Source organism: Ammodytes marinus, assembly GCF_949987685.1.
Source record: "Ammodytes marinus genome assembly, chromosome: 13".
In the NCBI taxonomy this organism is placed as follows: domain Eukaryota; kingdom Metazoa; phylum Chordata; class Actinopteri; order Uranoscopiformes; family Ammodytidae; genus Ammodytes; species Ammodytes marinus.
The window spans coordinates 9,359,051-9,424,277 of NC_137217.1; the positions used below are offsets into that span (position 1 = coordinate 9,359,051).

The 65,227-nt window shown below is 42.0% G+C and overlaps 3 protein-coding genes across 3 annotated transcripts; 2 read left to right on the forward strand and 1 right to left on the reverse strand.

Moving 5' to 3' along the window:
* Nucleotides 1–3,191: 3,191 nt before the first annotated feature.
* Nucleotides 3,192–31,494, forward strand: snap91a (synaptosome associated protein 91a; the record flags this gene model as incomplete). The annotated part of the gene is made up of 9 exons (XM_080039239.1): nucleotides 3,192–3,321; nucleotides 22,774–22,916; nucleotides 25,298–25,373; nucleotides 26,116–26,218; nucleotides 27,116–27,209; nucleotides 27,617–27,728; nucleotides 28,167–28,273; nucleotides 28,359–28,400; nucleotides 31,429–31,494. 9 exons carry the CDS (start codon nucleotides 3,192–3,194, stop codon nucleotides 31,492–31,494), a joined length of 873 nt encoding a protein of 290 aa, XP_079895365.1.
* Nucleotides 31,495–32,059: 565 nt separating this feature from the next.
* On the forward strand, nucleotides 32,060–47,653 carry LOC307259115 (clathrin coat assembly protein AP180-like; the record flags this gene model as incomplete). The annotated part of the gene is made up of 18 exons (XM_080038849.1): nucleotides 32,060–32,082; nucleotides 32,249–32,261; nucleotides 32,494–32,711; nucleotides 32,815–32,909; nucleotides 34,103–34,312; nucleotides 35,801–35,878; nucleotides 37,357–37,575; nucleotides 38,790–38,873; nucleotides 39,208–39,276; nucleotides 40,150–40,269; nucleotides 41,036–41,107; nucleotides 42,132–42,338; nucleotides 44,341–44,529; nucleotides 44,640–44,658; nucleotides 46,724–46,814; nucleotides 47,030–47,125; nucleotides 47,276–47,377; nucleotides 47,573–47,653. 18 exons carry the CDS (start codon nucleotides 32,060–32,062, stop codon nucleotides 47,651–47,653), a joined length of 1,986 nt encoding a protein of 661 aa, XP_079894975.1.
* A 3,446-nt stretch (nucleotides 47,654–51,099) lies between these two features.
* prss35 (serine protease 35) lies at nucleotides 51,100–57,288 on the reverse strand. The gene is made up of 2 exons (XM_080040310.1): nucleotides 56,986–57,288; nucleotides 51,100–53,587 (listed from the first exon to the last, which is right to left on the reverse strand). The coding sequence occupies exon 2, from the start codon at nucleotides 53,566–53,568 to the stop codon at nucleotides 52,291–52,293; it is 1,278 nt and encodes a 425-aa protein (XP_079896436.1). The 5' UTR covers nucleotides 53,569–53,587; nucleotides 56,986–57,288; the 3' UTR covers nucleotides 51,100–52,290.
* Nucleotides 57,289–65,227: the final 7,939 nt, after the last annotated feature.

The window sequence follows — 65,227 nt, forward strand, 5'->3', positions numbered from 1 at the left end:
ATATCAGCAAGTTTTCTCTGGTATCGCTTACTCCACCTTGGTGTGTGTGTGTGTGCAGGGGCGTAGCACCAAATTCTGGGCCCCTATACAAAAAGTCCTGATGGGCCCCCTGAAAGGCGGTCTTACAATACACACGGCTCTCTGAGCCAGACAACTCCACAATATTTCATTTGATGAATTACCAAATCATTACTTTTAGCAGTGTTTCTCCCAGAAAATGTCTTAATGAAGGTGGTCACTGGCCAGCGTCACAGGAGGCGCAAAAATGTTGGGGGTATTTAGCTCAAAGATGCCAATGCGCACTATAAAAATAAACAACTGTTTATTTGAATACGAAAATACAACACACACTGACCTTACAGTTGTGCATGGCCATCACTCTCATGCATTCATCAGACTTTTCTCTGCGCTGTCTGAGCTGATAGATAGGTTGTGTTGCCATAGTGATGTGGAGTCTTAAACTGTTCTAGCTTTGCCAGCACTTATTTCTGTACAAAATATCCCCATAGAAACATCGCTGCGTTTATTTTCGCCACCAGTTCAATTCATTGTCGGCTTGCTCCTGCTTATTCTCCCGCACACATGCCTTAAGGTGCGAACACACTAGGCACTTTACACGCGTAAGATTTACGTGCGTAACGCAGCTAAAATGTTGCTTGATCATGTTGTGTCAAAAATGGTTATACGCGCGTAACGTGCCTAGTCTCCCTCCCGATATTGTATTTCCCTTATCAACCATGGCTGCGATCAGAACCGACCCGACACAACAGCGTGCATGTCCACACAAAAACAACAACAACACGGCCAACAACTGTGCCAAAAGACAACACATAGCCTAGCATTAAAACAGCATTGCATATTCACGGCAGCTACATAACAAACACAGTTACAGCAGCATCGGTGCACGGCGGCACAACATAAAGGCAAGTAGCCAAAATGACAGGGGACCGTGGCTGGCGTAGATCAACACCGGTGCTTTGTGTACTTGTCGTGAAAGTCCCGCGGACAGTCGTCATGTTTGGGTTCATAATATGAGGCGCTAGCCGCCCGCACACAACAGGGTGAGTTAACTAATGCTATACGGCGCTAACTTTGTTTATCGGCTAAAGCACAGCCGCACATATTCACTGAATTAACCAGGAAGTCCATTCTCCTGGTTTACTTTCCCCACGTCTTCTAACCCCGAGCGGCTTCATACAGCACCGGCTGCCCGCAATACATTTCCTCCTCGGTGTCTCTCATCAGCCTCTATGTACAGTACACTGTTCTCCGACCCTGCCAATGTATGTGACGTCGGGTCAAGCCCAACGCTGATTGGCCAACGCGGCTAATCGTCTCGCGTAGGAGCAACAAAAGTTATGTGCGTAATATATACGCGCGTAATATATACATATATAGCGCGAGTGACGCATTTACGCGCCATGTACGCGCGTAAACCAATGGTTCCCTATGGAAAAACGGCCGATTTCATACGCGTCTGTACGCGTGTAAAGTGCCTAGTGTGTTCGCACCTTTAGTCATGCGCAGGCCCCTGATCTCCTTGCAAGGTTCAGGGGAGAAAAAAGCCAGTCAATTATTTCTTTTTTTGGCCTTCGAAGATCGGGGCCCCACATTTAACTTGTTAAAAAAAAAAATATATATATATTTTTTTTTTTTTTTTTTTTTGATGGGCCCCCCCTCTGCCTTGGGCCCCCCCACGACTGTCGCACTTTCCCCCGCAGTCCGTCGGCCCTGTGTGTGTGTGTTCATACAGTACAATACATTATAACTAACAAGGCAGCCAAGTTTAAGTCGCGTTCACATTTCAGAGAAACACCTATCTGTATAATGCATGCTAACAGGATTCATTGAAGGACTCTTGTATCAGACTGCATTCATGTGTCTGATACTGTATAACTCACATTTACATTTGAAAGCCCACTTTATTTTTACCCGAGTAGGATTTTGAATGCAGGACTTATTTTACTTATAATTAAATATTGTAGCAATGTGGTTGTGATACTTTTACTTAAGCACACCATCTTAGTGCTTAGAGTGCTGAGAGTGCTTCCACTATCAGAAACCAAACCAATGCGTTAACCGGCTTGTGCCAAACAGTCACACATCGAAGGGCAGATCAGCACCATGGACAGAGACAAAGGCAGAGGCCCTCGTCTACGTCAAGTGAACGTGCACGATCCATCATCAAAGAACGTGTTAACTGGGGCGGCACGCTTCTTATGACCTTCATAGTACGGTAACGGCATGAGGAGAACCAAGCTAGGCTGTAGAGGAGTTTTATTAACCCCTTCGTTTCCTTAGGTCCTTAGGCATACTACCCATCCACAGCATATATGGTGGTGGTGGATCTCGCGATGAGATGAGAGGCAGCAGCAGGGTTGGTTGGTAGTACCGCGTCACCTGACCTGACTCAGAGGAGGGGGGCGGGGCGTGGTGGTGGTGGTGACACATATCAAATAAATAAATAATTAAATAAACAAGGGGAAGTACGTCCACCGAGAACGACCGAGCGTCCATCCGTCCAACTACACAGGTTGAAGACGGGGCTCGCAGGCTGACGGTGGGCCGCTGAAAAGAAAGGGGTCCAGCAGGGGAAGGGGATGATTATGATGCTAGCGAGGGCCTGATGTTCCCCTTTACGCCCCGCTGACAGGGACTATCGGGCTACTACTGCTGCTGCTGGTGGTGGTGAGGATTATCCAGGAGGCTGGAGGACAGGGAGGAGGAGGGGGGAGGCAGCACCGAGCATCATCCGGAGACTGAGCGTTTTATCAGGGAGGCTGTTCGACAAAACACCGCGGTACAGTAACAGTAAGAGATTGATCGAAAATAAAAGGAGTAGAAGCCCCATTGCAGTTGAATAGGCTATTCACGCCTATTATTATCAAAAGGGCAGGATCATACTGGTCCTGGGGGAAGGGAAGTCTCTTCATGATTCTTCCAGAGACGCACGCGGATCCAACACGACTGAGTGGGAATCAGACAATTCCACGATTATTATGCAATAATTCGATTGCAATTTCATAGGAAGTGACCTACAGTAGCATATCTTTCCTTTAGTGCTGTGTTTTCTGTGGTGCTCTCGAAGGCAGCTGGGATTACTGAGGCTGCTCGTACGTGTGTGTGTTTGTGGGGGGGTAGGACCATATTGGACTCTCGATAGTCGAGGTTGAGCCCCGGGGAGAGGAAAGATGTCGGGTCAGACGCTAACGGACCGTATCGCCGCGGCGCAGTACACGCTGACGGGATCCGATGTGGCCCGAGCTGTGTGCAAAGCCACCACACATGAACAGACAGCTCCAAAGAAAAAACACATGGAATGTGAGTATGCTATCTATCTATCTATCTATCTATCTATCTATCTATCTATCTATCTATCTATCTATCTATCTATCTATCTATCTATCTATCTATCTATCTATCTATCTATCTATCTATCTATCTATCTATCTATCTATCTATCTATCTATCTATCTATCTATCTATCTATCTATCTGATGCCCTATAACGTGTCCACCTTCCATCCATCCTCCTCATGTACAACTAGGCCACTCATCCAAGCCATGACGGTTGCCTCCCCCATCCATTCCTACATACATGTGTGTACACACACACACACACACACACACACACACACACACACACACACACACACACACACACACACACACACACACACACACACACACACACACACACACACATATATATGCTTAAGGCATCCACAACTTTCATTTAGGCTGTAATTGAACAAGCCAGACCTATTGCCTAATCCCAGCAGGGCTAGTTCCCCCATTGTGCCAGGCAGATGGGCTTCATAGTAAAAACCAGGGTGACGCCTCCAAGCCTAAAACCAGATACTCAGGCCCCGCTGACTGGAGGCCATCGCCCCCATGTTGCTCCAGTGCTGGTGAAGGCATAATTGAAAAGGTGGTGTTTTTTCCGCTTAACAAATAGGCCTGCACATTGGCTCATGTCCCCCATGATAGCAGCACTGCCAGCATATTTCACACATAATTTGTTGGTGCAATTTACTGATTTGTTGACATATTGCTCTGTGCAAACATGGCAGGGTAAACGTGGGGTTAGGGAGCCAATTCAATTTAAAAACACTGAGAGGAAATGCGCAGAAGGCCCATAAAGTATATGGATGGGGTTAAATGCAAATATCAAACATACAGATGAGAGCCATGCCTGAGAGAATTTATACAATGATAGATGGTATGTATGTGAAAAGAGTGCAGCATAAACCGACCTGTAATATGACAGTGAGTGAACATAAGGAAATTGGTATGTTGGAAAGAGAACAGCAGAAGGAGCCGCCACATGATACTTGGGTTTCATATTCTTTTAATTAGCTATCTTTTGTGTATGCATACACGTCCCTGAACATTGTAGATATGTCCCATGCTTCACTTTGACCCCATACACTCACAGAGTAAAGACCACACCAAGCTCATCCTTATTATGATTTATAACGTGCAGGATATACAGTATGTCCCTTTAAGGTAATAACTATGGTAATAACTAACTAACTTTGGTAATAACTATGGTTGATGAGAAGCCTTCAACGTTGAGGAGTCCTTTGTAACCAGATCCCATTGGTTACACATGGTCCCTGCACACTGATCTCTTTGTTGTTCATCTCCGTTTTGTGTCTGACAGGGACACATAATAAAGCGGAACATCCCTGTATATTACACTGGCTGCTCCAGAGCCACTAACACAGCAGAATAGCACATAAGGGGGCCTCGTAATAAAACACTAGATACAGAATATTAAAGTCATATGAAATAACACACTCAAAACAATGACACATAACAAAGCCAGACGTTCATGGAGATTTAACCGCCCACTCTAGCGCCAACACAAATGAAACAAATGAAAGGTAAAACGAGAGCATATAGTTTGCTGTAACTTTAAGTCAGCAGTGTTTATCGGTTAGAAATAAAATATTACAACAATTAGAAGTGCTAATATGCTCAAAATGTATGTATTGACAAAGAAAAACATTACAATATGTTGGAGGACATTAATACTCATAATAAGGTGTGAGAAACAACAGGATGGAATTTGGATGCTAATGGAAAAGACACATAGGCCTACTGACTTTTTAGACAGTCAGGTAAAAACTATATTAGACATATTTCATGGACTTATATTAACAACAAGTTATTGAACCGTAGACTAGGTTACACCCGAAATGCACTGTTGCACCGCAAGATGAAGAGTCACACCTTCATCTCTTCCTTGGTCTAACATCTGAAGGCAATTTCAAGTTGGCAGTCTCACACCGAGTGGGAGAAATCAGTCGGCTTGTCTGTCCTTGTCCTGTCTAAAAAAAAAAAAAATCAAACTGAATGATGAACTAAGTTAAATCATAGCACAGCAAAGTGGAAAGCTTGCCCGCATGCCAACGTTTGTGTCAGCGCTTTGTTGTAGTGGCGAGAGCATTTGACTTTCAAATGAAGTCTCAAGGCCAATTTTTCTCTTACTCATGAAATGTTGAGCAAGAACACAAACTCTTTCCTTTTTCCCTTGCTTTCAAATGTGTTCTACTGTACATTCTTACTTAGTTTGGTATGACCAGTATCTTATTTTGGCTAATACTGGCTAAAGTAAGCATAAACATTCAAATAGACAGTGTCATTAAAGCTGTAATCTGCTGTTTCTAGTGGCTGTAAACTGAGTTGCGGGCCCTCCTGGACCAGAGTTTCTTTCAAAACCGAACATTATTGACTGTATGAAGTCAGTATATTGGCAGTTCATACCTTCAGAATGCTTTCTCTGTGTTCTGATCCAACATTATGACCCAGAAGTTATGATAACTGCAGACAGAGATAGTCTGCTTTGCTAAAGCCGTTGGCACTCCGAAGTGAGAGAACTCGCCCAGACATGTGGTAACTAAGACCATGTCTTATACAAACCATAGACTGTATATGAATCATAAAAACAAAAAAAAATAACTAACAGATGCACTGGAATGCAAACAGGTCTGAACTCTAGTACTACTGAGTCTGAAGCTCCCATGTCCTGAGTAAAGGAACGCACCGCTGCAGTGCGATAAATACGGCGAAGCCCCTCCGATAGTACAACAGGGCAAAGCAGCAAATACAGGCGCTTTCATCAGTGGGTCATAATGCTAAATCACCATTTTTTTAACTCACTATTTGATCAATAGGAACTTAAAAGACAATAAACTAGATGTCAATGCGGTGGATTACATCTTTAATTACTCCGTTTCCGGAATTTCTGTTAGTGTTTTTGTTTAGTGACTGGATGTTGCAAAGAAACATGAAGATGTCTTAAAAGAAATCGCTTCAACATAATCTTGGGGAAATGAAGGCACATTCATTTCCTGTCCAGTTATCCTATAAGTGCTACTTGGGGCCATAGTGGGTGATGTTCAGCAAACGTTATAGCAGTCTTACTTTAAAGGTGCAGTGTGTAATATGACATCATCAAGAAAGTTCTACAAAGTTCTAGAACGCAACACTCCCTGGGTATCCCCAACCCTTTCGAATAATAACAGAAGCTACAGTGGCCTTCAAGGACCAGAACAATTCAAAATTTTAAACAATGCACCTGATGACATTCCAACTATGACACTTTCAAGATGGCGGCACTAGGCCTTGGTCCAAGATTTGCAGAAATATGGACATATAAGACCCTTCCTAAGGGAAAAAAAAATATTCAAAAACATTTTTTCAGCTATTATGCACTAAATTAAATGTACTTATGGATATTATAATTACTTTCTACAAAATCTGTTTGGAAATAAAACCCAAAATTCTACACACTGCAGGCTTAAAGCAATAAAGCTAAATGCGTAGAAAAAAAACTCCAAAGTAAAACTGTCATTTTGACCTGTATTGAATATTTTGATTTTAATTACTGTATGACGTAAGTAGCAAGACTTTCAACAAAATTTCAATTAATTGGCATTTCAATGTCAAGGAATGTTTCAGGAAGCGGTTCCTCAGGAAAGGGCTTATGGATATATGGGAAAGGTAGATTTACATCACAATACAGAAAATGCCATGGGATAATTGCCTGAAATGATATCCAATTTCATCCACGGATGACATTTGGCAACTGAAAAAGGGTATATTTTGTGTTCATTAGCAGAAATATTAATCTTGTCTGTCAGTGAAACCTGTTACCTCCACAGTTGTACTGTCCTGTTTCTAATGAGGAGCTTGACACACCATTACCCCTGCAACGAAAGAAGATTTACTACATCCATCATACAAACCATATGAATTATTTAGTGTTATACTGTAACCATATTGATAAAACGGCATCACATTTTTCTTAACCAATCAGCCCGAATGTAGGGAACAGCCCACTTCAGAACCCAGGAAAATTTAATATGTAAGTAATATAAGTCATAATAAGTCATCATTATAACCTCCTATTCCACTGCCAAGATTTCCTATCATGCTAATATGGTCCTTTACAAATATGTGTACATTCTGCTGTTTGCACATGCATTCCGCGCATATATTTACTATCTTTGGCTCGTGGACATTCTGACTCTCATTTACATATTTAATTATGCTAATATTCTTGAAAGATATTATTTTTCCCCCCTTACATAATGCATTCTTGTATATTACGTTTTTTTCCTGGGTTTCTGGCTGTGTTCTGATGTGGGCTGCTCCTTACATTCTAGCTGAAATGTAAAAGTAACAGATCAATAAAGCTTTATATCTTATCCTGGTTATTTCTCCCTCTCCGAGTGAGCTCCATTAGTCCATTCTAAATTGTAATTGGTCAATCTGAGCAGCGATATCACAGCAATACCACCATGCATAGAACATGCATTAACCTCTGTTTGGCTCTAACTCCAACATTTCAAGATACAACAATTACAAGATGCATTTGTTGTATTATCTTTAATCTTTAATCCATTATCCGGGCAAGTCTCTACCCGTGTGTCCAGTGGTCTAAAAATAATCGTCTGGTATGGATTGTTCCACTGACAGACTGATGCGTATTTTTCTGATGCCCTTCTGATTCACTTCAAGGGACATCCATAGAGCAGTGGGACAGTAAGCTCTCTCAATGCTGCGACCCTAAAGCCCCAGACAGAGGCAGATAATAAACTAAGAGCCTTCACACTGAATTAGACCCTTCAGCCACTTGGAGTATTAAAGGCACCATAAATAGATACTATTGTAAAAGTGTGGGTTGAAGGTAAAAACAGACATGCTGGTTTTTAAAGTGTGGTGTCTCAAGGCCTTCATCTATTTTGCTTTATTCCCTGAAGCTAACCGATACATCTAATGTAATGTTGTTAACTATAATAGTCAGAGGCTGGTTTGTAAAGGTTTCCAGACAGTGGACTGTGACCAAATGGTTTGTGTCTTCGGGCCACAAGCTGCTGACTCTAGGGACAAGTAAAAGCTAAAAGAATAGTAGTGATCCAAAGAAATATAGGGCATACAATTAGATATGTGTCTCCCGAGGTTGGAAATAAAATCTGGAGACACCTTCGCTGTGTATTTAAGGAGCCTGACAGATGACGGGCGATACCGATCAGAAGTTTTCTAAACTACTAAAAGATTAGAGCTCGGGAAGCAGCAGCGCAGATTGCCTGACACCCCACATGGCTTTATTTCACAGGAGGCTCTCGATCGCTCAGAGTCGCAGTGGCTGAATGTGTGTGCCATGTGTTTGTTTGTGTGTGCATGCACGGCTTTACATACACCCAGAGCTGCCATACCATTGGCGACATCCCAAACACTACTTGAGTCAGGATCCAATAGATCCATTGTCGTGTGTGTAGTAACAACATCTTCCTGTTTTGAGCCACAAAGTAAAAGTGGTTGTGTTATAAATGAAAGGAACCCTGTGGAGTTTCTGACCAACAGTGGCGCTATGGAGCAATGTTTTAAAGAGTGGGCCCACCTTTACATTTGGGTTGATATGGTAAGAATCCTTCCCTTCCCTAATTCAACAGTGAGCTTTTGAATGGTTTTGGTGCAGTAGTGTGACCATCTGGCAGGCTGGCAGGCACTAGACTCAGGGGTTCAAGATGGAACGGGGAATGGCACACGCAAGTCATGTTCACTGTGACGTACTGTAGGCCTGCGAGGTCTGCAATGTGTGAGAATCAGACAGTGCTGTATCAATGATATAGTAAACACAGAACAAGCTATTGTAATTTTCTGGTGACAGAGAGTGGGAAGCTACAATGTGCCCCCACGTTTTAAACTAGCCTACTTAAATAGCCTCACGTACTCCACCAGGACTGTGTTACGGAGCGTTTCTGTGTGCTTGGATTGATTGAGTTGGATTATGTTATACAACATCTGGCAAAAGCATTGATTAAATTGTCAATTAAACGCTTGGCACACACTTGTTTCCGGGCTTCATTCTGCTGCTTCAATTATAACCTATAACAGCAACTGCCAAATGATAGGTTTTGTCAAAAGGCCCATTTCTTTATTCCACCATGAAGCAATAATATTTTTTTTAAATTTGAAGGTTAACACAATTACAAACAAACAACATGAAGAAAGTACAGAATGTCCACTGTTTTCATTTAAGTGTATGCTCAGCCATGTTAGAGAATGCTTGTGTCTGATAAAGACGCTAAAGGAGACCATTTGCACCACCAAATGGCAAATGGCCCTGACCAAGCGTTGTTTTCGACATGCTGGGAGTGAGACTGTATGGCTTGCACCAACTCCCTTTGTTTACATAGCCATTCACGGAGCCTCAGCTTTGTATAAACACCAGGCTTTTTTTTTTTCGGCGCACACACAATTCGGACAGTTAGCGGATAGTAGATATGGTTTGATTCTGCTGATTTTGGCAGAAAAGTGTTTGGGACTACAATCACTGAGTATGCTTTTAAGACATTTGGGTCATGCAATGTCACGCCTACTCCAAAACCAAAGTAAAAAAAAAAGAATACAACCCCATCCACATGCCTCCCCAAAACAACATAAGTTTCAGGTCAACAAATTTGCATTGTCCCTCAGTCGTTGGTCAGATTTGTAAAAGAAAGGGAATAATACTCAAACAAGCAGAACTGACAAACAAACACAATCGATAATAAGTATCGAATCTTTGCCATTTTTTATTCGTCCTGAGTAGAAATAGGAAGTAGGAAATAGGAGCTGATGTATAGTACACTTGAAGGGCCACATTTTTTCTGGTTTATTGTGGATAGGAAATGAGCTGCTTCCAAATGTGAATCCAAAGGCCTGGAGCATGCATCGGAGGACATGCAGGTTATCTGTAGCCCACAGGGAGACAGGACTAGTGTAACAGGGTTTGAACCTCAGCCAAATGAAGATGGCTCTGTTTCCAAAGTCAGTCCCCGCCACTCCTGCTGCTCCTAATATATTAGCCTACAGCTTTATCCACTGCCGCTCATGACGCCCTAACGTCCTTATGCTCATGCTGTTGAGATATTTAGAATGGCTTTGTAGCTGCAAGGTTGTATTTTGAAAAATGTATGTCCTCGTCTTTCCACCCTTCTTGCTCGGGTGTCTCGCCTGTTCTTTACATCCATACGGGGTTAAAGCTCAGACCATGTTAAATCATCAGGACCTTGTTTCTTATGAGACCACTAACATCTGAGGTTCTGTGAGTGCGGTCACTGCAATTATTATCACCAGCTCTTTATGCCACTCTAAATCTAGTCTATCCAATTAACAGGTTTTTTAGGTGATGCAATTCTGTTCTGCTCGGAGCAAAAACAGAATACATTACCTGTAGTGTGTGTGTGTGTGTGTGTGTGTGTGTGTGTGTGTGGCTTGTGATTTGGGGGTGAGGGGTAAGCGCTGAGAAACATAAGCAGCGTGCTGAGTCCCCTTTGGCTGCTACGGTGCTGCTGTTAGCGCACCATGAGTCATCGTCAGTTTGTTTCCAGATTTGAGAGGCAAACTGTGGCTCTGGCATGGGAGGAAGCAGAGAGGGGGATAGAGACTCTCAAAATGGTCTGTAAGGTCTTCTGTGTAAGTGTACATACTTAGAGTTTTGACTTTTGTACCAAGTCTCTATCTGGCACTTGTATTTCAATACAACTATCACAAAAAAACAGATGTGTACCAAGGATGTGGGAAAGTACTGTGACAGACAAGCTTCGATAGCATTTAGACAACCTGTTTTCAGTCGTAGAAAGACAGTTTTCACAGCCTTAGCCAAAGGGGTGTCATACCTGGATATTTTCGGAAAAAGAGATGCAAAGTAGCATATTTTTAGCACCTCCACTCGCTGTCAGTGTGGATATGTTCATTGGAACTGCTGCTGTATTCATACCACTTCTGTAACAATCCTGTGCGTTAGGACTATAGTGTTTTGACAGATGTTACACATGGAATCCTGTCTCGAGTTTTGATTATGAGACCTTATTTCGGTCAGTTTGGAGCTAAAAGTCTGAATTACAACATAAGAGGCAGTGTGTGTCTGTGAATAATTTCTGTTTACCAACGAGGAAAAAAATCTCCAAGTCTTACAAATCGGGCAGTTCCGCTCTGGACAAAAACTAAACAGACATGTAGAGCAGTTAATGATGAGTGTAAAGGATGCTTCTGACGTGTGTACAGTATGTGTGTTTCTGTGTGTATGAGAAGAGCCACTCTGTCTTTCCACCACAGCTCCCACTGTGTTTCTCTTCCTTCCTCCCTGCTCTATAATGATTCTGTGCAGTGAACAGAGGAATGAGAAAAGAGGTTGTTAAGAGGGCCCTGCGTGTACTGCAGTGCTGATCTCACAGCGGGTCCTCCAAAGTCCCAGACTGCATCTCTTTAATGTCAATCTCTGTGTGGGTGGCGGACTGTCCTCCACAAACCATGTGAGCCCAGATTTAATGAGCTGAAACCAAGAACCCCCTATACAGCTGCTACCAGCTGACCATTATAATCCACTCTAAACTGAATCGGAGCAGCTGATTCAAATTCATCCTTTCTTAATACAGTACCTCCCACCTCTTCCAGTGACTCTCATTCATGTTGGTGACGTTGTTTGGAGGTCGCAGTGCCCTTGAAGCCTGCAAGTCTGAGGATGAAGATATAAATAATACAGTACAGATGTATGTGGGAAGGAATTTATTGCACATAAATGGGCAGAATGCTTCTTTTACCTTGGGGAGCATGCAGGCAAACAGCCCTTTGTATGCAAGTAAGCAGCAACAGCTCAGACATTATGAAGGGCCATGTCCCTACCCAGGCTGCATATTAATAATGCAGGGAGGCTTGGGTGACCTGCTGGTTTTATGACTCTGTCTGAATGCTGAGTTCTCCCTGAGGGCCGCACTTCGCATTAAAAAAGTGTTACTGAACAGTTTGCCACCTCCAACCCTGTGGGAACATTTACTTAGCGCCACAGAGTTTAAGGAATAGTTTTCAGCTTAGACTCCCCAACAATATAGAGTAAGATCAATCCTTCAAGGATGCAATTGTTTGTTGACTATTCAACCTTTTGACCAAAATTCATTTGGAGGACTGGGTGAGGTTGAAAACCAGTCTTTGTTCTTCGTTTAGTGAAAGAGTCATTGTTGCATTTTGAAATTGAACGGCAAACAAAAGAAGTGTCTTAAATATGCACTTTGCTATACGAAGTCTACATACTAAGAATGACGTCGGTTAGGAAAAGTGGAGTCGAATTCATCTTAAACAGTGCTGTCTTTTCCTATGTTCGAACGGAAACACATTTTCATCTCTCTTTGACCGGATGATGTTTTCCACAAAGGTTAAGTAAAGGAGGCTTAAAGGTTAGGAGATTTGACTTTCCGTAGAGGCCCCAGGTGAAAAGTCAACACCCTCAAAATGTGAAGATCCATGCAGAAGGAGAAGATAGCTCCTCGTGTTGGATACAGTATGAGGAGAGCTGTTAGATCAGGCTGTGTATTCAATCCATTTGGCTATAATTGGATACTTTTTGTGTTTTTTTCTTTTAAGATTATCTCGGGGAGATAAATTGCTGCAGACCACCGGCTGTTGACCTGCAGCATCAAGTCCCTTTTTTCTCCTCCCGGATTCTTTGATTACTCGCTTATACAAAAACTTGAATAAGCATTCTCCATTTGTGGGCATCGTGTGTGCAGCTCTAGGAATTATTCTTTGGGATTCCTTTTGCGATATTGTTCAGTTGTTCTTAATGAGTTTGGTGCAGAGGTTTTGAGTCCAAGTTTTCTTATTTCCTTCGTGCAGAGTAGTTACTTACCCACCCTCGCTTCCAGTACTTATTTGGCCCTGGACAGACCTATTGTAGCACCCACACAGATACAGGCTTTCTCTGTTAGAAAAAGAAGAGCCCAACACTCCAGAATAAATGGTTTTAGCCACATAATTTGGTTTAATATTCAGGGTGAATATATGCTTCTGTTCCCTTCCTTGGAGCAGAGGGGATTTTCTATTCCGACAGGGAGGCACAAAGCCGCAAAGGGGCGCACACACACGCACACACACACACGCACACACACACACACACACACACACACACACACACACACACACACACACACACACACACACTGATAATAGAGGGTGCAGGGATCAAGGGAGGGCAAAATGATTGCACACAGGAAGAGATGTTAAGATATATCGGGTCTAATTTGGCGATGTTTTTATTTTATCTTTGTGAGTAATGGTTGTAGGCTAAGCAAAACCACAGATCTGAGAGGAAAGACCCAAGACAATTACAATATTGAGTAAAAAGACTGAAAGGTAAGCACAGTTGGAAAAAGCAGATCCGTTCCCCATGGGGAGAAAATATTCATTGAATGTCTGTGTGGGTGCCTTTTTGAATGATGAATAAGAGTGCACAAGGTTTGCCTGCAGATCAGCAAAAGCCTATTTCCTACTTGGTCGCTGAATGATAGAACAGGACAGTAAATCTGCAGTATGGAGGCTCAAGAGACAGGTCAGAATTTATAAGTGTGAGGCTCTTAAAATTCTAATAAATTCCACCTTGGCATGTCCCCATTGGTGTGCATGCCGCAATTGAGAATCTATTATATTATAAGAGAATTTCCCTGATATCTACTTCAAATATTAAGTCGTTTTTGTGTTTCACATTGGACACAACGCACTTGTCACTTCTTACCCAAACTGAATGAAAGTGGGATTTTCTACCCATTACCCATGAGCTGGATCACAGCTGACCACCAATAGCTGAGAGCTGAGTGAAATGTCACTAATAGAACAAAACTATTATGTGAAGACAAGTGCTGCTATCTGCATCCACCAGCATTGTGTGGGATGCCAGCTCTTTCCTCAGATGTCACTTTTAGCCTCCACAGTGTTGGGATCCCAATGGCTCCCTCTTTGTTTGGCTGCCTTACCACATTGGTGCTATGTTGTGCTGGGACAGAGTGCATTCTGGGTATGTTTGAGCCAACCCCCCCCCCCCCCACCCCCCTCCCCCCCATTCCCTGTGTGTTGCTTGGGGGTGAGTGGAGCTATAAATACACACTGTACTTTCACGGTCCATTCATGTGTAGCTCAACAAGGCATCGCTCGTGCAACATGCCTTGTAATTGCCTGTGTGCTCTTACATGGACAGCGAGCTCACTGGATACACCATCGCTCATATTCACCTATTCAACATCAACACTATACCGACCTGTGTGATATATTAGAGGGGTAGAAATGTTGCCACTTTGAAATACATGCTCAGCATAGAGAGTGTATGAAAGGTATTACAAAGTGTTTGTTTGAATTCAGTGCTGAATGCTTCAGCAGTGGCAGCTATGACTCACATACATCTTGCTTTGGCTGGATGACCCTGGTCAGTGTGCTGCCGTGGGAGTTTGCATTTGTGAAGATGATTTTTCTGAACGGATTTTACTGCATCACTGATGCCACTGCAATGTAGCCTGTTGCCTAGGAAACCACCTTGGCATGTCCAAGGTGGTACATATTGAAACATTTGACAAAAAAATCCATCTTTGAAAAATATGAGGACGTTGTTGAGTGTGTGTCGTGAAGGCTTGTAATGGGCTAGTGTGTGTCAATGCGTAAAGCAAACTGTTTTTCTTCCCTTATACTCACATACAGTAGCTTTGGTATTGATATGTTAAAGTCTGCAGTCTGAAATCAGAGTCCTGTCATCAGAGTGTGGGGAGTGGCAGACGCCGCCGGGCATCCTGGTGGGGTATTGAGTGACAGTTAAGGGACACTGCTCAGGTCAATAGAGCACATGAGTCCCAAGTGTTCGACTAGAAGATCTCGATCAATACAAGCTCACTGAATAACCTGCTGACATTAGTCTATCATTGTCTTACTGTCACAATACCCATTCAAATACCAAAACCTACAATGCATCAGGAGGTTGTCTCTTGCTTGATCCTTCTGAAGATATAATCAGGACACAAATTGATGCTTTCACTTTCAACCACTTGACACTTTAGCAAATGTCAAATCAGCCAGCAGTAAATGGTGCATTTGTGGGGGCAACTTGCAGCTACTGCAGGAAATATCTGGTGAAGATTTTGAATGTGTCATCAAAGAAACAAGTGACTCATGTCCAATAGTTTGTCTATTTTAGACTATGTGTGTTTTTTAAGGGATGTTATTGGGGGAGATTGAACATAATTTGAATATAGCTGCTTTACTGAAGACCTTCCCATCAGCCTCAGCTAAGCTTGTGCAAATTAGCCAATGCAAGCATAATGACACCACTCACTTCGATAGTTAACAGAAATTATAGCTGGGGAACATCTGCATGTCAGCATTGCCATTGTGATGCTGATGCTAGCATTTAGCTGAGATATCCTCTGTGCCCAATATGCTGCAGCCCTGCAGAGCTACTACCCTGGCTTTAGACTCTGGTTAATAGTTTTTTAGTCAACAATAGAGTTTTGTGGCACTGAGGAATAAGCTTGTTCAGGCCTTGGCTACACATCATGTGTCCTTACTGGACTATGTTACACCTCCATCACGTATAACTACCAGATAATCCACTCACAGAAGCCAGTGGCACTGGGCCATAAGGTCCACTTAGATCTACAAAATAGCTTGTGTTCACCCCCTATATCGTTATACACACATCACACGGGCAAGGGGAAGTCTGAGTTTAACAGATGAGGCTTGTATTAATCTTTGTATTTTATTATTATTATTATTATTATTATTATTATTATTATTATTATTATTATTATTATCGGTAAATCACATGAAAATACCTAGGATGAATCTACAGTATCTCAGGAAGTGATGTCTGTGTGTAGCCACAGCCTGATTTAGGGATTATGCTGTCCTGAAAGTGAATACAATCACACAAGAGAGCCGCACTGTTGCACTGAGTGACATAGCCTACACCTTAATTTAAATAAACATAACAAACATTTTAAACAAGGTGCCAAAACCCCTGACTATGCTCAGTGACAACTGCATGGTGCTCATCGATTCAAGAGATCTCAAAATTGCAGAGCTATAGAGTTGTTTTCAGAATAAACCACTGACCATGTGTATTACCATGAAGGAACGTATCACTTTGATTCTTGTGTTCTTGACACGGGCAACAATAGTGTTCTGTTGTGGAAGGATTTAAGCCATTACAAGAATTATCTACACAGAAAATACTTTCAAAGATTTATTCAGTGCTGTTTTCTGGGATAGTAATCCTCCCCCGGTGTCGGCTTGCAGCATGGTCATTTCAGTTTGGAAAAAATTGTACAAGACATTTCATGCATAACAGATTAGGCTGCATATAGCACATGGCTGTTTGTCAGACCGAATCCTTACTCACAGGTGGTTGCACTCTGAAGCATTGCATGTGAACGTCTGTTTGTGTAGATGTGAGCTACATGTTTGCAAGTATGTCTGTTAACGAGGGCTTCCCATCCAGGCAGGTCTCTGGTTTCATCTGTTACTCGCTCTCATTTTACAACCACACACACACGCACTGTAGATGATGTGGACACATCAGGCGAACGGTTCTCCTCCCTTTGATTGCTGCACTGCACAGTGATGGCTCAGGTGCTGCGGTTGTAATGTTAGAGCAGGGGACGATGTGTGTGCACATACCGTGTGTGTGTGTGTGTGTGTGTGTGTGTGTGTGTGTGTGTGTGGTGTGTGTGTGTGTGTGTGTGTGTGTGTGTGTGTGTGTGTGTGTGTGTGTGTGTGTGTGTGTGTGTGTGTGTGTGTGTGTGTGTGTGTGTGTGTGTGCGTGCGTGCGTGCGTGCGTGCGTGCGTGCGTGTGTGCGTGCGTGTGTCTAACTAAATCTCTAAATCGAGGATGTTTTTCTGGACTGAAATTTCATACGAGGACCACAGTGACAGTATTTGGATCTGGATGCTTAAAGAATAGAGAGACTATGTTTGCATTTACAGTGATCATATTAACTGCATTTTCAGGATCCATAAGTGAACAGTACGGAAAATTATAGAACAAATTCTCGTATAACAGCAGAATTATGTATTTTCTTAGTCAGCAGTTACAGGTTACATCCCTGTGAATGTGTGCATGTGTGTAAAAGCAAACAGCACTGTAGCCTATGGGTCAGCACCATAGACTACTGTAGCCTATGGGTCAGCACCATAGACTGTACAGTATTTAAAAAAAAACAAGTGCTGATGAACGGCTGCAGTTCTGTAGATTTAGGTGTTGCTGTGACGTTTGCAGTAATAACCAGCGGATGGTTAACTGCTATTACAAGACTCACTATGCAGTTACTCTCAGTCGGTCAATACTTCCACTCTTCCGTGATAGCCCTCGCTAATGCTACATTCTCATCGGGCTTTCATCATTCTTAGGTGTCATGTGGCTATTCCTGCACTCGCATAGTGTCTACCTGTGCTATTGTTACCATTGGAGTTCGGAACACTCTGATCTCAGTATTTGAATACATTTTTAATTTCATGCTCTGTGAACGATGCAGACTTCATAGCATTATTACAGTCCTAGACTCAATCAAATGATGGATAAGACGTAGCTACACCCAGTCTGCTGATCATCGTAGCTACCAGGTATTAAGAACACAGTAAACTGTATAGTGTAACATTATTTATGTTTTTGAGTGAATTGGTGGCTTTCTGCTTTATGCATGTTATTAAAAAGATAAGAAAATAAAAGCACATATTAGGCCAAATGCCAGTAAAATGTATAAAGTGGAAAAATTACAGAACATTTTTTTCCAGGGTTTTCCACCTGAGAGGATTGCTACAAGCTGTAAACATACTGTTGACATATTATCACAGAATACAGTGTTTTGGTCTCCTCAGCTAAATGCTAGCGGCTAAGTGCTCCACTATGACTATGTCTGCTGTTGGGTGCTGCTGAGTAGGGGTTAAGAGCTTTTGAAAAAAATGTTTTACTAAAAACTAATTTCCTGTTGGGAAATATATTGATGACTCAGTCTGAAAAATACATTGGGATGTATTATTCTGGCAGTGAGGCGATACAAGTGTTTATGATATAATTTGCTGTATGCTGAAACATATAGAATATGAATTGTGGATCCCAGCATGCAAGGAATTGTCATCGTGACTCTGTGTGTGTGCTAGCGCTTGACACAAGGCCAGATATTGAGCAGACTTGCACTAACTCTCTCTCTCTCTCTCTCTCTCTCTCTCTCTCTCTCTCTCTCTCTCTCTCTCTCTCACACACACACACTCGCACATGCATTATTGAGAAGGCAGAGGTGTGTGTGTGTGTGTGTGTGGGAGGGGAGGTGTGAGTCAGGAGTTCCTGCTGGATTGCTGTTAAGCATCTCAATCAGAACAGAGACTCTCTGCCTTTGTCTCTGTCTTTGCTTCTGCAGGATTAAGCACTCTATATTCTGCTGCACGTTTCCCTAGACTTTTTCCAAATCAGATTCAAATTCAAAAGTCATGCCCACAGTGGTAAACATTAATAAAATGGTGAGTTTTTGAAAGGATCTATCAACGTTTATCGTGAGAAGCAATTGCCACAAAAGCTGAACAGACCAAAAAAGAATAGACGTCTATTAGCGTTGAACCACTGTTTGAATTACAAGGATAGAGCAGACGCGACTGGCCAGCTGTTCATTTTTTGGCCGTGCTCTTGTTAGGATAGGGCTGTGGCTGTGCAGCTTGTCTCACAGTAGGAAATGCAGAGCGAGAGAGGCCGGGCGTGAGACGGACAGAGCCACAGACTGACACAGAGACAGGGATGGAGAGATGAAAAGAGTAGGATGATGCAGGCTGCTGACTCATCAGCCCCGTAGGGATTATCATTCTCATTTATCCAGTTTGTGTGTGTGTGTGTGTGTGTGTGTGTGTGTGTATGTTTGTTGCGTGTATCCGCTGCCTTACTACTGTGGAGGGCATGCACAACCATCATTACCGCATGATGAAAGCATGTCAGGAAGCAAAAGTGCTAGCCGACTTGTAGCTTGACTGTGACCTTGAACACATCTTTGCATGATTATTCTTCCAGCTACTAACACTGTGGGCTATTATTGGACAGGATTTGTTCACAGAAACAGAAACTAACAGCGAGATAATCTGTCATTTAGGGTGTATTCACACATGCCGTGTTTAGTTCGGTTGAAACGATCTCAGATGCACTTCCGCCTTCGGTGTGCATCTTTCAGGCAGGTGTGAATACAGCAATCGCACTTGGGGGCGGACCAAACAAGCGCTCCGAGACCCAGCTGAAGAGGTGGTCTCGATGCGCTTCCAAACGCACTCTGCTGCAATTCGTTTGTGGTGTGAATTTGTCCGGACTCGATCCGACCCAAATGCAGGAAGCACTGTGCCTTCTTTCTTTTCTTTTTTGATAAATTGCCATCAGCTTCACATTATGGGAAAGTGTTGTTGTCGCCATTGTTAGGACGATAAGCTGTGGTTTGACTGGGAGCCCAGAACAATATATTACAATTGATTGAAAGGACGCGTAAAAATGCTGAATGTGTTCAGTGATCAGATGAAGGAGAGGGGAGCGTCTCCCGCACAGTGCCAACAGGTTCTCGCTGCGCAAGAAGTGTGTGTTTTATTTTGCTTCCCATGTAAGGGACCGTCAATACTATCCCCGTGTCAGTTTGGAGCTGAACTGCGCCGAACTGACCCAGCTGATACACAGTTTAATCAGCTGAGTGTCAGCTTGAGCCTATTCTTCTCGCGAGCCGCACGTCCAGCAGCAAAAATACAGTAAAAATTATGTTTCACATCGTAGGCTACAAGCCACATAACGTGGCATTGTCATAGGGCTAAATATTATAACCATATGAAATAACATTAATTTGATGTTTTTCGTCTTTATTTATAGGCTAGATGTAGACATTTTTTATTATTTTTAATCCCATATTATATCAATTATATATTTTGTAGTTTTTACTTTGCGCTTCCTGCTTCTCTCCACCCCAGAATGTCTGTCCAATGAATGAATGACCTCAGATCACGTGTGGTTTTGCTTCGTAATGCTGGTTCACTTGCAAAAGGGGCAATATGAAAGTGGACCACACCAAACACAAAAAAAATCTAAACCCTATTTGGTCTGGACCAAAGCAAGTGAACTAGCGGACTTTCCCAGTGTGAATACACCCTTAGTCACAGAAAAGACCCAAATAAATTGTATCTTCAGAGCTTGTTTGGACAGGTGGTTGTTGTCTCAAAATGTCACAGTCAGTAACTGATGACTCCACACCAAATACAATTCCCTTTCATTACGCACAAATTAGACGAAACCTCACATCAAACATCTACCTCTGTTTCTAATTGTGATTGCATTTAAATAATCATTGTAAACTCCTAGAACTAATACCCCTAGAAATACTTCCTACATAACATGAACTGTCAAATTGCAAATAGTCACTTTCTCACTTAAAAGTTGTCAAAACAGGTACTTCATTAGAAAAACATTTCATCTGATTGATTTCTTATCTGAACATTGAACTTTTTAATTCCCAAAGTCCCCCTTGTTCATTACTTCCCTGTCATTCTAACCGGTGACAGTCAGATTACTCCGCGAAGTGGCACTTGGTTTATATTAAGCAAATTCAATAGACACCGCTTTCAGCTGCTGGCTCTAAAAGGGCAGACATGGATATGAAGCTATTAATGAATCACAGCACTCAATAGTAGTTGTCTCTGTATCCGCCCTGCTCTGCTGAATCAAGGCTTTTAAAATGACGCCGCTCATGTTTTCTCTCCCCTCCATCCATCACTCTGCGTGCACACCTACTCTCACCATCAGTCTCATTCCTCACACTGTCTCTGGAGCCCCTGAGGTTTGCTATGGAAGGCTGCTCTCCAATCGGTGATTCTGTATGGCTTTACTGTTATCTGACGAACAGGATGATTGCTCTTTTTATTTGGGTGTTGGAAAGCCGTCATATGTTTTGACCAATTGTCATCGCTTGAATTACCAAGTGCTGTATAAATAGGTGTATCACAGTGACACCAATATCGTCTGCATAGATAGAGGGATTGTTCACTTGCTCCCACTTGCTAACACTTAGGCATAAACAATATATTATGGTAGTTAGTCAGCATTATACAGTGTAAAATGTGGTATTAGTAATAGAAAATAGACATTTTCACAATACAGCCTGGACATTTGACAATAAAGCATTATTGATCCATTTGGGTCAGATGGGAGGCAGCAGAACAAGGTTTACAACATAAGCATATTTTTTACCGGATCACCTATCACCAGATATGCTAACAAACTCACCCAGCTGACTTGGAGCAGTATAGTCATCATTTCAAGGTGTTCTCTGTCTAGCTCTTTCTTTCCACCGACTCCTGAGGGAAATAGCTGGCTCTCAAGCAGATAAATGCTCCACTATCCACACTTTATATATGTCTGTTGTCTGGTGGTGGACACCAGAGTTAGTTCATAATTATCTGCAGGGTTGTCGCTATTGCACGCAGTTAAATATCAATTTAATGCTTTAAATAAAATGTCATAGCCTAATGCTCATATGGTAGTCCTGCCTCTGACATGTTGTGTGAATTATTATAGCATATATAGAGAGAGAGAAAGCAAGTGATCACTTTTCATTGTATCATCAACACAGATGTATAGGGTCAATAACTATACTGCTGACACATGTTCTGTATTACATGAAGTCCTGTCTCTGAACCACTATGTTGACCAAGTGGTCAGTGTGTCAAAGCTTTGGTGTTGTCCCTTAGCGCTAATCTGTAGAGCTGAAAGTCTGATTCACATTGCAATTGCTTCTTTGCTTTATGGTTTCTCTCTGTCTGTCTGCTGTGGAATATTCCACTCTTCCTCTGCCTGTACCGACTGCAGTAACACACAAAGCAGTAGCCTGTATGACTCACACCAGAGCAATGGTAGCACAATGTGAAGCACTCATCAAAGCACGTTTGATGGAAAATGGCAGCCTCCAAAGACACTTGTGTATATAAAGTCCAGCTCATCTTGCTTGCAACGATAAGCCAGCTACACAAGACAGGGATCCAATTGACAAATAAGAGTAATTACCATCGATCCTGCAAAACCTATTAGATCCAACAAATATTAGCTAGCGTAGTTTATTTAGCACAAGGGAAAACATCTCATTCCATTTGGATGTTTTAATTATTTGAATAAACTCTGGTCAAGGGAAATGCCCATGACGAATTAAAGTGAAATTGGGATGCGAGAGAGAGAGAGACCCATGCCCATACCACCGCATTTACTCTACTCTCATTTACTCCAGCACACTCCTGTGTCATTTCTCACTGTCTCTCTTCTTTCTCCATCCCTGCAGAGGTTTAAATTGCCATGGCTTAGCTTTGGGAACATGCTGTGTAGTGTGTACTGCACCTGTCCTGAGTCACTGCCCTGTTAATATCCATCACCTGACCTCCTGTTCCTCCTCTCCTCAATGCTCCACAGTCCTCATCGCGGCCACACAGGAGACCACTGTCAACGTCCCTTCAATGGCCGACACGCTGATGGAGAGGGCCGGCAACGCCAGCTGGGTGGTGGTCTTCAAAGCCCTGATCACCACACATCATCTCATGGTCCATGGCAATGAGGTGAGATATTAGAACAGAGTTTTACACACACACTCCCGAGCACATACCTATGTTAGCTGCTGGTTTGCTGGTGGTTTGGTTGCTGATCCACTCACCATCGTAGTGTGGGGTTAGTTCCCTTAGTAGAGACAGCAGAAGACTATTGTACTTCAAGATAAGTAAAGGGCATCGCTGCTTTGACAACGTTAACACTAGTGTCCAAAGTAGACACACAAATATCTGCTCAAAAACACAACGCAGCAGGAGCACAGATATGCCATGTTACGGCGTAAAAGGCTAGGGAAAACGTATCAGCACAGCAGAGTTATATCACAATTAAAATGTACTGTTGTGCTTTGTGAGGTAAAAATAAGACAGGACAACAACGTCATGCTTTTAAATTGCTATTATATTCCATAACCCTAACCCTCCAATCAACCAAGTGAATCCATGTTTCAACCTCTTCAAACATTGTTCAAACTTGTGCTGTAGAGTCTATCCATTTGATATGATGTTTGTTTGTATCTCTAAAAAGTCCACAGCTTCACTGAATAGCTGGAACAGGTTGATATTGAATATACAGCACAGGGGATGCGTGTGGAATAAGGGGATTTTTCCAGCCTTAAAGCTTTGCAAATCAATATTTTTTTAATTAAACAGTCGGTGGAAAGCTTAAGCGTATCACCCAACTGTGCAGTCCCCCTCAGCTTTGGGGGCAGGCCGCTGTTTTCTAGCTAAAAAGCTCCGATACACCCACTGCTCGATACCTGCAGCACTGATAGACAGAAGGCAGTTAGCAGCCAGCTGTGCAGCTTTCAGCAGCTAAGGATGCAGATAAATCATTTCCAACTCCCTTGGCAGTTGTAAGAGACCAACAGAGCTATAGGGAGAATGGATATTGGACTTCCCTTAATTAACAAGGTACACAGCAAATACTCCAAATGAATTCTAATGTTGGGTTACATAAGGTGACGATAGGGTCAATGTGTTGACAGCTTGTCTGATGGAGGCCACAAAATCAATGAATGCAGGTCAAAGCATCTGCGGTTGCTAAGGCTGCTTCCGACAGTGACTTTCTACTGACACAAAAAGGTTATAACATGTGTTTACCGACAGAATAGCTCATGGTTGTCCATGTATATTTATGGTTTACCTTCTGACTTAAATTCACTCCAAGGTCTTCTCTGCAAAGAACTCTTTACATTTTTGCGTTTGCCCCCATAGTTGTAAATGTTGGCCTCAGCAGGCATCATCACGGTATTTGCAAAGGGATTGGCCTTCTGGCCTGGTCCTGACCCCGTGATGACCCCATTTTATTTCCTGACAGCTGTAAAAAGGCCATAGCTCTGAATGGGCAGCTAGGGATAAATCAGAGAGATAAAAATGTTGCTGATCTTTAGAGCCCGTCATCAAAGTGCCTGACGTGACATACTGAATTTCACATGACACAAAGGAGAGAGGGCGGAAAGGGTACATTGCGTTGCCATGGGGCCACAATGGGATGGTATGGCCCTTCACACATGCACACAAACACACTCTTCACAAATCTTTCCCCGTGTTTGCGGTATTATCTGTGTGATGTGGACACAGTGTGTGTGTGTGTGTGTGTGTGTGTGTGTGTGTGTGTGTGTGTGTGTGTGTGTGTGCGTGCGCGCGTGTGTGCATGTGTGTGTGTGTGTAGGACATATTTATATCCATTACTGTGCTTGTTCTTGCAGGGCTGCAGATGTAGAGCCTGTTTGTCTTTCCTATTCCCATTGTAAATGTCCTGATCCTCTTCATGTGTCTAATTGATATTCACACCTTCCCACTCACCAAGGCTGCAGCAGCACTGTTCCTTTAATGCTGGATTGCTCTCGAATCACTGAAGAAAAAGACAAGCATAGAATCACACCTCTTATATTAATTCCAATTTTCCGCCTCAGGTTCACAGGTTTGGGGTAGAGAGCCCCCTCGATATAGCAGTGAATATCAAACAGACCTCCATTATGTATATTTCAGCTATCTGTTTGAAAATGAACATAGAAATATAATAAACCATGACTGCAGGGAATCATATACTGCATGTGTTTTTCATAACTGGGATGTGTAATGTGTGGATATATAATATGGATGCAAATACTTTTCATTTTGTATCGTTTTGTCGATGCTATTCATTGGATTTAAGGACCCTGAAGATGTTTCACAGTTCTATAGTTATTCCCCACGATGATGCCTCCTATCTGTTTCTTTACTGCACTGTGCTTTCATTTACCACCACCAAAATCACATGTTTTCATCAATAACGTTATGTAAATTAGGCTATTCTTACCATAGCCAAAACCTGAGGCATTTTTTCCCCCATATGTATCATGGCGTGCCTGGCAGACCACTAACCCCAGTGTATGTGTCCTCTCCTGCAGAGATTCCTGCAGTTCCTGGCGTCCAGAAACACCTTGTTCAACCTCGCCAACTTCCTGGACAAAACTGGCTCCCACGGTGGGTGCTGTTTACTTCCTTCCTTTCTCTCTTTAGCCTAAACATGATTACAACCCATTTGTTTTTTGTCTTCCACTCTCCCCCTCTCTAATAACAGAAGTATATGTTCCAATGTTACAACCGACCTGACCATTCCCTCGCCTTCCACCCCTACAGCTATGATAATCACTGCTCCCTTCAATTAAACCCATCTCCATGGAAATGCATGCATTCTCCCATGTTGTTAAAACACTGGGTTCACAGTCTGTTGTTGAGGACATACGTATTGTAGGCTATGGTGACTGGAAGATCTGCAGACTTTAGAAAGCCAATCTTTAAAATTTGAAGACATAATTGTTGGACAGCAACGTATCCTCTTCTCTCTATACACACTTACTGTCTGCCTAATAATGGAAGCAGCGGGAAACAGCTTGCCTTGCTTTGTGTGGCTCAAATAAATGATATGACTAGCTAGTTGGTTCTAAAGAAAACTGTAGATGCAAGAACAGAGTGTATTTCTTCAAAAAATTTAACTCTACTTTTAAAGACTTGAGATTAATCAACTGATGACCTTTTAGCACCCACGCTTTTCACAGGTAGCAGTTGCAAAGCCTGGTTTCAATAGAGTTGAAGACATTTTGAAATGTTGTCATATCTTACCTTTGCATTGTTATTTTTGTAAGCCATTGAAGAGCCTATTATTAAACTTATACCATGAGTTGACGTTGGACACTGTTCATGTGCGTGTTTATGTTTCCCTCAGGATATGACATGTCCACGTTCATCCGGCGCTACAGCCGCTACCTGAACGAGAAGGCCTTCGCCTACAGACAGATGTCTTTCGACTTTGGCCGAGTCAAGAAGGGGTACGGTTTCTCACATCTAACGACACCGCCTTGCTGCGTGACTGTTTCAGCTTTCTTATTGATGTTGAGTCTGTTCAGGGTATTTTAGTTCCTTTATCCATGACCACATCATTATCCCTTCTTATTTGCCCTCCATATGCACATAACACACATCCCACACGGGGTCACTCTGGTGTTTGTGTGTGGGATGGACACAGCTAATTACAGCCCGGCACCGGGCCAAGTCAAAGATTTAAGATTTAAGATTGTTTATTTGTCATATGCACAACCATTACAGCAGCATTTGTTGGCTCCCTTCAACAATGCAAAATAAAAAAATAATATGTACAAGAGGAACACACAAGTGAAGAGAGAAACCTGGGACCTAAATAAACACAAGAGCAGTGCGAAGACACTGAGCGTATAAAAATTTAAGCACAGATTTGACGTACACCAAATAAATATAAAATAAAATGCTAAATTAGATACATGTAAACCAAACAGAATACTGGACACGGAAAGAAAAAGAAAATACCAGTAACTGTAATGGAATTAAATACTGTAAATGGAATAGAATGATGTGAAATAAAACAATATGTATAGCAGAGATGTACAGATGTATATTATGAGTATTATGAATGACTGGTCAGCCACTCCATGGCTTGAGTGCTTGTTCTGTAGTTTGGAGATGAATACAGAGTGGGTTATAACTCATGCTTACAGAGATGACAGCCCATGCTCAGCTTGCAGACACAAGGTCCCTCTGGCTATCTAAGCTGGCACTGAAAAACAAAGAGATCAAACACGTTGGCGGATGCTAAATGTGCGACAGATACAGACAGGTATTCTCTGTTTTGACAGTGCGTGGGTTTGCACTCTGTCTCTCACACCTTCTATTTCATCCCCTGCTTCTCCCAGAGCTGACGGAGCGATGAGGACCATGTCAGTGGAGAAGCTGTTGAAGGGAATGGCCACCCTACAGAGCCTGATCGACGCACTGCTGGATTTTGAAGTGAGTGACACGCAAATGATTAGGGTACAAAAAGTCTCTTAACAAGGTCGCTGGATTGACTTGTTACCGAACACGCTTGAGGAAAAAAACAACTGCTGCCAACTGGGTTTTTATAAAGCTCTAGCAGCAAGACATGTCAGCTATTCATTGATGTCTTTATAACTGAAACGGAAGAAAATCAGTGGTGAAGATTTCAACCGTATTATTCCTCTGTGTCTAAACTGAAATTCTGTTAAGCAGGGTTAGAATAATGTACCACGGGATTAATAAGGATTAACCTGTTACATTATCTGACTTTCGTGTTCCTTTCTTTTTCATTTAATACTGCCTGTAAGTTTTCCATTTAAAAAAAAAATCTTAAAAATCCTATCCATGCTGTGCCACTTGGCTTTCTCTCCCACCCATAGGTGCATCCACCAGATCTGAACAATGGAGTGATAAACGCCGGCTTTCTGCTACTCTTCAAAGATCTGATTAAGTTGTACGCATGCTACAATGACGGCATCATTAACCTGCTAGGTAAAGAGTCGGCTCATTGCAGTTCAATCACTCATTTAGGCCTATTAGTCAATATACGAAAGTTAAAAACCCCTTAAAGGATAAGGCTGAGGTTATTACATACAGTACATACATTTTTCAACATGTTTGTGTTTTAATAAATTCCAACTTTCCAACACGGCTTGTTGCCCCGAGCCATTTGTTACCACAGCACTTATTAAAGGGCCCCTTAAAAATGGATCACCAATACATTGTTCTATTTAAAGAAATAGGGTTAAATTATTCTCTAAAACAGCCTAGGTCTGTGCTGTTTAGCTATGTTGGTGAAGTTACTAACAGGAGTAATTGACACATTTGCTTCAATGGGTATACAGCAACACAACAGTGTGTCACCAGACTTATTATTTACCTGTGCGAGGATAAAGATTCACGTTTTTCTTCACGACCTCTGCCCTCCAGAAAAGTTTTTCCAGATGAAGAGAAGCCAGTGTAAAGACGGACTGGAGATCTACAAGAGATTCCTCACACGAATGACTCGGGTCTCCGAATTCTTCAAAATTGCTGAGGTATTGCTGTGTGGAGCACATTCCATCCCTGATAGCAGCATAACATCACTGATAGCTTGGTAACTGTCCATGTCTCATTTTACAGCAAGTGGGAATAGACAAGAATGACATCCCTGAACTCACTCAGGTAAGACTGACCAAGGCTTTGAATCACCTAGATTCACTTGCAATACATTGTTATTATCTGATCTATTTACTGATAGAGGATGTCAGTATTGTGATTTGCCTGCAAGTCGTGTGACTGTCCAACGCACCTGTTCTTTTATCTTACTGTTTTCACTGAAATTGCTCTTCTACCATTATAACCAGACATTCACAGACAGCCACAGCATCTTGTAAAAAGGAGGCATATCCCACTGTACCCCATGTGCACAGCTATTTTCCATGCAACTTACAAGCAGTGGCTCTTCAGTGATCGACAACCCCCGTGGCCCCCTTCTTTTTTCACTTCCAGAGATGCAGATTGATCATTCAGGTTTAGAGTGTTAGTAGTGAGTAGTGCACACACAGAGCTAGCTATGGGGGAGCGTACACCTTAATGTAGGTTGACGTCTGAACCCTCCCTGAGTGCACTGTGTAGGAGCACACTCAGCAGACAGACATCAGGGGCTGTGATGTAGAGGGATGATGTGACTGGAAGAGAGATGATTGGATAAACTGTGATAATGCTGAGCAATGATGCTGACCGGGCGGCTGTTTTCTGCTGCTATAACTCTGAGCTAAAAATAGTTTTCAAGCTTGTAAGCTCTGTTTTGTTGTGGACCTTAACAGTTAAGGTTATTATTTTATACATGGCAATATGATTTGCTTGAAAAGCATGCTATAAAGCTTTCCCATTAAGCTCAGGCTTGATAGGCTGTGGAGTGCCAGAGGTATAAAACAGAGGCTACACATTCTAGTGTTGTTTGACTGGCTATGGAGCGTTAGATCTCCAGAACCAGCCAATTTTATTTATTCATGTCAAGGGATTTTATCTTATCTATTTAGGAGAGAGTTGCATGATTAGCTTGACTCAGAGCCAACCACCTGTAAGTAGACTTGAGGAGTAGGATTTGAGGCCAGAATATACAGTAGGTGAGTTTTTGGTGTGGTGTGTGGTATATGCTTACTTGACTTCATTGGATAAAGGTAATTGAAAAAATTGATACCACTCACGTCTGTACGCTTAAGATGAAGCTAGAGCCAGCAGACGGTTATCTTAGCTTAGCAGAAATTGGCAACGGGGAAAACATAATACTTTTTTTTTAAACGTCTCAAGCTCAGTTAATTATATGTTATATCTCCTTTGTTTAAACTGTACAAAAACTTAAAACAACTATTTTGCAAGCATGTGTTTTTCTAATCAGTCCATTCTTCAATCGGTGTTCCACAGATGGAATATCAATGTGTTGCACTCTGATGTGGGTTTTGCATGTAGTGAAAAATAATTGCTAAAGAGATTTTATCCCGGAAAAAGCTTCTCAAATGATAATATTTCTTGCAGTGATGTAACATTCTGATGTGCAAAACTTTAGGCTTGCCTTAACCTCACAATATAAATGATTTAGCTTTAGCTGTTTTTGAGGAATACTTGCACAAACTTATAATTACTATGTCAGTAACTCTTTGAAAAATTCCCAAATGTTTCTCACTGGGCAACCGTGTTTTAAGTATTTATGACAAGATATACTGCAATAAATAAGGAGGATAACATCATTAATCTTCACCACCCAACCTGCATATCTGAGAAGCCCCTGGCCTGTTTAAATAAATGAGATACTGAATGGCTGATAAAACTGGATTTATGTGTCCGGGAGAGCAAAACATATAAATCTCCCAGAACACTCAAAATGAAGTGGATTAATCTCTTAGTCTTAGCCACTACTTTCCACACTTAAACTTTCTAGCACAAATTGCGTCAGCACCAACAACACAGAATAATACCACCAACTGACTGTCTTCACGTGCTGTTATGACATAACACTTGAAGCCTACACTTGCATGCTATTTTCTTACAGCAGTGAGTATGGATGTAGGAAATGCTGTGCAAATGATGGCACTGTCATATCGCATCATATTCTAAACATATGCCCGGAGGCATGTTGCTGTCACAAGCACAAGGAGATGGTTCAGCAGCCTTTATATCAGCCTCCTCTAAAGAGAACTGCTACTGTATGTGTCGAGGCAGTTCGGTGATGAAGCTGTTGTATCTGTCCTTTGCCTGCAGAACAGCCATCTTTGTTTTTGGTGCCGAGGACAGACACTTCATATATTCCCTTAGATGATAAATGGTCTGCCCGTCAGTGCCAACTGCCATGGCAGAGCATGATCAGCCTCTCTCTCTCTGCTCTGTTGTTCTCTAAGCGATAATAGGTTGGACAGTTTTGAAAGGCTAGATTCAGGAAATGGAGCAGGTATAATTCAGGAACGTTGATTTAGCTTTGACCTTTTTTAATAGGCTTACTCGATAGCATCCTTTTTGTTCTGATTAATGACCCGTTTACTCTGGTTAAGCATGCAGCATTGCATCGTGGCTGGCAATTAAATTGTTCTCTCCCTCAGCGTTGACTCTACCTTTAAGGCCTTAATCAAACAGGCATTACAGAAAAGATAGAAAGATGGGTACCTTACTGAAGAAAATCATATTTTTTTAGAATTTGCATGCAAATTGCTTTCTGAACCCTGAACCCAGTTGGGAGAATAGAGTAAAGCGTTCCAAGTGTCAGTGCTGTCTGGTCGATGCTGACACGGTTAAATAGCACATGTCATGCTACCTAACACTGTAAAGCCTGCAGGCAAAATAAAGACACCTGTCTCAGTTGTGGGGCAAACATTTTTCTATAACATGCAAGGGTAGTTATTTTAATAATTATTTTAAGCAGATGAACCATTGTGACATTGAACTGTGCAGACGATCACATGAGATATCCACTCAGATAGAATTTGTTTCACAAACTCTTAGAAAAATCTATTCTGGGAGGCATAGCGCAAAGAGTAGCCACTCGACTTAAATGTGATTGACAGACAACACCCAGTAATTCAGTGTTTCTATTGGTCTGTGAGCTTCACTTTGTTCTGTTGTGGAGCACAATCAGTATTGTCAGCCTCCCTGACCATACCCAACCTTTACAATGTCTTTGTCCCTGTTTTACAACCCTCTCTTTGTTATTCTGCAGGCCCCACAAAGCCTCCTGGAATCCCTGGAGACCCACCTTAACACACTGGAGGGCAAGAAGCCGTAAGTTCAACACATCTGCAACTTGTGGTGTATTTTGAACTGTTCAACAGCAGTAACACAGAGCTGAATCCTCAAAATGCAATAGTTCAAACCCTGCTAAATCTAAAGTGATGCAGGCTTAGGATAGCTAGGCAGTCTAATATGCAACTGTATTCTTGCCATTATTCTCTGTTACCTCTAACATGTCATTTCCTCTGTCTTTACTCGACTCAGGGAAGAGAAGTAAGTATTGTCTTTCAATGAGAATATTATTATTCTACCATTATTTGTGTTGAAATAGAAACTTTTTTTGTTCTGTAAAAAGTTTCAGTTATTCTATAGAAATGGCATCTGAAAATGATCAGAATCGCACTTCTATAGAAAAAAACAACCTGTTATTTATTGTTTGCATTTGTGACCTAACATACTGTATGTATTGAGCACCATTGGTATCACTGACAGACAATGACAGGTGCTGTCTTTTAGCATCATTACTAACAAAGTCATAATTGCATTCAGCCCCATGATTGGACAAAACTTCCGACGCATGCCATTCAGAATCCTTCAGCTGAAGAGTAGCTGGGGCCAAGATGCCTTCACTTAGCTTTGCACAGTGAATCTAATTGTAGATGTTTGCTAAATGCTGTGAAATGCAGCCTGCATGAGAACAGCAAAGTGATACTTTAGCTGCCACTTTGCCCCCATCCCACTAACAGACATTATATTTCACCGTGCACATCATTACCTCTTTAACCTCCTGCTATCATTATTTCTTGCAGGTCACCCTCTAAGGTAAGCTCTGCTTTATGATTATCCTTCCAAATAATGTAGTGATAATACTGATAATATTTATGATAGCTAGCTTCATTTGACTTTTAACTTCACCCTTGACTGTTCCTTCTACAGACAGGCTGTGATTTATTGTGTATCCATGTGTAAAAAAGTTGTTGGTTCACATGAGCTTACATAACCGACCGGGGTGGTGGTCACCAAGTTAAATAACGGGGGTCTCTCTCTGCTGCAGGATGCACCAGCCAATAACAGCTCCCCTGCTCCTGCTGCCCCTGCTGCTGCTGCTGCTGCTGTGGCACCAGCCAGGCCCGCGCACAGGGCTGCCCCCAGTGGGCCCCGACCTGCCCCCGGTGGGCCCCCTGCTCGCCCTGGGCCCCCTGCTCGCCCCGGGCCGCCCTCCGTCACCCCCACTACACCGGCCCCCACCGCCACCATTGCCGCCGCCAGCAAGTAAGAGTCCATTAAGAGTCAATGTCCCAGCATCACTACTTGCATAAGAAACAGGCTTATTTGTATAAAACACGCCCTCTTGCTTATCTGTCTTTGTGCCCAGTGCTCTCAATGACAGCTTCCTGTTGGATCTAGACCCCATGTCCTCCTCGTCAGCAGGGGGCGCTTCAGCCATTTCCTCCATGACTGGATGGGGAGGTGAGAACGATTAGTTACTTTTGCTTTACCTGTCATTTTTGACAGCTTTATGCTGTGAAGGCTACACATTGAATAGTAGTTAAACTTCACGGTACAAGCTAACGTAGCTTAGTTCTGCCTTGCTTCAGAAGTAACAATTGGTCACTACTATAGACAGTAGGCCTAAGCCTAGCCAGACATGATAACAATCACAGCCTTTGTAAGAGCATTTGAACACTGCGAAAAAAAATAAAAGGACACCAATTAAATGTTGAGTATCTCTCTATCTACAGTCTTACGCACACTGCCTCAACATGTGCCAAAATCAAGACATTTGACAGTCCAGCGATGATGTCCAGTTTCTACGATATGAAAGAACAATCGCTTTACGACTTCACTCAATCCAATAGATAGACATTATCAATGATTGTACTAAACTTGAATCTACTCATAGAAAGAAATATCAGTACAAGACAGAGCATAGGTCTTTTTCTTTAGACTTAAATTCCATTCATTTAAAATGGACTGTGCTGATAGTATACATGTTTCGTCCCATTAACTACAAACCCATTCACTTTTGAGGAGGAAGGAAATGGTTGGCAGTAATATCAAGTATAGGCCTATACAATGTTTGTGTAAATGCACTTAAACAAACAAATTGTGATCTTTTTTGGAATGACTCCCTGTAGCAGGATAACAGAGTGGTACCCTTTGTGATGTTTCATATTTGATAACCTAGTTTAAATGACATAAGGTTTTCATTAAAAGTCTGCTGTTGCTCTCAGAGACATGCCCCCTGTTTATCCCCACATCTTGACTGATACCAGAAGATGGCCTGAGTCCAACTGAAGCCTTTTAAGCCTAAATTAGATTATGGAGCTTTTAGTTGGATTGGCCTATGTCCGTTTTCTTTTGTTGTTCTTCATAATGTTGGCAGCTTGCAAATGAAATACTTCTACATTTCATCAGACCAGCTCAATGCTTCATTCTCTCCCACCTGTCTCTCTCTCTCTCTCTCTCTGTTTGTGTGTAGATCTCTTGGCTGAGGGTGAGTACTGCTTCAGACTGAAAAAGAAAATGCCTTTAGGCATTCAAATTGGCTTTCTCTCTGAATTTTTTCACACTACTGTCTTCCTCCTATTCCTCATTTTCTTCTCTCTTCTGGGGGTTGTGACTGGGTCTTGGCGATTGGATTGTGGGCTTTCTCCGTATAGCAACTCCGGTTGCCACTGAAGAAGCCTCTGAAGCTCTCTTATCGGAGGATGAATCTGCTGGTGATAATGCTGCAGCTGCTGCTGCCCCTGCAGTGTCCATACCCACACCCGTCGCTGTTAAAGCTACAGCTGTGGCTGCTCCGGTGCCCACCTCACTGCCTGTCTCAGCTCCTGCCCCCTCCTCAGCCCCAGACCTGGACCTGTTCGGAGGTCAGTCAGGTTCAAGAATAGGATGCAGACCAGGCTACACAGCATGGCTTCATGCCTGTTTGTGAGCAACAAGCCCCTTAGTCATTGTTGATATGTGTCCTTTGGTACACAATTGGTATATTGAGATTTAGATCAGTGTTATCACTTTCTAAATTAAATTGTTCCATCACATTACTGTTACTGATGACTGAAACCTGTAGAACCCGCTTGAAAAAGTATTTAAATGTACATTGTGACATTCTAGTAAGCAGATGGCACCATAGCCCCAGTTTGTACCTCTAATGTAATGTCATTACATTCCAGTCACATAGCTACACATTTGAACAACTCAGAAGGCTGTTTAACAACGCCTGCTACAGTTCTATCTCCAGAAATGAAAGACTAGTTTTACCATTTGGATGCTGCTGCTGCATGATGAAAAAGATGTATAACCCTATGCATAACAAATGATGTATTACTTTAATATTTTGGCTAATGTCACAACAAATTTAAGTGAGAAATGCAATTTCTGCATACCGTTTTTACTTTAGTCAGGCAGCATACATTTACATCAACACGGTTAGAAAACAGTTGGCAAATGAGTTCTGTCAATGATGTGATGATTTCCATGTGTTTACGCCCTGCTTTGTTACAAACATGCACACAGCTTTCACACTGGGTTTTGCATTGAGCACAGAGCAAAACATTTATCATTTGTTGCTCATCCAAAAAATATGAGCCAGTATAGTGGATTACTGGCTTTTCTCATGGTTTATTCCAAGATGCACAATTGCAAAAAAAACGACTAATGAGTTTTGAGTCAATTGTCTTATCAATTATGTCAAACACAGTGTTTTGTCATAATTGTATGCCTCAATAAACCCACTGCGATGTGATGAATCTGCTATTAGGACAGCCATTTTGGGGATTCGGCAGTTTTTGCTTTCTTTGTTTATAGCTTTCAATGAGTTTCTACCTGATTGGTTAATGAAAGTTTCATAAACATGTCATGTGGATGGGTAGCTGGATCGTATATGATGACATTTTGTCTTTTTCATATTAACTTCGACACTAACATTGAAGACGGGTTAAGCATCTTCTGAAAAGAAGCCAATTGAGTTTCTTTGTCAAACAGAAACTGCACCTCGTCAAACCCTCCCTGAATTTGATATTTTCCCTCTTGTCACAGAGTACAAGTAACTTGTGACAACGTTCCTCATTTCACAAACCTGCACAGTTGGTGCACTCACTGAATGCAGCATTATGCAGCCCTAACAAAACTAATCACATGGCTAATGGTACAATCGGATCATTCACTGCGGTGACTGGGCTGCATATTTCTTGTATTCTATGCTTTTTCCTGATGCTGACCTCTCAATTTTTGTTTCCTGTCCATTCCATCTGTTAACTCATCCTTTGTTCTTAACATCCATCTGTCTGTCGGTGTCTTTGTCTGGGTGTTATGTCTTTGCGTTTGCGTTCCGGCTGTTTTGGTGTGCAATACCCTAGATGCCTTTGCACCTTCCCCAGGAGACGGTCCTGCCGCCGTGGCCGCGGGCCCAGCTTCTGATGCTTTCGGTGGATCTGGTGGGTGACAGTACAGCTTCTTTGTACAATTGGTTGTGTGAGTGTACAGAGGTGTGAATGTGATATTAAAGCTGCTTCTGCTTCTATTGGAGACAGTAGAACAAACATATGACCTCATGGCCTACTGTTTCACCCCGAATCCTGCTCTAATGCCCCAGTCATGGACCCTCTCCTCCCTCACCTCAACTACTCTCCTCCTTCTAAAATTCACCCAGTGATTACTACTGTAAAAAGCACAGTACAGCCATTAACTATACTGTAGTCCAAGAAAGAGTGAATATGATTTGTTTTTAATACCCTTACCCTATTAAAACATGGCGATGAGGATGATAATAGGGTACTAATCATTGTCAAGCCTTTTCTAGTCCATCTCTTTGGCTTATTACATATACTAGGACTTTTAATTTTTTAATGAATTAGAAATGCTCCTTTACAGTCCATTGTGTTTGTGCATAGCCTACTAACCCCAGCAATCCACAAATTGTTTGATTTTATTTAACATGCTTTGCCCTTTACTTTGGAGCTCCGCTTTTACAGTGTTAAAACGCAAGTGGACTGTATCTCTGGCGCACATTTATACAGCCCATAGATTGATCAAATAGCTGAATATCTAACAATGTCCCGTCAGTGGTATGCTACTCTGTAGTTTGTGATAATTAGCCAATGTTGGCATGCTATTATGCTAAACTAATATGGTGAACGTAACATACCAACATGTTATCATAGTAATTTTGTAATCATGTACAGTATGTTAGTATGCTGACTTTTGCATGTTGCTCAGTCCTGTTTTCTATGATTAACCTCAAAAGAAACCACACTCTACCAACAATAGTAGTTATTGGTTACAGACGGATACAGTAGTGCCCCACTGTCTGTTGTAGCTTGTGGATGCAGTTCTGAAGTTAATGAGTGGCCGTGTGCTAGGCTAACTTTATGTGTACCTATAACCCTGAATTGGAGCTTCAAAGCTGTTTGCCTCTTAAAGCTATAGTACGTACATTTTTCATATCAATGAATGTTGGTTACATTCAAGCCATAGCCAAAATCAGCTCCACAAAACTCTCTCTGTATTTCTCAGTATGGCAGAGTTTAAAAGCTGGTGTCGCCTCCATCACTGGCACAGGAGCTCAGCAAAAACCCAAGTATCCCCCAAGAAATATTCCAATTGTTGATTCTACTGTTACGAAAAAAACCTGAACTTACAACACAGAAAACGTTTACCTCTGGTAGATGTGGCCACAGTGTTGTTGTAATTCCGTCAGAATTCCTCATGGGGGCAGCAGACGTTACGCACTATAGCTTTAACTGTACGTGTCCCTAACCCTGATTTGGAGCTTCAAAAGTCTCTTGCCTCTTTAAAATGCTTTTTACAGTGTTTGTTGCTTTAACAAACCCTCAATCCCCCCCACCCCTTCCCATCTTCTCTAATCATAACCCCGAACCCCTTCAACACCACCCATGCTGCTCTCTCTCTGAAGACCCCTTCGCTACGACGGAGGGCAGTGCGGACATTGCTCCTGAGCTGGACCTATTCGCTATGAAGCCCACCGACACGGGGGCCACCACCATCGCCATCACCCCTCCCGCCTCTAGTGACGTGCCGACTATCATCGTCCCCACCGCCGCCCCCGCTGACCCCACCCCTTCTTCCACCACCACAGAGTCTGCAGCCGCCCCGACTCTAGATATCTTTGGTGGTAAAGTCCTATCGCTCTCATTATGCCTCTCAATGCATTGCCCTGCATTATGATGATGGTGATATATGCTGATGACTGTGTTGCTTCTGCTAGTGAGGATGATGTCAATGGTTGGTGACAATGATGATAATCTGCCCAGTCCCTATACATTTCAGATTTGTTTGTTTTTTTCTATTTTCCATGATGCCCTCAGATAGGCCTACACATCTTGTAGTGAAGATAATCAAGCATCTTGACCGGCTCTACAGAATTAACATATTTTTAAGAATCCACAATGAAGCCAATGCTGTATACTATTTCCAAAGTGAATCTGTTGATTCTTTTTTGTTTGGGGACCAAAATCTCAGGGTAAATTTGACATTGAGTGACATCAATGATCATTGATGTATTTTATTGACAGAGGTGGCTCAACTTGGTATGATTATTAACCTAACACTAACAGACAAGAAAACTGTCTTCTTCCTCTGCTTGTGACCAATATTTAGCTAGTGACAGCTGAGAATGCTTTACTCTAGATTAGTTAGAAGGGAATATTGCTAAATGTCAGACTTTTGTATACTTTCCTTCCAGTCTTCTGGTTTGCTCCCAAAGTCCAGATGACATGCAGGTTGGGTTAATTGGTGACTCCAAATTCATAGAAAGACACCACCCCGTGAACCTGCACAGAATAAGTATGGATAGATTGACCTGGTATTTTTCTTGATCTGGAAAAGAAAAACTTAAAATTGTTTGGCACATCTTGTAGCAGTGGCAATCAGTCTACCAATTGGATCAAACATGAAATATATCAACAATTATATCATGGAGCTCCAAGAATTCGTATAGACGTTCCTGGTCCCAGATAATACATCCTAGATGGACTGACTCTTCCTCGCGTGCCAACAGTAGGACAAAGTGTCTGCTTATTCAGTTAAATTGCTTTAGCTTCTACAATACTAGATTTTCCTCTAGCGCCACCATGTGGTCATGCGATCAAAATATATCTAATGCAAATAAGGTGGTCATGCTGAGAATTGGCAGTATTCCCTTTTAACTTTTGCACTGTTCCCTTCTGCATTGCACTGACCAAAGACACGGCAGACCATTCATTTAATAACCAAACTATCTGCTCTCTCTCTCTCTGCTTCCCCCTCATCTATCTTCTTAACTCATCATTCTGTATGCACTGGACTTGCAATCTGAATGTACATTTGATTGTGTGTCCTTGTTCTTAGATATGCTTGAATCTATGCCTGAGCAAAGCCCTACCACAGAATCCAAAGCTGCTACCACTCCTAGCGTAGACCTATTTGGTTCAGGTACAGGAGTTGATATCCATATATCTGTGTGTGTGTGTGTGTGTGTGTGTGTGTGTGTGTGTCGGGGGGGGGCTCTACTCTTCTGGTGTGAATACCCGTCACTCCTCTGTCCACTGTTTTTTTTTTTCTTTCTACCACACGTGTTGGTTTGTCCCCCATAGTGGTATGAGAACCGTGCATGTGAACCACTCGTCAGGTCCTTGTTGGCTGCTTTTTCTATCTACGCTGTGTCTTACTACCTGCCACGCTAATGCTTTTTCTTTGCTCTCCGACCTCCACGGGCTTCTTCTTCTTCTGTCTCGTGTTCTGCCTCTCGCTTGCATTGGTAAATTAGACCTTCCTGCTGTGTCACGCGGGCCTTCTCCTTTGCCCGAGCCAGCTCTGGTTGGGGACATCGTGACCGGTGAGTTGAGCTGCTTTATCTATCACAGTGGTGGACAGTAATTAAGTCAATTTACTTAAGTACCGAACCTAAGTTAACTACATTTGTTGAGTATTTTTACTATATTGGATTATCTACTTTTATGGAAATGTATGGCTTTCACTCCACTACATATCATACAGGTACATATATAAAGACAACACTAATGATAGTATAGCTTTGGAGTCAGCTGTTAATTTTTTTTTTTCTAAAATGCAATTGGCCACACGCTATGTTACTCACATGAGGAAACCAATCACAGCTTGTTTTCAAAAAATACATGTCACCCAGGCCAGCTATTTCAAATATGCGTCACTTCACTTCTCAATTTGATCCCCTTGTTTTATTGGAAACCGAGTCCTGTGTTAATAGTATTTTTTATTTTTTTAACTTTAGTAAATTAACTTGAGTGCAGGTTTGACTGGGCAACTTTCACTTGTAGTCGAGTAATATTTGACCAGGAGTTTATATTGAGTTAAGTACTGGGGTTGAATACTTTGTCCACCACTGATCTTTTACTGCATCCCTGTTTTCCCTTCCTTATTTCGTGAAGAGTGCAGCCAGCCTCAACTTCTTAGAATGAGTTTCTGTATGGTGTTGGTGTCTGTATACACATGCACACCAGTCCTGTACCTTTCAAATGGAGCAATCTTCAAGGATGTGGATACACAATAAAGATGCGGGGATGCCTGCTTGCTTGCTTGCTTTGCATTTCTACTAGTCTTTTAGAACAAGACTAATGACTGTGGTCGACCAGAACGTTCTCCCCTTGCAAAATAAAGCTGTCACCGATAACTGTTGTCATTCATATTTGAGAATAATGATATCCTTTCCTGCTTCTGTCTCCCTGTTCAGATTCCTTTGAGTCTCCAGGTCCTGCTGAGACTACTCCTGTCTCTACACCTGTTGAAGCTCCCGTCCCAGAAGCCTCCTCTCCGCCCAAAGCAGAGCCGGAACCTGTCATTGACTTGCTGGGTACTGTACCTCCGCAGACGCATACACCTCTCCTCACAACAATATACCTGTTCATCATTACATCCTGCTTCTTATAATTGTACTTTTCTCTTCTGGGTATTTTTTTCCTTATCCTCAGTTGTTGCAGTAAGTTTTTCAGTAAATGTTTGTGCCAAATAAGCCGATATTGTCTAGATGTGGTGACAGACTGCAGATGTTAGTGCAAAACTAATTTCAGCGGCAGCTGGATTAGTATGGATTGTAGATAGATCATAGATATAGATCAGACAGCAGTTGGCGGTAACCACTAGTTATATTTCTAAAATATGTATTTCACTGTGTGTGCTTGTCTCTGTCTATGTGATTTACTAGTAGCCTACAAAATTGTTGTTTTACTTCCCAAGTCAACGTTATGAAGTGCTGAGAGTTTAGCCTGTTAAAAACATGAGAATTCAACCTTCACCTGAGGAATTTAGGTATACTTTTTACGGGGTCATATGTTCCCACAGCCCGATGGTCCGACAGCTCTATGTTCCTGAAATTGGCAATCACAGCTAGGTAGTGAGGTTAAGGGGACAGGGAGAGGTTAGAATAGTGTCACACACAGACATATACGCTCTACCAACTGCGCCACGAGTGCCCCCTCCATTTCACATTTTGACTTAGTCTTAGTTTGCTTTATGGAGACAGTCTTGTCTCCTATCCTCCACTGTGTCCAGTGTGTGGTCCAGGCCTAACCTCTCACCCTTTCTGCCCTGCATGCTGCGTTGTGGATAACATTCTGCAGACTCCTTCGGCGGCCCTGTGGAGGAGACACAGATCTCTGCTCCTGGAGGGCCCGCAGACGACCTGCTGGGAGGTGAGTCTCTTTCGATGCTTCCACTTACATTATTAAATGGACAATAAGGTTAGATTAGAAAGGCTGAATGCACCAGCAACTTTTCATACGATGACTACAAAAAGTTTTCTATGCTGGCAAAGTAAGGAAATGTTTTAAGGTGATTAGGAAATTATGCAGTAAGTTATGATGGAGATGCGTAATGACACAGACTTGGCAGGACAGCTCAAATTTTATCGCACAGCAATTTCCAAGTGGCTTTGGAATCATTTGGAAATGTCTGTAATATTCCAGTCCACCACAACCTCCCGTTGATGTCATAGCCATTTATCTTTCATTTCTGTCACTGTTGTGTGGCCAAAAGTTCATGAGTATATAATAGAAGTGTCCTACCTTTTTGCTTCCATTTTTACACATTAGATAAAAGGCCATTCTTCTTGCACCATAGCATTTGGGAATATGTTTCAGTTGTTGATTCTACTACTAAGAAAACACCTGGACATACAGCAGAATGAATTAAATCCTTGCACGATCCCCGAAGGCTCATGTAGAGTTGCCAACAGTATGGTTGTAATTACTCAGAATTCCTCAAGGGGGCAACAGGAGTTATGCACTATGGCTTTAAGTTGCACACGATCAAAATACAAAACGGAATTGCAAGTCCATCAAATCTACTTGAGTGCACTATATTCATACAATTTTTAATAATATCTAGTAACAGTGAGCAATGTGCTGTTTTGTATTTTATTTATCGGTTATGTACACTGCTACTTTTTGCTGCTGCGGTGATCAACTTTCCCCACAAAGATATAACCAAAATGTAATCTCACTGTCAAGATGTTTCATGTGCCATCTGTTGTGTCAGTTATCATGTTCAATGCTTTCCTTCAAATGGAATTAGGGTGAGTCTGAAAAACAGTGCTACAAATGATGATGTCACATTAACAGTCCTGTGTGTGTGTGTGTGTGTGTGTGTGTGTGTGTGTGTGTGTGTGTGTGTGTGTGTGTGTGTGTGTGTGTGTGTGTGTGTGTTATCCCCCATCAGGCCTGATGTCCCCCACCCTGGCTCCCACCGCTGCCGCAGCTCTGGCCCCAGCTCTGGCCCCAGCTCTGGCTCCGGTCTTGGCTCCAGTGCAGAACGATCTCCTGGAGACGGGCTTTGATGACCTGAGCTCCCTGTCCTCTACTACACCAGCTGTACCTGTACCTGCAACCACCACGACACAGCCCTCCGGTGGCTTTGACGCTTCAAGTAAGTGGATCATAAAATATTACCTTTTAAAGGGTGGAGTCAGCAAGTCTGTACAACGATTGTTGTCAAACATCTTTTTTTTTGTGAAGATCAGTGAATATCTCCTCATGTTCCTCAATAAATCCAGTTATAATACACAGCCTAGGCTCTGTAAACGGGCATGATGCTAGGTAAGTAGTGCCACCTTTGTTTACATACCCTTTGATTACATGCCAGTTTACAGAGCCTAGGCTGTGTCTTAACAGCCGATTTTCTACAATTGACAGGTAGCGGATCTTTGACAACAATTGTTATCCAGAATCACTGATTCCACCTCTAACGTTTTGTTTTATTGCAGGAGTCTGACTCATTTTCATGCCTTGTGAATTGTGAAATATTAGAGAATAATAATAAAAAAAATCAGTTCATACTTTGCACTGCTTTATGCACATTAATCTGCTCCGGCTTAATTAAAAACTGAGCTACATGTACCTTGACCGTGTCCTGGTTATCTCTTCCTGCTGAGAGCTGAACTACCGGCATGGATGATACACTGACGTGGGCTGCTGCTGTCACTGTCCTCCTTGTTTCTGCTGACTGCACTGTCGCCTCTCTCGCAATGATTGATCTTCCTTTTTCTCAATCTCTTCTATTGTAACTTCTGACACTTTCACAAATGCTGTGCTTTCTCCACCTCCTGCTCACCCCACCCCTCTCTGCAATCTTTATATTTTGTCTATCTTATTCATTTCTTCTTTCTGCCACACCCTCTTTCTCTTCTGCTCCCTCTCTATTTCCCTCTTCACCCCTTTCCCCCCCACTCCATCCACTCTGCGGGGTCATTGCTTGCTTCTTCTAATCTGTAATTGGTGAGTTGGACCTCACAGTGCATTGCAGCATGCGCGGTTTGGACCAGTCTCCCCTTCTTCTGCCTCTGTGCATGTTGCAATAGGACCCCTGATTGACTCCTGCATGAGACAGAACTTAATGTGTTGTTGTTAATGTTTGTACAATGTATTCACCCCCAGTCCTTTAGAGCAGTGGCTCTCATAGTAACCACATGCCATCAACGCCTGGGTCTGCAGGAGAGTATTCTGATTTTCATTCCGATCCCGGAGTGCTACAGCAACACGGTTCAGTAATATATTTGACCAAGTGTCCCATTACGTAAACAGCAGTGGTTTCGGTGGGGAAGCTTGTTATTTGGCCCTGTGAGGCCTCTAACAGATTGAAAATTATAATTTATATATTTTCCCCTTGTGCACTGATTCTTAACCAGGGCTATTCGCTGTTGCCAGACCATAGAGAGACGCAACTACTTTAAGAAAAAAACTACGTGTTGTAAATGCAAGTGCATGAAGACTAGTTAGCGCATGACCAGAGAGGTCTAAGCAGTGAACAGGTTGAACAAATGGATAAATGTTTAAATTAGTTTCTTTAAAGTAATGGATAAATTATTTAAATGTCCATATTTTGCCAATCCCTTTGGTAGTATTAATAGTGTTGAATAATATGCAGTTTCAAATCCATTCAAACGTTTGGAACAGGTAGTGTTAGTAAAGGGGGTACTTCAGTTTCTCTAACAGAGCTGCAGAAGTTTGTCAGATTCAAAAGGTTGAAGGACTAATGCTTCAAAGGATGCACTCTCAACAACCCAATGCTTATGTAGTGGTTAGTTGGAATGAAAACCTGTAAACTCCTTGGCCTTGATGACACCTGGTTCAAATGCCAGTGCTTTATTCCAAAAATCAGCCAGTGTTAAACTCCTGAGATGTGACTATGTACTGGACTGGCTGATCAACTGGCCAAGTCTATTTACCTCCCTTTGAATGCTCAGAAGCTATGTTCACAGTGAAGTCCTACATTGCGCATGCCACGCACAGCTTACTACGTAATGATGCTGTCAAAGCCCCGTCTGGTCTCACATCTTCCCCCCTGCTCGTGTTGTAGCTGGATTGGGGATTTGCAGTTTTGTAATCTGTGTTGTTTTTCTCTGATGTCCCATTGCCACCCTCTACCATAGTGTTTGGTGGATTAGGCGACTTGCTGATGCCCGCCATAACGCCCCAGAGCACTGGGGGCAGCACCACTGGCAGCACAGCGGGAAGCATGGGAACTCCCGTCAGCATGGCAGCCGCTCCGCCCCCCACCCCACCTCCTACCAAAACCATCGGAGGAGACCTGGACTCATCACTGGCCAACCTGATTGGAGGTAGAATGCAGCTTTTTTTATTTTGTTGACTGGAGCTCAGTACATTTTTGTTCATAAGAAATTGTTTATTAAATTGAATCTGTTCTTCTTTCTTTCCATCTTGTCTTCAGACCTTGGAGTAAAGAAAAAGTAAGTTTGTTTGAAGATATATCTTCTAGGGAAACATGTGTGTCTGACCCATCTGCAAATTCTGTAACAAATTTAACAAAGGACGGAAAAGGACAAGCTTTTACCACATCTCCAGTAAACACATGTGCTCCTGTTTTTGAAATACATGCAGCATCACAGGGGGATGTTGATAGGATCATTTGTAGACTGAAAAACTCTAGAGCCAAAGATGCATTTGGTATGGATACGGTCTTTTACAAGGAACATAAACAGTCACTCATTGAACCAATCACCAACATTATAAATCAATCCATAACAGAAGGTGTCTTTCCAAACTCTTGGAAATGCTCTGTAATCACACCGATCTATAAAACTGGGGAACCCACAGAAACAAGTAACTATAGGCCAATTAGTATTCTTCCAGTTGTCTCCAAAATAATAGAAAAACATATAATAGAGCAACTTGTGGCACATCTTGACAATAGCCCATTTTATCTCCACCCAATGCAGTTTGGCTTTAGAAAACACCACTCAACTGAAACCGCCATTTGTTATTTTGTGGAGAACATAAAATTGAGCATAGATAAAGGGGGGGTCATTGGAGCAGTGTTTCTTGACTTGAGAAAAGTGTTTGACACTGTCAACCATGAGATACTAATGGCAAAATTGTCTGCTTTTAATATTTCTTCACGTACTGCACAATGGATGAGATCATATCTTGAGGAGCGAAAGCAGTGTGTCAGATTGCAAAATACAATATCTGATACCTGTGAGAACAACTTAGGTGTGCCTCAAGGGTCAATATTAGGGCCACTGTTATTTAGTATTTATATAAATGATATGCCAAACATCTGTCCATCTAATGTGCAATGCCAACTGTATGCTGATGACGCAGTTATCTATGTTCATGCAAAAAATACAGAGCAAGCCGCTCACAAACTGACAGCTGCAATGGACAGTGTTTCAGAATATCTAGAGCGCTCCCAACTGGTTCTTAACCTAACTAAAACAGTCTGCATGTTTTTCTCAAAGAAGGCCTGTGACAAAAATATAGATTCCATGGTATCAATACAGGGCCAAAAACTTACAGTGGTCCAGGAATTCAAGTATTTAGGTGTTGTTATCGATTCACAATTAAATTTTAAGCAACAAGTAAAAAAAACAGTAAACAGAATGAAATTTAATTTATCCAACTTCAGATACATTAGAGAAAATATGCCATTTGATTCAGCAAAACTATATTTTAATTCAATGATTATACCTCATATGACATACTGCATGACAAGCTGGGCATTGGCATGCAAGACCACGTTAACATCTGTGGAAACAGTATACAAACAAGCCATTAAGATTTTAGATAAAAAACCGAAAACCTATCACCACTGCATTATCTTAAAGAAGCACGATTTACTGAGTTGGCAAAACATGATCAAGTATGCAGACTGCACCCTGGTTTTTAAAATTCTCAACAGACTCGCCCCAGCACCATTGCAAATCAAATGTTTATACAAAAAAATGAAAGTAGATCCACCAGGGCAACTTCTCGAGGTGACTGTATTGTTCCTTTTAGAAAAAGTGCCTATGGACAGGCTGTATTTTCATACCGTGCAACTCATACCTGGAACACACTACCCGCTGCTCTACGTGAGCTTCCCACTCTTGGCTCTTTTAAAAAATGTCTTAAAGTATGGCTGCTGGAATCTCAAAACTGTTCACACAATCTATCATAGATTTTAATTTAATTTAATTTTAATTTTATTTTTTAACATTATTTGAATAATTGTTTTTACTCACTTGTTCTGTCGGTTGCATTTTTTATTTTATTTTTTCTGTTGTCTGATTGTCTGTTTTTATTTATGAGTACACGCATATGTTTGTTTCATGTGATTGGTGTCGACCAATCAAGGGACAAAGGATGCAAATTAGCACTTGCTACAATCCTGTATATTTACATGTAAATGTCTATTAATATGCAATGTCCCTTTAAATAAACTTAAACTTAAACTTAAACTTAAACTTAAACTTAAATAATGGGACAAATACAACAGTAGAGCCTGAGGTGTACCCTGCGTTTGATCTCCTTTAGGGACCCGATGGGTGAGAAGAAGCTGACAGGAGGCGCCAACTGGACTCCAACAGTAGCTCCTTCAATCTGGGGAACGCAAGGAGCCCCCATGGTAAGAACAACATGGACACCACCATTCCCACTATGACATCACACTTTAGAACAGTGTAGTTATAAACTAAGGGCTGTGCCTACTGCCGAACATGCATAAGATGTAGCTATCAACATTTAAACATTCCAATTTCAGAAATCCTCACAAACATTAGTTTTGTGGCAAAGGATTTAAGGCTTTGCTGATGATGTAGTCTTTTCTTTCTATGTCTGTAGGGCGGTGGTGCCCCCGGAGCTCCTGGGGCACCAGGTACAGCCCAACCTGTTGCAGCCATGATGCAGCCAATGAGTGCACAGCCTGGCTTTGGCATGGTGGGTTTCATTTAATTCATCATGTATTTATTCATTTTGTATACATGCATCTGCTTTGAATCTGAGAATCGAAACTGCATCTATATTATGTATATTACAAGCATATTGTACTGTTAGAAATCCTAATGTGCCATGTTGCTGTGTGATCAGGGCGCTCCCATGATGCAGCCCATGATGGGGCAGCCTATGATGGGACAGCCAATGATGAGACCTTCTTTCACTGGGTTGGCTGGAGCTGCACCAGGAGCACCGGTAACCACTAACTAAAGCTTTTAGTTACCTGCAAGGCTTTTATGCATGCACACAGTGAACACATTGATATGTACCTCACATGGAAAAGATTCACCTCAGCCTAAAAAGATGTTGTAAAATGTATGTATAGATAATGTTTACCAACCACTGCATTTTTGCTTAACATATAATGTCTTCCTTTTCTTATTATTTCAGATCTCTGCAGGACCTGCAAGCCAGAGTCCCAAGAAGCCCAAGGACCCCTTGGCAGAACTCGATCTCAAGGACTTCTTATAACGCCCCAGGTGGGAGCTCCAGTTAATCAAGCTTTCCACAATCTTGACATTTAATCTTCACCAGACATTTATCAGATTACAGGGACAGAGACAGTAGACTGAGGTTAATAAGATTTGTTAATAACTGTCGCTCCATTATGCCCACTCTGCTACCTGCAGTTGGAGCTGCTGCCCCGGTAGTCGAAAAATAACCATGCATTCTTTTACTGATTGTGCATTTAAAAAAATTAAATCTCAGTTTGAGTTGTTCCAACTGGCTTCCTTTTCATGTAAAAAAAAATATGTTTTTTTATAAAGCATACCTCTCAGCATTTGGATGTGATGTGAAAATGATAAGTCTCAGATGTATTGATACTTTGGTGGATCATTAGCTACTCAGGGGTGCTGTGTCAGGGACCATTTAGAGTTGAAGTTGAACCTGGTTGGAGCTGTCATTCTGTAGTGCAAACAAAGCGTCAGTTTTCCTGGTTACAAGGCAAAACAGAAATAATTGTCCGTCAGCTTTTAGAGAAAAGGCCTTGCACTTTATTTGAAACAAGAACGACATGACTCGTAGGTTGAAAATGTCCTCCATATTCCTGTCTTCCAGATGTTAACCTCGGCTGGATCAGGCAGGGCTCTCTCACCTTTTACCTGGTGTCTGTCAACATCTCAGGATGCCAGCGCTGTTCAGCTACTCAACCTTATAAGAGCGTCTTTTCTCCACCCCGCCCTATCAACACCCTACCCCCTCTCTCTTGTGTGATGTCGTAGCACAAACTGTGAAAGTGAACCATAGCGGTTATAAGAAGAAGAAGAAAAAAAAATTGTGTGTGCGTATGTAGATGTACTTATCTTTTGTCTAAGCAAAATCACTCAAAACCCTGACAAAAAAAAAGTCCACTGTGAGAGAAAGTGAAGGCGTATGTGTTTAGATTTCTTTCTAGTGTTACGTTGAACGATGGATGTGCGTTGGTGTCCTAAGCTCCACCCATATGTGTCCCCGCCTACTTATGAAGGGGGAGGAGCTCTTCTTTGTCCCTCTCTGATTGGTTGGAAGAGGTAAACCTAAGCGCCAGTAGGTTTTCTGAGAAACATGTTGTGTGTGTTTACAGAAAGGTCCTCTTTGATGTACATAGATTTCTCTGGCGAGGATAACGTCTCTATTCTGTATGTCTGTTGAAGAGAAATATAAATGTGAATCAGACATGAAATTGTAAGAAGTTGTGTGAGTATCCTTGTATTCCCTTCTACCCCATCATATTTTGGAAGTATTTGGAAACAAATATGAATACCACTATATGATTAATAAACTGTATAATAAGAAGCAACTCCTACGGGCTTTTGAATTGTACTGGACCAGGAAGTGATTATTTAGGTTTATTTTTATTTTTTAACATGTGGCTAATTTTTATTTTTATTTTTATTTTTGTCCAATGTTATTTATATGTGCTGTTTCTTTAACAATAATCCTCCAGACTGCTGTTGATATTTGCTGGCATTGCTATTCAAAAAACATATCTTACAACTCACTTCCAGAGACAATGGTTTAGTTAATAATAGTCAGAATTAATCTCAAACCGTCCTTCAATATTACTGTATAAGTGTCTACCTGCAGTCTTGACACTACCCATGTGGATATATCTGTTGCCTGTGCTTTCATTGTAACTATGACCAGTTCAGTATGGTTATTTTTGTATTAAGAGTAAGATTTTCCATTGTCATACCAAACTCTATGTTCAGTCAGATCAAATCAAAACCAATATTTAGTTCTGTAAACATTTAAATCAAAATGGAGATCCAGATTTCACGGAAAAGTGCACAACAACAGTGATCCAGTAGGAGGGACTTCTCACTGTGACTAAAAAATCCCATCAGAAAATTCATATCAGGAACATTAAAGATACAATGTAGAGTTTTTTTCTAAAGCAACAAGGTTCTGTTTACATTGACTGCTTCTCTTTGTGTGTGTTCTTGGAGCCTAATGAATGGCTTGAACGCATGTAGATCTTCATAGAACTTTGAGACCTTCATTGTTTACAAACAACATAGGGGCCCACTCAGCAAAACATTGCTTTAATGCACTACTAGTGGCCAAAAACTCCACAGAGTATACCTAAATACAATTATGTTTCTGCCCTGTTGTACCCAGCCCTATTGGACAGAATTGGCTAAGTGACAGTGTGTATGTCTGCACTGCTGACATGACAAGATTATAATTGCAGCAAATTCACCTGAAAGTGCAGAGATGAGCACTGAGATTTATAGTGGAAAACAAACGTTTTCATTTGATTGTTGTCTGAACATAATTTTTTTTTCAAGTTGTCTATTTGATTATTGCTGACCTTTGGCACATTGTCAATTGACCAGTACATAGTGTAAGTGGCCACATGGGAGTGATGTACAGTGTAAACGTTCACAAGAGGCAACTGTCCGTCTAGCCATGATCTAGAACCCCCAAAAGGCTTAACACAAAGCTCCTCTGATCCTGCAGACTTACAATGGAATCAATGGGTGGATATGCATTTGTACAGCTGTATGTACCAGAGGTCCCAGTCCTGTGCTGTAAACCAGACTAATGTAAAGCTTACTCTGTGTGTTGTCATTTCAGTGGACTGAAATTGGTTGTGAAAATCTGATGTGATTCCGAGAAAATAATGGGAGATTATTAACATTTTTCAAGACTGAAAAATTGTATTTTTGTTTAGTTGTAAATTTATTTTATTTTTCAATAACCCTCCCCAGTGCATGTCAGCCCTTTCAGGTGCAATAAATTCAATGATGAATTGAACTGCTCATGAAGCATTTTCTTTTCTTCGCCATCACAACAAAACTTATTGTATAGAAATGTCAGGTTGTTGATGAACCCAGACCCCAAGAGGCCCCAAATGCCCCGGGTGCATTGCATGTCATTTGGTGTTTTGGTAATTTTATGAATCACATTTTTTTTGAGAATTTGCATAAATGAAATTCAGACAAATTCATGACCTGCATTTTGACCTATTGAAGAATGATCTGTCCATCTGTTTGGTTTCTGGGTATCTAAATGTATAATGAAGCTGTCATGTATCTGTTGTTTGGACTATACTTAAACCATTGATTTTATTTGCAACTTGAGGGTGGGTCAACAAGCTGTAAGCACAATGGGTTCATATCATCACCTTAAAAAGCTGAAATAGCGAATTTGATTGTTAGAGGTTTGGGGTGTGAAAAGGGGGCCCACAACAAACGTTTTCCCTTGTGTCCCCTTGCAAAATAATCCAGCCATGCTGTTCATCGTTTTTTCTTGTGGTGGTGATGCATCATCTGTTGTTGAGTTAGAAAATGCATTATTATACCAACTCATAGTGAAATGATACAGTAACTGTTATTGTTGGTTGTACCATAACAACTGTTATCCCAAAACCAGTGAATAGTAGTCAATCAACATCATTATCACAAACCTACACATAAACACACACACAAGTAGAAATCTTGATTTAATGTTTGGTAGTATTCAATCTGCATCAATTTTAAGGTATTTGGTTCAATGTTTTTGGAACATAATGTAAACAACATAAAGGTAGAAAACTTTTAACTTCGGAGATTTAAATTTGTTATCATATTACAACATTGTGTTTGTAATCTCATTCAACCCTTAGAAATAGAGGAATCTCAAAAGCTCAAATAAATTGGTTCAACCCCCTCTTGACACAAACCAAATATGTAGCCTCAAGTTAAATACATAGTTACAGTACTAGGCTATCAAAATCAATTCTGATATGTCCCCCTACCCCAAAAGTTTTCAATTCCATAAATTAGCACCACGTCTTCTGGATAAGCACCAAGATAATTATGTGCACAACAATGAAACCACATTTCACTGCGTTGCAAGAACAGAGAAGAATCACAAATTAGAAAAGTCTCCAATCCAGGATCCATGAGGACTCTTTTTCTAGTTAGGAACAAAAAAAGTATTTTTGTGAAGGTAGACGTAAAAAGTTCTAGATATACACAATGCAAAACACCAGCTCATTCAATTAAAAATGTTTATAAAAACAGTTATCTCAAAATAAAAAAACGTACATTAATTTCATCTGGGTCTTTTGTCAAAGCCAATGCAGATGCTTTTCTTTACAGTCGGGTAGAAGTCCCTCCATACATCGCCTAATTGGAATATAAAATGAATGTACCAGGGCTTTTATCCCAAATATTTTAATACACCTGTACAGGCTTTCAAACATTGTATTCAAAAAGGTCAAATCTTTAAAAAGAAAAAATAGAAAGCATAGAAAACTGCTGATTTGAAAGATCTGTGAATACATACAATACATTTTTTTTTCTCAGTCGTTTTTTTAGCAAATAAATTAGAAAAGCTTAGGAGCCACAGTTCTCTTGGGGCGCTGACAAGTTCCTGTTGTTGTCAACACTGAGTCTGTATGGCTGTGGGTTATGTGTGTGTGTGTGTGTGTGTGTGTGTGTGTGTGTGTGTGTGTGTTTGTAGATCAGTGTAGCAGGAGTCACCTGGAGTTACAGAAGGTAACAGGGAGGCAGAAAGAGAAGAGGCAGTCGTCGGGCCCCTGGATGGTGATGACAGGTGGGGGTTGGGAGCCGGTAGGGTGTCCCTTGTATAGAGGCCAGTCCCAGGGAGGTGGTTAAGGTTGGGGATCCTGTGTTGTCTTAGGCTACCTTGCACTCACTTGAGTCCCCGTGGACCCAGGCGCAGATCTGGGCATACTTGAGAGGTGTTATCCTCACCGCCACGTTGTAATCCTGCTGCGCCCCATTCCCGTTTACATCCACCCACTGGTGACCAGAGAAGACCCCAATGATCTTCCTCTTCCACTTCTTCTTGCCGGGCTCCTTGAGGCGGATGTAGACACCAGAGCCACTGGAGCCGGGTTTGGCATCGCAGTATTGGTACAACAAATCCTTGGACTCGTCAGAGACGGAGCAGAAGCGGTACACCAGGTTGCCGGGTCGGTCATCGTCAAAGCCAGAGAAGTGGATCCTCCCGGCAGGGAGCTTCTTGAGCGAGGGGATAACACCAAGATCCATGTGCTTGACTTTCGGAGGTTTCTTCAGCTCCAGAACAGCGTAGTCATAATCCGCAGCCAGTCCATCAGACACACCTTTGAACCAGCCCTTGGGCACCTGGGTCTGCTTGACCCTGGTCCACCTAAAGGATGGTTTCTCCACTTCTGCACTTCGCCGACTCCGGCTCTTTCTACCTTTCCCTTTCCCTTTCCGGTCTCCTTTCCCACCATTGTCTTCTTCTTCATGCTCTTCCTCTTTACCTTTCTCTCCCTTTCTCTTTTTGCCCTTTCCCTTGCCTCCTCTCCCTTTGCCTCCCTTCCCTCGTCTGGACTTCTCTTTCAGAATACCAACACGCAGCTTCTGCACCCCATCCAGATAATCCTTCCCATCGTGGATGCAGTGGGCGGCAGTAAGCACATGTTTAGGTGACACCAGAACCCCAGAGCATCCTGTGGAGATCTTCACAGAGGTGGAGAAGGGGTACTTGGTGGAGAACTGCTTATCGGAGATGGTGAAGCGGGTATCGGTGCCGTACACCTCTCGCTTTCGGCGGGAGCTAGACGAGACATTCCTGGGCCAGGCCTTCATCTCCTCAAGGCCCTGCACAGACACTGAGGTATACGTGCGTGTGCCGTTCTCATAGACAGTCTCGTAGGACAGGAAGTTCTCTAAGTCGTCCAGAGAAGAGGCAGGGAGGCGACGCTGACACTCGATCCCACAGGTCCCACTCAGCTCTGACTGAGGATGGGCTGAGAAGTTTGGGTTGCTGAGAGGTACAGTGCGTCTTGTCCTTACCACAGGCACCTTCCACTGTGGCCAGGTATACTCGTCATCAACCGCATTCTCCTCAGCAGCAGCAACAGCCACCACAACAGCCAGCACCGCCACCGGGAGCAGGACACACAGGGGTATGGGGCCCATTGTTAAGTTGGGCCTGGCTCTGAAATGTAAAGAGTAGAGACTTGTAATAGAGGTTGAAAGAAGAAGAAAAATACATAGTTTCTTAATATATAACTGTTTAGCTAATAACTTGACTTTTCCCTCTAGCGACTTAATTACATTTACATTTTGTTTGTGAGATTTCTGGAATGGGATGGACTGCCAAATTTGGTAAAGACCATCCCTGATACTCAAAGGGTTAATCTGACATGGTGGCTCCTCAGTGTTGACATTAGATTGACATTTGAGGTTTGGGGTGAAACAACTATTGGAAGGACTCCCATGAAATTGCGCACATTTTTACATATTGGCAAGCACATCCATGTCCCCCTCAGGATGAATTGCAATTACTTTGGTTAGTGGTTTTGGTCTGGTGCCATCACATTCATTCGGTCAAAATTCAACATGTCTAATGCTGAGGTTTATGTCTAAGAACTTGCTAAACTAATAATGTTCCCATCAGTGTCAGCTACTTTGTGTTTAGCTGCTAATTCACAATAGGCAACATGCCAACACACTAAAACCAACAGTGTGAGCATATTACCTTGCCATCAGTAGCATGTAGCCCACAACCCCAGCCTCACAGAGCCACTAGCCTTTCAGTAGACTCCTTTTTATTTTAGCTATGCAGTCACACTATTATTCAAACAGATCAGCATGTGGTTGCCCCACCTTTCATAATGTCATACTAATAGGATACTGTCTTTGCATGAGTCTCTTAGTTCAACCTGTCCCTTGTTATTTTTTACTATTTCCATCTGTTGAGTAAAGGACCAGGTTATTTGCTCAGCAACCACCTATCTGCAACACAGTTTTCACATCACAATTGCCATGAAAACAAGCTATTGGACTGGTTGATGACACTCATGATTCTGTGATACTTAGGTACTTAACACCATTGCTTAGTAAGGGAGGGGAAATCAACAGGGCAATGCCAATTAGAAGATTTAATCAGCTTAAAACAGACCCAACATTTGGGAAAACTTAGGTTTCCCTGAAGTGAGAAAGCCTTAAATCCCAATGTTGAGCCTCCAGGTTGAGAACAAAATAAACACTGATCAATGTGCAGCCACTGGGAGGCAGTGTAGCCCAGACTATTAGACACATCTGACAACTGGTCCAGAGCTGTAGACTATCATTGGGGCAGCTCAGCAGTCTTTGGCAGAGCACCACACTTATGGAATAGTCCAAGTGTTTAAAGAGCACCTTTTCGCACAATGCTCAAATTGCAGAAAAGGATAGGAGCCATTATGTATATGAAGAAATTGCACTTTGTATAAAATATTCCTGAGCTCTTAAAACGTTTCTCTGGAGTTGATAAATGAACTGTGTGGTTAAGAGGAGATTTATGTCCTTTGAGTCTTGTTGGAGGCTGTGGGCAGTGAGGAGGAGAGGACGAACCCCAGATCATCTGAATGGACTGAGACAGTGGCTTGGAGGTTGGCCACAATGGTTAACCTTCTCCTTCAGTAATGACCATATCTGGTTTCCTTAGCTCAAATACACTCCTTGTCCGTGCATACGAATGACATCAGACATAAGGACTATGCGGGCTGCAGACTGTTCTGCTGCTTCAATGCTTCTACTGTATGAGCGTACACTGTGTTGCCAATCATCCTGATAACCCCGTAAAGAAAATTGCAATTCTGGTATGTTTTTAATAGATTCAGCAGACCATCACTTAAATAGCGAGAGAAATAGCTACATTTCGTCAGCATTGCTGCGGTGATGAAGTCACACAGGCCATTCCGATGGCAGGCCAGAGAAAATCATTTGGATTCCGTTCATTAGGAAGCATTGGAGCAGGAATGTAAAAATCCAGCAGTTAATTTCAAACAGAAGCCAAGAGTGAAAAGCCACAGTGATTGCATTCATTCTTGACGTATGAGGGGTTGTAATGGTGTGTGACAGGCAGGCAGTACATCAGGGGTAGCCAGCTGGAGGACAATCCCTCTTGAAGAGATTGGCCAGGGGGTCCACAGACACACATTCCATTTTAATTAGACGTTGGTGCAGCATGGAAATGAGGAAGAGTCTGATTTGCTAAATCTCTCAGGAGACTCAGCTGAGAGGGGGAGAATGCACAAAAACCACCTGTGGACCATGTCAATGCTTCATCATCCATTGCAGAGACACTGCCCAACCCCCTCCCCTTTTTTTGTTGAACCTCTATAAATTCCACAAAGTGCACTGTCATCCTATTTAGTCCTACTGCAAAGGAGACTGTTGGACTTAGGTTTGCCACACAGTGTCCAATATGTAACCAACCCTAAAACAGATGGTAATAAAATACAAGCCCACAAGAGCTGTAAACAGTCTCAATAAATGAGATTACAAAAGTGACCCTGAGTGTCGGTTCAACTTCACACTCCCACAAACTGACTCAGACAAAACATAAATCCAGAAAGAGAAAGAAAGAAAGCCTGCAATTATTGAGCATGGAGTGGAAACTGATATGCTGCCATGATGGCTTTTGCTCACAGAAGGGGCTCATTTTGAACTATTTTCCACTGCAGTCAGCCCAACACAAAGCTGTGCCCTCTCTCCATCGCTGTGTGGATGGAGTCACAAGGGCCGCTAGATCCACCCGGGAGGCAAAGTGACCAAAGGAGGGCGCTATGGCGCAATTGTCCATCTCCAACTCAGTGAGCACCACCTATTGTCTCGCTCAACACCAAGTTTATTATAGGCTGGGATTTCGTTCATTTTGACCTATTTTCTCAGCTTCTGCATAACAGACACAGAGTTTCCAGTGTGTGACACCGAGGAAGCACGGAAACTGACGCTGTGAGTGCTTTACAATAGGCCTAGTGAAATGTGCCAAAATACTCAATTAGGTCAAATGCAGAATGGCTTGGAAAAGTCTTGGCCCTGCGCTATCGTTTTCACCCAAATATTAATATGACAATGCTAGAATTGTCCATTAAATAAAAATTCCATGGAATGAAAAAACTAAAAGGTGTTTCGCTTATAAGTTATAGCATGGTGACTCTAGGTGTAAGAAAGAGGGATACTGTGTCTATTCATTCTAAACCAATTTGTGAAAACTATCTTTAAAAGATGTTCCTGTCCCTGCTTGAATAACGCCCCTTAAAGTTAATACAAAAAAATTCTGAAAATACTAAGATATTCAGAAATAAATAGGCTAAGCCCAAAGCCAGGAATACCGTGCGCCACCGAGGCTTTAAAAATCCAATTAAATCCATCGGACACAATGAAAGAAAAAGTACATCCACAAAGAAAAGAAGTAACAATCCAAACTGAATAAAACAATACTAAGGGGATGTCAAATAAAAATTTGAAAATTAAAATATATAAAAATAAATAAAGAACACATTCCCACCATGGTTTGCATTAAGTGATTGTCATAACATGTGCAATATGGCAAAGGCTTCCTACCTGCTCGCATCCGATTGATGGATACGCCAAATCCGCAATGTATTGTTTGCTTTCCCCGAGAAATACACAAATATGATCCCACTAGAAAACAAAAACGGCTGTTAGAGCATCCCAGACGTCCCAGTATCAGCAGAGCGACAGCTCCCTTCTCCTCATTGCTTCTTCGAAGAGACTGAGAGAAAGTCGCGGCCGGGACGCTCCGCTCGGGCTGCACTTGATGCTGTGGAGGGAGGGAGGGAGGAAGGGGGATGGGAAAAAAATCTGAAAAGGTTTTTTAATTTTCTTTTTTTTTACTTGTGACAAAAGCTGTTCCCTTATGGGTGGGACCAGAACGAGCGGTCTAACTAAAGGCTGGAATCAGTGGTCTATTCAGGAGCAGGAGGTGTGCTGGTATACAGCAGGCTGCAGCCTCACTGTGTCAATGCGACTTTGAGCTGACTGTGAGGAAATTAGTTCCGCTGCTCTCCACAATGGTTTCTAAGGCTCTTGCACTCTGAGCCATGCAAAGCCTCAACATCTGCAGCGCGTTCATTCTACAAGTGTTTACACTTCATTGTAGAAGTACAAACAAAACACTAGTGATGTGTTGGAGTCCTATCGATGGAGTAATCGACCTTTCTTTAAATCAATTTTTACCCATGTATATTAAACACATCAAATAGGTCCTTAAACCCAAACCAAGGGGTCAGGGGTCACCAAGGTGTCAATATATGATACTGTGAATATTCATATGACACTTTGCTAATATGAAATAAAGAAATGTGAAGGGAAATTAGTTGTTTTTTCTTTAGATTTTTTCCCCCCTGACTTTTCTCTCATTTATATTACTTAGAAGTATGCACGACTACAAAGTACTCTATTGCCTGTAAAACTCATCAATTCAAAATGCTGTTCAAAAGATTCCCCAGTCCTAGGGGCCCCGGCCCAGGCCGTGCAGCAGACCCGGGTTCGTCAGTTCTCTGCATGTCTTCCCCTCTCCGCCCCATTTCACCTCTGTCTCTACAATATCTAAATTAAATAAAAATCAAAAATACCAAAAAATATATTTAAAAAAAAGATTCCCCAGTCCTGTTACATTGTCGATTCAGAACAGAGAGATCAAAATGATCAATAGCCATCAGAACAAGCGATATTGTGTTTTAATTTGAGGCATTCTCAAAACCACATTACCAACAATGCAACTCAAATGCTGACCTTTCAAACAGAGATTCAGGTGTGTCATGCCAAGGGATGCAGCCTCTACCAGAGATGAGCCACTGGCTTCAGAGATCTGGCAAAATCACTTGTCTCTAACCCCACGCCCCCAGATTTCTCTCATTTCACACTTTTAATCTTCAACCCGACAGCAACTGACTCTGACTCATGTGAAATCACTTGAGGACATTTAACAGACTCCCTCTGGGGCCACAAAAGGCTTTATACAACTTTTTTTGCAGGTGTAGTAGAGCTAGTACAGCCAAGACCTGTAAACACACTATTCTAAGTAGAATTATTGTCATTAAAATACATAGTGTTAAAAGTTAAAATACACACATGTAGAATGAGAATCCTATGGTGGAGCTGCTCAGAACTCATAGACTCACACAACCTGTGGGTGAGGTCAGCTGACCAGAAGTTAAACGTTGTACATGTATCTATCTTTGCCATCAAAACGTTTTTCTCATGTAAACTGCGATTCTTCTTTTATTGTCTTTAGCGTAACCACAAGTGATGGACTGTGACACCCACTCAAATCATTTTTATTGTTTAGTCTATGCATTATGTAAGGTCAGGACCAAGGGGAAGAAAGCTGGCCCTGTGGCTGACAGAGGAAGAATGCATGGTTACTGGTTGGAGTCGCAATGAGCCAAAACCAGACACAGAGAGTAAGTGTGTAATGAGGGAGAGAAAGAGAAAGAGTGAGATAGAGAGAGAAAGAGAGGGGGGGTGAGGGAGTGTGAAGATACACAGCCGGCTCAAGACGCACTGAGGAGTTTACGATATCATTCAAAACTGATCTTTTGCCTTATAACTTGCTCATGAAATCACCTGACTGACAGCAGGCTTCACACTAGTTCTCAAACGATGATGATCATTATTATTATATGTTTAGATTACTATCACATTATCGCTATTTAAAATTGCACCTGCTCTGGAAACTGTGTGTGTGTGTGTGTGTGTGTGTGTGTGTGTGTGTGTGTGTGTGTGTGTGTGGCGCCTGAGGTAAGACTTGGGTGGCCTGCACACCTGACCGGCTTGTTTAGGATCATGATAGATGAATGGATTCATGTGGGGGTGGGGGGATCACACACATGTGCGTGTGTAAATTGCACATACCAATACAAAGCCTAATGCTTTCTATGCGGTGTGGGTTAGAATGAGAGGAAGGCCTACATTTTCTCTCCTTCTCCCTCTCTCTCTCTCTCTCTCTCTCTCTCTCTCTCTCTCTCTCTCTCTCTGGGTGTGGTCCAGCAGGTTAATGGAACATTATACGTACGTTTTGGGAGATTGACCTGTTGGTCAATGAAAACATAGCCTACCACAGGGGACTGTAAAGGGGTCCCAAAGTAGATTATTGCCAATTTGACCTTTTGCAAAGTCATACTCATGCTCAGTGTATTAAGTTATACAGAGGACCACACACACACACACACACACACACACACACACACACACCGTGGAAAAACATTGTGTATGTGACATCATCACCCATAGCTTTCTGAAGGGACTTTTTCAAGCCTGAGTTGACCAGTTCACCAATCACACCCATCTTTGTCAAATTACTGAAGCCATAATACCTAAAACTATTTAGGGAATGAGCTGGGAGGAGCAGAGTTGGGATGAATGTGTTGCAGCCACCAGTGTTGAGGAGGATAGCCTGAAAGCATTTTGAAATGAGCCCCTTGAGCAATTGTGGAATCAAATACCTGATTTGGACTTACTAGAGTAAAGCAGTCTAATTTCAGTCAATTAAGAGTATCCTTGGGGCGTGCGTCTAGTGGCCATTAGAGGAAGTGGGCTTGAAACACTTAAAGGATCCAATTTGAGGTTTAAAGTAATATCTAATTATAAAACTTTATAGGCCACCAACCTTATCTAAAAGTGAGAAAGGGACTTGGAGCAGCTGGTAACTGGTAAGTGAAAAAAGAATATGCAACTGTACAGTAGTGAGTTAATGTAGAAAATGTATTGAATTCTGCATCTATTATGAATGTTTCCCTGCATCAATATGAATCACAATGTCATGGAATTAAATGGTTGCCAAACTGAACTAATACATAGAAACATCACAAGAGAAGCTATTGTATATAAAGTCGATGTATAGTATTCAGCTGGAAATACAGTAACCTTCTTTTTTTCCTTCATCATCTGTTCATAAAAAGCATGGATTCCCAACCTGCAAACACTTTGTTTGAGGGGTCATGGGGACAGCTGCAAATGATCTGTGGAAAAGAAAAGGAATTTTGTTGGTCACATTCTTGTGCCCAAATAAGTGAGCTGATTAAGACGCTCACTGTGTTGTATAATTGTTGTTTCCTATACTCTCAGGAGCTCACCAACAAACTGTGACCACTGTTGTCACAACCCCTTACAGATGCAGACAAAAGCTGCAATCAAATACCCACTTCCCTACTATTTAGTATGTTAGAAAAATGTTTAGATGGCCCAATACATGTGGTCAGATGCAACATGATAAAAAACATACTCTTATGTCCTACTAGATCCAGTCGTGATTTTTAGTGTGGAAATCAGCCGCATTTTTTTTGGCAATTTTGACCCACAATTCACTGCGCACCAGTAGATACTTCACATCAACGGAGCCTCAGACTGAAAACAACCAGCAATGCCACTGATATATTTAGCAAGAGGCAGGTTCAATTAATTAGTAAAGGTATGATCCAATTGTATGCCCAAGCAAACTACACACTTATTATGATCAGCTGTAGTATGTAAACGGTAAAAAGAAAGAGTGTGCGATTTGGAATGAAGGGAAAGAAACACAGTAAATGCTCCTGTTTTCAGTTATGTTCCAGGTCAGAGGTCACAAATGAGGGGTGAAACAGCAGTGATAGAGAGAGAGAGATAGAGAGAGAGAGGGATAGAGAGAGAGAGAGAAAGAGAAAGAGAAAGAGAAAGAGAAAGAGAGGGAGAGAGAGAGAGAGCTTCCCTGTGCCCTGTGGCTTCCAAATAGAAAAGCAGTGAGTGATATTTCTGGTCGGGGTCGGGGCCTTGTGGATAGAGGGGCTTTTGTGCCAGGGCGTCACACCCTCACAGGAAGTGCTCCCTTTGCGCTTTGCTGCTGTGTCAGATGGATGCTGATTGGTTGGGAGCTAAGTTTGAGGAATTTCATTAGTTGTGTTTGGCCGTACTGGATTAGACCTTGCTCACCTTAACTATCAGTAAACCAGCAGATGGCCGCGGCTCCTGAAGGACTTTTCAGAAGTTGTTTTTGGGGGGGACTGGCCTTTGGGGTTAACTTTCAATCATTGGGCAGCTGCTAGCCCTGACACAGAATCTAAAAACACAACTAGTCAATTCCATTTCTGGATTCATCTATGTGATTAATGTATTATTTCTAAGAGACAGTGAGATCCTGGATGTGGGTCATGACAAATTTAAGAAAGCTTTTTTTCTTTGCTATTGAAGCTCCACCATGAGGAACTCGTTGCCCTTTTTCGCTGCTGTATATACTGTAGCAGTTTAGATTAAAGGCTGCCTACTCCTCCGCTCAGACCACACTAATAAACCAACTGGGATGGCTGCAGCAGTGACCCACAGTTCACTTCCACTGGCTACTATTTTGACAACTGAATGGTCTCTTAGCTCCTGCTCCATGCTCAACAGACCACCATTGATATGATGGGACTCTCTACCTCACTACCTCTCTCTCACACGTACACAAACATTAATACAGTATATATAGTGGATATATATTTATAAACAGCAAACGGGTTAGAGGTAGTTAAAGGCCTCACTTAGATCCACATACAGTTTATAACCTTTTTTTAATAGTAAATATTTGGGTTAATGGTTTTTTGCATGCCAGCTTTTCAGAGTCGACACTGTATGTGATGAAAGGCTGACTGAAGTCACACGTGATCCTTTGAATCTCATGTGCAAACGGATTGTCAACCACAGTCACGGACTTGTAGAGGCAGGTCATAGCACTACCATCAGCTATAGATATTTTTTTTTATAGCAAAATAGTATTTCTTTACAAGAAATCAGAATTATGCAGGATTGGATTGAAATTGGGTTCAAGTATCTCAAGGTCTTTTTTTCTTTTTCTTTTTTCTCTGATAATTCTCAAATTTTTATTAGACAGTTTTGGAGAGACAGAGATGAAATGGGACAGAGAGGAGAGTGACATGCGGAGAACGACCACAGGCTGGATTTGAACCTGTGGTCTGCTGCTATGAGGACTGAGCCTCTTTGGGCAGGCGCTCTTACCACTACACTACGAGCGTCCCCCTTCAAGGTCTTGTCTTGAGGGAAATGTTAATGGTAATGTACAGGACTGTCACACTGAAAAGTGGAGCAAAACCTGAAAGCAGTGTTCTACCAGTCGATATAAGCTCAAGACCTCTATAGGGTCACAAGCTTTAGGTAATGTGCTGAAAAGATCGAGATCCCTGATACAGGAATCGACAATGAGTTTCCTTTTCAGGTCTACTTGGCCTTCTCTTACAGATAGGGCAAGAAGCTCAGCCATCTGGGATGAACTTATACTAGTTTGGATATCTGATTTGGATGCCTGTGGAGGTATTCCAATATGTTACAAACCCAGGACACTCTGGAAGGATTGCATCTGGCCTGGTAACTTCTTTGGAAGGCCCATGGAAAAAGCTAGAGGACATGACTATGAAGAAAGACGTAATGGCTGCCTCGTTTTCAGCCAATGTCCCCATGTTCTGGTTAAGTGGCAGAAAATAGATGGATTGGTGGATGGATGTATTTCAAGAAATTCTTCAAAGTTGACCTTATCCCCCCCAAACAACTCAAACACATCGCTCTTTTATTTTTACTTTCTGCAACTGCTAGTTAGCTGCAGCAAAGAATGAATGCTTACTCCAAACGGCAATTGTCATTATATATCACTTCAAAACACAAATGTCAACCCACTGGTGGAGTGGTGGTGCTATGGAGGAAAGGTCAGGCCAAGTCATTTGGATACATCTTGGAGGAAAGTTAGGACATCACTGATACAGAAGTCAACAATGAGTTTCCTTTCCAAATTTTTCTTGGCCCACTATTAGAGATAGGGCAAGAAGTTCAGACATCTGGAATAAACTCGCAGTAGTTTGGATATCTGATGTGGATGCCTGTGGAGGTATTCCAATGTGGTAAAGACCTAGGACATGCTGGAAGGATTGCATCTGGCCTGTTCATTCTTAGGAAGCCCCAAGAAAAATGGAGAAAGATGTATTGGCTGCCTTGCTTTCAGCCACTGTCGCCATGACCTGGTAACAGTAAGTGATGGACAAATGGATGGATTGATTGATTGATGGATGATGTATTTTGAGAAGGTCTTCAAAGTTGGCCTTAGCCCCCAAACAACCCAAACACGTCACTCCTTTCTTTTACTTTCTGCAACTGCTAGTTAGAGGAAGCAAAATAATGAACACTTACTCCAAACTGCAATTGTCATTATATATCACTTCAAACCACAAATGTCAACCCACTGGTGGAGTGGTGGTACTATGGAGGAAAGGTCAGGCCATAAGTCATTTGGATACATCTTCTAGAGAAAAGGTTGTCTTGTTTCAACTTTCATGCAGATTCATCCATATGTTACTTCTTTTAGTTTGGACCAAAGTGGTGGACCACTGGGCAAATATTGACATTCCTAATAGCCACACCTGCTTGCATGGCTGCTGTATATCTTTGCACTACATTTCATTGCAATTTTCATATAGATTCTCCAGATTTTCTACCTCAAGACAATCTTACTGATTACCTGACAAGTATGAAAATAAAACACTTGATTCCAGAAATACATTTTGATTTGCAGATGAGCACACTATACTTTTAAGTCCACCCTTTAAAACAGATCAGCATGTATTGCTTTATCTTCCCCTATGACTCCCCAAGTGTGTTATCTTATGTTTACACAGTCTGGCTGTAATCCCTTCCTGCAATTAAAACATAAAAACATCATTCCACATCGACACGCCTGCATGCATCTGAAATATCCACCATAGATGTTGTAAATCTATCACTCCTCACTGAGAAAAGTGTGTGCCTGTTGCTTTTTTTTTATGGCTGGGGATAGTATTTGGACAGTTGAGGTTTTTCCTGCCATGATTGATGATCTTGTAATTTGTGCTCCGGTACAGTTTGTTCAGTAGCTTGAAGGAAATGGCGCTTGGGTGTAGGGCCTGCTTTTAAAAGGAATATTAACTAACTAGGAGAATCCATCAGTGCTGTCTCACTGACCTCTCTGTCACACACAGAGATCCTACATAGTTTTGAATTAATTTGTGGTAAGAAAACTAGTTTTTTAGGAATGTCTTCTCACATTCATCGCAGTAGTGTCAAAACAGTTAGCACAGCCAAGAAATCTAGGTTTTGAAAAATAGGAAGCAAAACAATCACCGCTAAGCCTATATCTCTTATCATGTGTGCACAACAGTAAGGTTTGCACAAGATGTTGGCGGACGTGGAATAAGTTCTTCCACTTTGCAATAACTTTAACACCGTACACCAAACACATATTTTGCAGATTATACAGTAGATGCAACATCAGCAAGGCTCATTTCGGCAACACGGGTGGAAGTATAACCAACAATTCAAGCCTGTTATTGAGCAGATGGTAACAGATCCACAGTGTGTATCCACAATGAGATGGAACTGTTTAGACATGCCGAGACAAACAGGGCCAAAAGTGACATCTATCCCCCGACGGAGCTCTTGTTTATAGTGTGTATTTGGACAGCGGACGTGTTTTCCTTTCTCGACGTGCTGCCAGGACCCGAGTCATGTGAGAGGAGGGAGGACACAGGGAGGAAAGGTATTTGTTCACCTTAAGATGTTGAAGGTATCAGTCAGTGAGACGCGCGGATGTTATTGAAGAAAAACTACTGAACACGCCCAAATGAAAATACAGAATTGGCTGCATACCAAAAAAAATGGGCATTTGATTTCATCACATGTAAAAAGAAAATAATTCTTCATGCGGTTATTATAAACATGTGGTTCACATTTGATGCAATTAATTCATATATGTGGTGTTTATCATTTAAAGCTACAGTGCATAGCTTTT

Coding starts and splice junctions, on each gene's coding strand:
- prss35 (XM_080040310.1), bottom strand. CDS start 53,568: ATGGGCCCCATACCCCTGTGTGTCCTGCTCCCGGTGGCGGTGCTGGCT.